Here is a 72,089-nt window from a genome sequence, read left to right as displayed (position 1 = left end):
AGCGGAAGACACCATCAGAGGGATCGGCCAAATCTCAGCGCCCATGGTGAGCGCCATTACTCTCCATTGGGAGGATGAGGAAGGGCATCAAGGCAGTTTTCAGCCTTATGTGCTGGCCCTGCCTGTTTCGTTATGGGGAAGAGATATTCTAGCTCAAATGGACGTGACTTTAACCACTGGTTACTCTCCAACTTCTAAACAGTTGCTGAATAGAATGGGATATGTCCCGGGCAGGGGGCTGGGAGCCTCCTTGCAAGGGCGCGTGAAGCCCATTCAGGCTGACTCTAACCCCGGTAGACAAGGCCTGGGTTTTTCCTAGGGGCCACTGAGGGTGCATACCCGCCTACACCTATAAAGTTAACATGGAAAGTTAAGGCTCCAGTCTGGGTACCTCAGTGGCCCTTACCTCAGGAAAAACTTTCAGCATTGCATGCTTTGGTGTCAGATCAGTTGGAGAGGGGGCACATCGTCCCTTCCACGTCACCCTGGAACACCCCTATCTTCATCATCAAAAAAGAAATCAGGTGCGTGGAGGCTTTTACATGATTTGAGGGCCATAAATAGTTGCATGGAGCCTCTAGGACCTGTCCAGATGGGGTTGCCCCTTCTCTCAACTCTGCCGGAGCGGTGGCCTGTTGTTGTCATAGACATTAGAGATTGCTTCTTTTCTATCCCACTTCACCCTGAGGATGCCTCAAAATTTGCTTTAAGACAGACAACGGCCCGGCTTACGTTAGCAAAACTTTTCAAAAGTTTTGTGATGTTATGGAAGTTAACCTAAAACACGGCATCCCATACAACCCTCAGGGGCAGGGTGTCATCGAGAGAGCGCATAGGACCATTAAAGAACTATTGCAAAAGCAAAAGGAGGGAATAGGTCATGGTCTGTCCCCCAGGGCCCAATTGTCTGCCGCCCTATTTACATACAATTATTTAAATGAAAACGCATCAACCATGACGCCTGCCCTACAACATACCACCCCAGGTCCTCCGCATAGAGGCCTGGTCCGTTGGAGGGATGTTCTGTCGGGGCAATGGAAAGGTCCTGACCCAGTGCTCAGCTGGGCCAGAGGCTCTGTTTGTGTCTTTCCCCAGGAACCAGGACGCCAACCAGTGTGGGTACCGGAGAGATTGGTGAGAACCGTGCAGTCGCCTGAGAACACCAAAGAACTGCAGCCTGACGGGTCGTTAAACCCCCAACGTGACCTGTTGGATCCAGTCCTCAACTCGCGTGATGAGCGGTCAAATGATGTCGACGGTGTCGACCACTCCCCAGCAGACCGGGAAGAGGGCCAGGAATATTGACCTTTTTTCCCTCCTGGTTCTCTTGGCCTAATCTGACCAACTGGGTTCTTCTTGCTGTGGGGTTATTAGTAGGTTTGATCATTGTTAAGAGTTTGCTGGAGCGTTTGTTTCAAAGACAACAGCAATTACGTGTTACCGCCATGATGGCCATGTCCTCTGCCTGTAACCCTCCTGATAACTATAGTCCCTCTGCCCAGCACCCATCCCAACCACTCGAAGCTGGGCATTCGGGGGTAAGGTTCGCAGCTAAGTATATGAAAAAATCTCGTATATAAACATTCGGTACCAGTGGCCCTAATTTTTGTCTCAGGTGGACCTCTTACGCAGAGTCCTAGTTGTGGCCAGACGGGACCCTTGGCGTTTGCACAGAGGCTCCTAGTGACGCCCTCGGCACTGGCTACCTTCTCCTAATCCTCCTGTCCCCCAGTTGCGAGACTGAGTACTGCAAGGAGGGCCACGTGGTTTCCGGCTCACGGGTTCTCCGGTCTCTATATGAAGTGAGCATTCTGGTCGGTGCCAGAGGTCCCACCTTGGTATGGCCGGGACCTAGTCCAGACTCCCCAAAGCACCAAAAAATACGTTGTGGGCCATCTTGGTCCACGGGAGCACATTCATCACTGGAGACACTGGGGCATAAAAAACAAAAAAGGGGGAGATGTGAGCAGCCACCTTCCGGATTTGGCCTAGTAGACAATCTGCAGCCTGCCCTTGAGTTCCCCCCGCCCATCGAGTGGTGCCAAGATGGCGCCCACATCCTGCTTCCGGCTTCTGATGTATGTAACCACCCGCTGTATTCACCAATCATGCTTGTGTGCGTGGCGTTAGCCCATTGGATACACGCAAGGTTTATAAGAAAGTTCCCGGGCAAAGCTCGGGGAGACAGCCCACAAGGAGCCGTACCTGACGGCCGCATCGAGGTTGTTCTCCCCCGAGGTGTCTCGCCCCGGGTGGAACCTGTAAAGATGATGATTGCCTAGTCCCATTAAAAGTTTATCTGCTTTACCACCGCGAGTCCTTGAGTGATCACAAGTGCTCCGGGTAAGACGTTGTCCGCACCCTCTCTCCCCTTATCTCTCTGGTCCCCATCGCCGGCCGACCGAGGACTCGAGGCGGGGCGGAGAAGCGCCGGACAATGGCACCCTTTCAGATGTGACAAAGAAAAGTCTTCATATATTCAGACATTGCAAAATGTCCCATGTAGGGAAAACTGCCCCTATCCTCTGCCAGTGAGAACCAGCACTCAAAACCAGAAAGTGATAAAAGACATAAATTACCATTATGAGGAATAAGATAGTTGACATCATATATAAGATAACAAGAGGATAATAAGTGAATATTCTTAAAAATCTTATGCCAATAAGTTTGGTAAGTTAGATAAAAAGGAAAATCCTTGAATTGCATCCACTGTCAAAGCTCACTTAAGAAGAAATAGATAACTGAATGAACCTATAACTGTCAGATAAATTGAAATTATCATTTTAAACATTCACACACACACACACACACACACACACACACACACACACAAAACTTCAGGCCCTGATTTCTTCACTAGAGAATCCTTCCAAACATCAAAAGCATAAATTATGTCAATTCTACATACATTCTTTCAGAAAAAAGGAGAGGAGAGAACAATCTCCAACATATTCAATGTGGCAAGCATTGCCTTAAGAGCGAAACTTGTAAAGAAAATAAAACTACAGTTCAATATCACTCATAAACATAGATGCAAAACTTAATATTTTAGCACATTGATCCAAATACATAAAAAGAATAATGTCATTACCAATTGATGCTTATTCTAGAAATACAAAACTATTTTTTAACATTCCAGAATTAATCAATGGAAGTCACATATAAACAGCCACTAAAAACAAAAACCCATGAGCCTCAATAGATGTGGGCAAAACGTTTCACAAAATTCAATGTCCCCTCATGATAAAAATCTCTCAAAAAACTAACAATCTAAGGGAACTTCTTTAATCTTATAAAGAATAGCTATGAAATTCCTGCAACTAAAAGCATACTTAATGAAGAAAGACTATCTACTTTCTCTCTAAAAGTGGGAGAAACTCAAGGATGTCTGCTCTTATCACTTCCTTTCAACATTTTGCTGGACTCTAGGCCAGTGCAATAAAGAAAAATAATTAAATTGAACATAGACCTGAAATGAAGAATTAAAACTGTTTATATTCACAGAGAGTGCAATCATCTATGGACATGTACCACTTACAATAATATGTATATTTTAAATTCTTACATATAAACTTGAAAAAATATGTACAAGTCCTGTCCAGTGAAACCTTCAAAACATTTTTGATAGATATTAAAGATCTAAACAAATGGAGACAGATATGTGCCCAGGAATTGGAAAACTTGATATTGTTAAGATATCAATTCTCTTCAAATTTATATATAAATTCAATGCAATTCTGAAAAAAATCCCAGGAGGAATTTTAGCAGAATTTTATAAGCTGATTCTGAAATTTATATGGGCATCAAAGGACCTAGTATAGTCAAATGATTTTGAAAAAGAAGAATAAATTTGGATGATTACACTCCCTGATTTAAGAGTTATTATAAAGCAACATTAATCAATGCTGTAAAGAATTGGTCAAATGATAGACATTTGAAAGTACCCCCACAACCAGGTCTCTTGGTTCCTAGCTTTGTTGATAGGAACACTGTGTTAATCTTTGTAAAAGTCCCCTGTTATTAAGTTCACTACTCTGTGTGCGTGGAGGTAATAGCATTATACTGTTACCTCTATCCTCTCACAGCTATGCTGACCTTTCTGACAAAGGGAGGATTGGTCAACTTAAATAGTAAACAGATTTACAGGACTTGATCAAAGGCTCCCTGACCAAATATTTACCCCTACGCATCTCAGTCACATTTTAGCAACCCCAAAGAGGAAACTAGATTGTCACTCTCCAAAACTTGTGATTACACTCTCTAAAATTTCTCATTTCCTAAAGAATCCATGAATCTTAGCTCCCTGATATTCCTTTGTTCTTCTCCAATTCTCTTTAATCCAAATAATACATGTAAACCTTGTTCTTGCAGTCCTGCAGGGAGGCAGATCTTATACTGTGAGATCCCTGCCTCCGCTTTCCTCTGTGGCCACTTTTCTCTGTGACCAAACCAGTGTGATGTGTCATTTACACTGCACCAGACAAGGACCCAAAGACCTGCAGGGTCCCCTGAAGACATATATATCAATGGAATTGAATAGAGAGTACAAATCCATCCACACATATATGGTCTATTCATACTTGACAAAGATGCCAAGGCAATTCAACAGCAAAAGGACTATGTTCTCAATGAATGGTGCTGGAGTTAATGAAAAGCCATATTCAAATAAAACTTAACAACAACCCTTATTTATCTCACACTATATACAGGTATTAATTCAAAATGCAATACAGAGAGAATTCATTGGTACTGCATTTCGGGGTGGCAAGGTGGGAGTGTTGGGACAGACGGACGCAGCAGCTTGCACCAGCTCACACCAGCTCGACCAGGTTTGATCTGGTTCACCGAGCTTGGTGCAGCAGTGGCCTGGGCTTCCACTGTCCACAGCTGAGGACTGGCCCTTCCTTCTCAGCCCCAGCAGTGGCCCATGGCCCCTCTGCTCCTTCTGAGGACCAAAGATAAGCTTCCTCCTCAGCAGCCACTCTTCTAAAATTTTCAAACCAAAGAATATCCCTGAAGGGCCTTGTGGCAACCTGTGGCCTAAGCAAAACAGGCCTTCAGACCTTTGGTGCACAGCAGTCTGCATGACCTAGACAGCTAATGTTTAACCTATAATCTTTGTAAGCCAGTAAAGAGAAAAAGAGTATATTGACCTTAAAATGTAACTTTATGCAAGCAGGCAGGAAGTGAGAGGCTCTTAGTCTCACAAAAAGAGCAAAGCATAATTGTTCAAGTGTTATTCTAGTCCTTCCAGCACCACCCCCCAGGTCAGAGTGACCTGTTCCTACATCTATGCTCCCCCCACCCTTAGGAAGGCCTTTGTCCTAAACCCTTATAAAAGGCTTTCTCTCCTTTTTGCATTGCTTGGTCATCTTCCCTGTGAATGCGATGCCTGCCCGGCCTGAGAGAGCCATCATGATCTCTCCATGACTTCTCACCCTGAAAGTAAGCCCTGAATAAAAGTTCATGATTCAGAAAATGCTCATTTTCTTCTTTGGCCTCTGGATTGGCATGGCCTTCATGGGCTGTGGCAGGCCTCATCAATATGAACTCTTAAAACATGCAGAAATTACTCTAGGAAATGGGAATCTGAGACAAACTGTTAGGTTGCCAGAAGGAGAGGACTTCAGTAAATGGATTGCCATTGACATTGTGGATTCCTTCGATCAGACTAATATGTTACATGGATCTATTACAAAATTCTGCATCAAAGCAAGATGTCCAGTCATGTCTGCAGGTCCACAATGTTAGTATCACTGGACAGATGATACTAATATTAAAAAGCCAATCAAATGCTCTCCTCCAAAATGCACTATTTGATGACTTGGGTTCAGGATCAGCTTGATGATGAAACTGTTTTTCCTTCTAAGACTGGTGTCCCTTTTCTCAAAACTTAATGTCTGTGGCAAAGACTATTCTGAAGCATCTGGTCAGGGTTTATGCCCATATTAATCACCAGCACTTTGATTCTGTGATGCAGCTGCAAGAGGAGGCCCACTTCAACACCTCCTTTAAGCACTTTATTTTCTTTGTCCAGGAGTTTAATCTGATTGACAGACTTGTATAGGCACCTCTTCAGGAATTAATTGAGTAGTTTGGATCAAAGGACAGATAAGTGTTTTTTTCTGGAACACCATTTCCCTCTTGCTTCATCTACCATGCTAGAGCTATCTTTTTGCTATCTGTTGTAGACTAGTAATACAAACTTTAAGAAAAACAGGATAAAAAGTCACCCATTGTCTGCATCTATAGATAAAATTGTCCCAAAGGTTGGATGGCCTCATAGTTGCAGAGTGAGAACTTCAGGGCATGGCCAACTCTGAACTACTGTGTGACCAGGCCTTTTATCCTCCTGGAGGCTCTCCATGTTGTAATATGTGATGACTGACCAGAAGTATATTAGTGTACCAATTTTGCTGAAGAAAATGATCAAGTCTATTTCAGATGACAGTGTAATGGGTATTAAGAATTTTCACCTATAATTTATTAACAATTTTCCAAAACAAATTTCTAACAACACAGTTAGATAACTTTTATTCTATTTTATTTTCTATTTTACAAATGGAAAAAGGCATTTTTAAGTTTCCTTAACATTTAGAACATTTGTGTCACTTTGGATAAACCTTTACTTTCAAGTTTGTATGCTGGTGTTTTTATAGATAAGAATATATGTGTGTATATTTTTATAAAACTTATTACTGCAGTTTAAATCTGTGGCAACCCATGGCCTGAGCAAAACAGGCCTGCAGGTCTTTGGTGCACAGCAGTCTGCATGACCTAGGCAGCTAAATGTTTAACTTCTTGTCTTTCTAAGCCAGTAAAGAGAAAAAGGGTAAATTGACCTTAATCTGTAACTTTATAGGAAGCAGGCAGGAAGTGAGAGGCTCTTTATCTCACAAAAAGAGCAAAATGTAATTGTTCAAGTGTTATTCTAGTCCTTCCTGTACCACCTCTCAGGTCAGAGTGATCTGTTCCCACATCTATGCTCCCCCAACCCTTAGGAAGGCCTTTGTCTTAAACCTTATAAAAGGCTGGCTGTCCTCTTTGTATTGCTTGGTCATCTTCCTTTTGAATGCAATGCCTGCCTGGCCTGAGAGAGCCATCATGATCTCTCCATGACTTTTCACCCTGTAAGTAAGCCCTGAATAAAAGTTCATGTATCCAAAAATGCTTGTTATCTTCTTTGGCCTCTGGACTGGCATGGCCCTCATGGGCAGTGACAAAATCATATAGCATATGGGAGCAATCAAAGTTGTATCTAAAGTGATTTTTATTTTTTAATCTTTATTTGGGATTCATTAACATATAAACCTAACTAAATTGTTAGGATCCCATGTGTGTATCAGAAATAAATTTTTTTAAGACTTCTAAGGATGATCCTGTAGATTTTTACTGTTAAATGCTTCATTCATTTTGGGCTAAGGAAAAGAAAACTTCCAGAGAACTATGACAAACTTAGGTCTCAAAGCCACTATTTTCATTCATGTTGATTTTCAGAGGTCTTGAAATTCTGGGTGGGAGAATAAAAGAAAGTACTGAGAGTATTTTAATTGCTTTGAGTTTCCTTTAAAAAAAATCTATATGTTTTTATTGTGACTTGAGACTTAGTTAAGAGTAATGTATAGATGCACAACCTTTATCCCAATAAGGATAACTTAAAGAAAACCACAACGAAAAGCATGAAGGTGTACACATTTTATAACACAGCTAAAAGTTGGGAGTGCTCTGCCTATTCTTTAATATATGTGTGTGTTTAAAGGAGACAAAATGGGATGAATAAGTAAAAAAAAAAAAAAAATTCTTCATTCTGTTAGTATTAAAAGGATGAATTGAGTTCCTTTGGGTGTTTTATCCTGTTTTAATAGTTTTTGTATCAAAACTTGAATTTCTTTTATATATGTTCAGATAGGAAGAATATTTCCCTTTAATGAAGAAAACATCTATTTTTCATTTGGTTTTGAGGATTTAGTAAACTCTAGCTGGCTGTTTAAAATGTATTAAGGCACTGTAAGTATACTGGAAGAGTTGTCAACCTGGCACAGCTTAAAATTCATCAGCCTTCTGTTTTTGCAAAGTACTCACCAAACATCAAGATGGCTTTAATAAAGGTTAAATTTGATATTTTTAAAATTTATTTTTATTATTCCACTAGACGATGAAGAAAAGAGTTGTTTAGAAACTCCATTACTAATAACTCATTTACAATAAATTCTTAATTATTTACAGAATTTTAAAGGAAATAAAACATTTCATCTAAAAAATATAATGTAGATTTAAAAGTAAGAGCTAAAATCATGTATCCTCTAGGAGAAAACAACATAGGAGAAAATCTCAGTTTTTTTTTTTGTTTTTTGTTTTTTTTTTTTTAGCAAAATTTTAAACAGGAAACATAAAGCAAGAACTACAAAAGAAAATAATAATTTGTACTTCATTAAAGTTAAAAACTTTTGCTCTTCAAAAGAATCATTAAAAAAATTAAGTGGAATTTTGTAGATGGAAGAAAATAATTGCAAAATATATATTTGACAAAGGACTTGTATCTAGAATATTTAAAAACTTGTAATTAATTAGTAAGAAGGCAAATAGCATGGCAAATTAATTGATGAAAAATTTTAACAGACACTTCACCATAGAAGATATATGAATGGCAAATAGTTCCGTGAAAAATAAAAAGATCAACACAATAATCATTACAGAAATACAAAACAAATACCCAATGAGATAGTTATAAATTAATAGAGCAAAATAATTATACATTTTATAACTAAAATAAAGATCAGCAACACCAAGTGCTGATGAAAATGTAAAACCTCTGAAACCTCCATAAACATTTATAGTAATAAAAGTGGCATAACATCTTTAAAAAGTAGTCTGATAATTCAGTACAAGCAAAACATTCACAGAACACATGAATCTACTAATCACCTCCTAGATATTTATTGAAGACATGTAAAAAGTCATAGCCACTCAAAAACATGTACACAAATGTTCATAGTTGATTTATTTATCATATAAAAAACTGGTAAAATCATGGATGTTTATTGAGAAGCAATGGACAATTAAAATCTGCACATATCCATCCAATTGAATAGCATGCAGCCATAAAAAAGAATAAACTATTGAAACATGCAACAACATAGATGAATACCGCAATAATTATGCTGACTTAAAGAAGCAAGCCACACCACTCAAAAAATGTATATACTTTTTCCATTTATCTAAAATTCAAAAAAATATGAACTAATCAAAAATAACAAAACAGGTAAGTGGTTGTCTAGATATGGGGAAGGATAGATGGATTATAAAGGGGCAGGAGGAAACATTTAAGGGTTATGGTGGAAGGATTTGGAGTTGATCCTCGTGATTCCTGCCTCTTGGTATTACCACCTGTTTAGGTTTGCTAAAGCTGCTGGATGCAAAATATCAGAAATGAATTGGCTTTTATAAAGGGGGTTTATTAGTTTACAAGTTTACAGTTCTAAAGCAACAAAAGTGTCCAAACCAAGGTAACAACAAGAGGATAACTTCACTGAAGAATGACTGATGGCATCAGGGGTTTCTGTCATATGGGAAGGCATGTGGCTGGTGTCTGCTGGTCTTTTCCTCCTGAGCTCAGGTTTCAAAATGTCTTTTTCAAAATGTCTCTGGGCTTCTGTCTTAGTTTCTCTAGGTCCTTCTGCTTGTTTCTCCCAGGAAGTTTCTCCCTAAGTGTAGCAACCCATAGCCTGAGCAAAACAGGCCTGCAGATCTTTGGTGCACAGCAGTCTGCATGACCTAGGCAGCTAAATGTTTAACCTATTGTCTTTCTAAGCCAGTAAAGAAAAAAAGGGTAAATTGACCTTAAAATGTAACTTTATGCAAGCAGGCAGGAAGTGAGAGGTTCTTAGTCTCACAAAAAGAGTAAAATGTAATTGTTCAAGTGTTATTCTAGTCCTTCCTGCACACCACCCCCCCCAAGTCAAAGTAACCTGTTCCTGCATCTATGCTCCCCACCCCCCCACCCTTAGGAGGGCCTTTGTCTTAAACCCTTATAAAAGGCTTTCTGCCCTTTTTGCATTGCTCGGTCATCTTCTCTATGAATGCAATGCCTGCCCAGCCTGAGAGAGCCATCATGATCTCTCCATGACTTCTCACCCTGTAAGTCAGCCCTGAATAAAAGTTCATGTATCGGAAAATGCTTGTGGTCTTCTTTGGCCTTTGGACTGGTATGGCCCTCATGGGCTGCGACAATTGGTGAGCCAGCCTGGATAATTAAATAGCTGCCAGCCGGAGACTACGGAGATCCTGGGCACTGATGACACGAACTTGGGGAGGGGAAAGGAGAAGGCCCTGGGCAGGATACCGGGAAGGCCTGCGATGTCTATGTGGGAAGGGCTGCCCACCCTCCCAGTGGAATGGATGTCTATGTGGGGAGGGGTGGCTACCCTCCTAGATGAGTGGAATCTGTCAAGGGAGTATGGAAATGTTTATAACTCTCTGGCTGGACAAATAGCCATCCTGTATCAGGCCACAGGACCACTGGAGATTCAGAAAGAAAAAAAGGGCCACCAGATTGCAGCTGCAGTGGGCTGGCCGTTGTTAGAGGCCATATGCACCACTACTGAGGAAGCTTTAGCAGCAAAGGTGGCCGTAAGCCACCTGGGAGGTGAATTAAAGCTAGAAAAAGATGTGAGGCTAGCACAAGTGGGATTGAAAGATGCTCTGGATAAATGTTTAGAAATATCGGCATACCACCACACTAGAGTAAGAGGGCATAAGCTGCCCAAAGGGAAAGTTAGGCTTATCCTGGCTTCCCCTGACTGGAATAGTAAATTGTGGGACCCTGTTGATTCCTCATCAAAAGATGATGAGCCCCTGTGTGGGAAATTGATACTCAGGAAAGTAGGTGTGCTCAACCTCTGTTCCAACAAAGGGTAAAAGCAGAGGAAGTTTAGCACCCTGATCCCCCATGGAAGCAGGAAGATGGGGTGGTGGCAGCAGCTTCTAATCCAAAGGAGTTTTTCTCCAGCAAATTAAGAGATATCAGTAACCAATATTGACAAAAGCCTAGGGAGCCATTAGCAAACTGGTTGCTCCTGTTTCATTTTGTGTTAAACCTTGCAAATATGTTATTTAGAATATTTTTAGATTTTTTCCAGTCAGCCTGTGTTAGGCTTCATGTGGGAAAACAACAGTGGACATTTGCTGTGCATCCACAAAGATACCTTCAAATGTGGAAACCTCCAGAAGAGCCTGACTACTCTATCAGGTTCTTGGGTTTTGTCTGGTTGGCTAAAACTAAGGCTATTCCTTCAAATGTTGTTAAAATGCAAAGTTATCCCACATCGCTTACTTCTGAACAGCTGATGGCTTTTCTTGTGTTGTTAAGTTATTGGGAAGTGTTTATACTCTATTTAGTATGAATTTTAAAACTTTTGTATACCCTAATTAGAAAAGGAAAAGTGTGGGAATGGGATTTTCCACAGTAGGCTGTGTTTAAAAAGACAATGTGAACTACTATGCAAGCAAAGACTTTAAGGGGGGTGGACCCTGATATACCCTGTGATTGAGATATAGCCAGTGCCAATATTGGCTTTGGGTGGGGTTTGTGGCAAAGGCAATGTGTACCTATTGGATTCTGGTCACAACTATGGAAGGGCACAGGACACAGATATAGCCCTTTAAAAGAGCAATTGTGCACAGTTTGTAGTCCTCTGTTGTGAGTGTTAAAGGTCTAACCCAGGTGCCCAGTGACCTTACAGAAGACCATACCCATACAGGTATGCAGATATGGGACACTATAAATAAGCCCCACTTCGGGAGTGCTCAGGTGAGCACACTGACAAAATGGAAAGTCTACCTCCTACAATGTGGCATCTTTGACAACAGCTCTTTAAAAACAGAGGTGCATGAAATTTTAGGACTGGCCTCCTATGTGAAAGAGCAGCATGCCCTGTTTCCTGTGGATACTCCTGAGGTGGCTCCTCCTATGCCCACTGTTGGTGGACAAGGAAATACACCTGACTCTGCATGGATTGGCACATGGGCAACCTGCTACCTAGACAGCTGTGACTGTCCAGCCCAGTACTCACACCATCCGCTGGGAAGACATCTGGACTGCCTGCCACAAATGTAGGGTAACCATTTTTCATGTCTCTGCCCAAAACACCAATTCATTACCAGGTAACATAGAAGCAGATGCCCTAGTGAAATTCCACAGCCTAACACCAATGAAACATGAAGTGACTGAATGACTGTGCCAGAAGACTGGGCACCAAGGACACCAGATTCCTGTCACCTAGTGGCAAGTAAACTATTTTGGCCCCTTTCCTCTGTCCAAAGGGACAAAATATGCCTTCACCACTGTGGATAAGACTGAAAACTTAAAGGATGATAGAAACAATGGACTCGAGGACTGTATCAGCATTAACTCCAGATAAAGGGGCTGGCTGCCTTCAGACCACAATGGGGCAATGATAATAACTCTCTCTTGCCTGTGCCACAAACACTAGAAATTGGGGAAAGTAAGGTCAATTGGCTCTGGTTCTGGCCCATGCAGCCACGCTGGTTGAGAATCCTAAGCCCATGGGTATTAGAATTACATGGAAAACTAGCTTTAGTTCTGACACTGAGAAACCCCCTCACCTGGAACCCTTTTATCTACTGTGAAGACTCGGTTTATATATATATTGTTAAACCACTCAACTGTCCAATTTAATGCTTACATGTGTTGTTAATTCTTGTTAAAAAAAAGAAAGGTGTTACTATTTCAATAATGCATTAAGTAAAAGGTTTCAGTATTTAGCCGTCTAACAAGTGCAATGTTATTAGTAATAATATGTTGTGAAATGCTTAAGAACAATTTCCAGAATTATTTTGATGACTTGAATGTAGAGGGTATAAAGGATGTATTTTTCTTTTTATTATTGAAGGAAAAGGAAGTCATTTTTTCCTAAATGACTTGTACCAGAATAAAAAAAAAAAAAAAATAGGGGATATGGAACAAAATCTAAATAGGTGTGAAAAGTTGCAGAAAGTTGGTGGAAAGAGAAGTTTGTTTCTATGGTCAAGGTTGAGAAAATAGTAAAACAAACTAGATATAGAATAAAGCAGAATGCCTGGTAGGGTTATCCTTTAGCTATTTTAGCCCAGGCAATATTTGTGCTAAATGGTAAAACTCATTAACCTGGCCATAGCACCACTTGTTAATAGGTTTATTATCGCTCTGTACCAATGTATTATTACTATGTTGTTAATTGTATTGTTGTGAATTATGGATGTAAAGTCTGTCCTATGGTCACTGCAAACTGTTGTGCAGGGGTGGACTGTAGCAACCCATGGCCTGAGCAAAACAGGCCTACAGATCTTTGGTGCACAGCAGTCTGCACGACCTAGGCAGCTAAATGTTTAACCTATTGTCTTTCTAAGCCAGTAAAGAGAAAAAGGGTAAATTGACCTTGAAGTGTAATTTTATACAAGCATGCAATAAGTGAGAGGCTCTTAGTCTCACAAAAAGAATAAAATGTAATTGTTCAAGTGTTATTCTAGTCCTTCCTGAACCACCACCCCCCAGGTCAAAGTAAGCTTTTCCTGCATCTATGCTCCCCCTACCCTTAGGAGGGCTTTCTGCCCTTTTTGCATTGCTCGGTCATCTTCTCTGTGAACGTGATGCCTGCCCTGCCTGAGAGAGCCATCATGATCTCTCTATGACTTCTCACCCTGTAAGTCAGCCCTGAATAAAAGTTCTTGCATCAGAAAATGCTCGTGGTCTTCTTTGGCTTTTGGACTGGCATGGCTCTCATGGGCTATGGCACTAAGTATCTGGTGGTCCTCTCTTAGCTTCTCCAGGGCAGACTCTGGATTTCATCTCTTGACTTCTCTCCCAGTTCTGGTTTCACTGACTGTCTCCAAAATGTCTCTGGTTGTTTCCTATCTAAACATCTCTCTGCTTTCTTAAAAATGTCTCTGACTTTTATCCTCTCATAGAAGATGTCAATAAACTAATTAAGACCCACCTTGAATGGATGGAGTCACATCTCTATAGACATAACCTAAACAAAAGATCTCACCCACAATAAGTCTGCCACCACAAGACTGCAATAAATAAACATGGCTTTCCTGGGGTACATAATAGATTCAAACCAGCACTTCACTCATACCTAATCCCCTACCCTTAATTGTGGGAGAGATCTGTGATGTTCTTCTAACAGGATGTGGCCAAGGTATTAAGCTAACACTTCCATGATTATGTGTTATATAAACTCTGTCTTCCTAGCACGTTTGGTCTAGAATCTTTCTTTCCTTGTTGCTTTGAAGAAGCACATTTCTACCAGTCCTTTAGCCAACCTGAGTGAGCTTGGAAGCAAACATTTCCCCAGTCATGCCTTTATATGATAACTCAGTGTTTGCTGACACCTTGATTGCAGCCATGAGGGGGACCCAGTTAAGCTGTGCACAGACTCCTGAACCATAGAAACTGTGCATTGCTTCAAGCCTGTGCATTTGTAATTATTTGTTACATAGTATAGAAAACTAATACAGGGATGATGGATATGTTCATTATCTTGATTGTGGTGTTGGTTTCAATTTTCTCTTAAAGTGTCTAAATTTATCAAATTGAACATTTTTATATATGAAATGTATTATGCACGAATTAAACCTAAATAAAACTGATCTTTAGGTTGCTCTTTTATTCTTCAAGGTTATTTTGATTTCACAGAACAGAAAGCCCTTCAAACTAACTCAAGGAAGGTTTATTGTAAATTTGCAGCATACAGTCTCAAACATCCAAGTTTTTTTGGTGGTTGGAATCCATACATACAGGCTTTGAGAGGTCAGTTACTTAGCATATTGACTTCCTTTCTGAGGAGTTACAAGATTTCTCCCATCTCCTAACTTTTTTGGCTTTACTCTTTGCATCTGCTTATTCCTCCTCTTTTTTTTTCAATTAAGTTATTCTGATTGCTTATCTAGACCATTCTTCCTCCACCTCTCCCAGTTTATAACCTAAGACCCTTTTTCTACATTGTGACATTTCATTTCTAAATAACCACTGTTTAACCAAAAACTCTGGACTTTATTTTCAAATTATTAAGGGGAAGAATACTCATGGCTCGGATCTTCTATTCAGAAGTAGCCATGCAAGAAATTGCCATTCTATAAAGTCCCAAATTCTGCTCTGGCATTCATCCCAGGCTCATCTAATCACTGCTAGAGGAGACCTCAGATAAGGATGGTAATAATAGTTTTATACAGGTAGTATCCAATTTTTTTCTATGTGTACAAAAATGAAGATGCTTTGCCAATGTTCCCATTCAGGACAGGGCTTGCTACCCAGTTGAGAGGAGAGTAGACCACCTCTGTCTGTTTTTCTATGTTTGGCCTTAGTTGCAGAAAGCTGCTTTTCCAGAAGGTCATGCCCTTCCTAGGGAAGCCCACCTCTCCTGATTAGGTAAGATGATTTCACCTGATGCAGGATACTCTGACATACAGTATTCACTCCAGAGCTCCACACATGAACTAAGCCTTATCTAGACACTGCTGATGCTGACTATTGAATGTGTTTAAAACAGAGACCAGTGCTGATTTTCTGAAATCCTGATGTGGCATTTTCAGGGAGCTGGTGGCTGTCTCTATTGGGCCCTTTCCACCTTGGAAGAACCAGCAATTTGTTCTCACGGAAATAGGCATTAATTTCAAGTATGAGATTACTTCTCATGCCCTTAGGGCCTCAAACAGTCCTACTATCAGAGGCTTAGAATCCCACATAAGACTGTGTCAGATCAGGAGAACCAATTTATAGTAAAAGAATTGCAATAATGAGACCACAAAAACAGAATCCATGGATCATATTATCTACTCCAGACTCTAACAGCCTGATAGAGGCAGGAACAGACTGCTGATGGCAAAAGTTAAGTACCTGTATGGAGGGAGTACTCTGTTTAGATGGAATGTAGTCTTCCAGAATATGGTATATGCATTGAAAATATATATATATATATATGTATACATTCCATATATATTATATGCATGCTGTTGGGTTTCCCAAAGGAAGAATACATGGTTTTGAAGAAGTGAAAGCCAGAATAATTGCCTTAACACCACTCCCAATTACCCACTGTGGGCTTTATGCCCCGTATGTCTGAAACTCTTTCATCTTCATATTTATATATCCTGTTGTGAAGGGAGTATAGAGCAAGAGTTATATTGAATTACAACCTATAGCTGCTGCCTGGCTACCTATATCATTCTGAGCTCATTATGCCTAGGGACCAGCAGGCAAGAAGAGAAGTAACTGCCTTGGCATGGTTATGCGATGCATGAGGGGGAAATACATTGGGAACCCAGATGATCCACTTGGGAACCTCTTGCCCAATTGTGACTGAAATTGCAGGTAAAGCAACCCTGGCAACCCTGACATATGTAGGTCATGGTGATGTAAGTGCAGGTCACACCATCATATAAGCCACCAAAGCTACAGAGGCGATAGTTAAGAATGAGGGGTTATTTGGAATGTGTAGTTGAGAGCAAAGATGGTTGAGGCCCCAAGACCAACTGCAATAGTGGTGATTATAGATTATCTCATTAACCTTCCTCTTCTAAGTTTGTTCAAGGAGACAATGCTATAAGCATCCTTGAAGAATGCTTCCCAAAATTATATGGAAAGTGGACTCAAGCAGCAGAAAAGGTTAACTAAAGTAGACAAGGAACTTTAAATCCAAGACACCTTTTTAAAGAAGGTATTGTTGTCCAGCTGCATGAATTGTGGTTAATAAACAGCCTCCATATGTCAGCAACTTCAAGTTGACCTTCACTACAGAGAGCTGCTTTGTCAGTTGTCATATCCTTCCCAGCAAAGTTCACATCCACCTGGTAACTAAGTTGGTGAAATGAAGGCCCAAACCCTTGAGCTATTCTTAAGGGCAATATTTACACCAGAACATCCTGTATGACTGGATGAGTCTTTTTCAAGCTAGCACCATAGTTTAAATTCTTTCTCTGTCAAGGGATGCCTTCCCTTCAGAGGTTTTGATTCCTAATAAATGCCCGACACTGAAAAATATGTCTCAATTTCTGGTTCCAAAAATTTAAAAAAATGTGATAATATTCATAATCAATTTGTTTCTCATACAACTCTTTATATTTGAGGTTAATAAGAGTAAGGAAGATTATATAACCCACCAATGTCTCATAGATAGAAAGTGGTAGTTTGGATTTTTAAAACTGGAATATCTGCTATCCATTGCCTTACTATTTTGCTTCGTTTGAAGTATAATGCTGTAGTTCCAGTACTATAATGTTAAGCTATAATGAATTGTTGGGAATTGCTAGCAAATTGACATGACAGGTCCAACTCCATCAGTACTTGTACTATATCCTATTATACAATGAAGTCCCTATTCTTTAATTCCCAACTTTTTTCTTCTATGGGAACCTACCTTCAGTGATTGTTAAAATGCATATATGAGAGTAATGTCATTTTAAAGTACGTACATATATAAGACATATTTATGCTATAAGATGTGAATAGACAATGAAGATAATTATCTAAGATTATCCAGTAGTAAAATAAAAAATGTTTTACAAATTATTTAGTATATTTACTTGTTACTTTGTTGTGAAGTATTTTATAATCTTGTGTATTGTATATGTGTATATGTGCATATATATGTATGTATATGTGTGTGTGTGCATGTGTGTGGGTTTTCCTGTTTTTTATTTTTTTATTTTTTGGGTGGGGGGAAAAATGTCTATAAGTCCTTGACTGTGGTCATTGCCTTTTGCTCTAGTTTTGTTCTTTTTTATCAGTTGATTAAATCCCACTTCTTATCCATATCAGTATGAAGGAGGTTCTACTGTACCTTCCCATGTCAAGCATGTCAGGAACCATGAAGAGAAATATCTGAATTTTACCCTATTTGCAAGCTAAGAGATAAGCCTGTCACAGCTTCATGTATGCTGGCAGAAGACAGAAAATCCCTGGATTGGAAACAAAGTACTCTATTACTCACACAGGTCAGTCAGCAGGAGCCTTGTTTTCAGTTAGGATTCCCATTGCCCCAAGGTCCTAAGGGAGTGACTCAGGGGGACTTGATGGAGGCTGTGCATAAAGTTGGTTTGCATCACAGTTGAGGAACTTTGGAAATAACAGTCACTATAATGGGACATAGAGAATCTGCCCAACATTTGCTCCAGAAGAAGACATTACAAAAAATCTTATTGAACTGGACAGTAAATAAACCTGCACTCTGTAGCAGACAAAATTTCTCTCACCCAAGTCTGTTTGCTATAGAAATATCCTTGAAAAAGTAGTCTGTAATGAAGAGTTACCAGTGACTCTGCTCACAAGATGGGCAGAAATGTGAGAGGCCCAAGGAGAAATGCCTTCTGATGAGCAGATTGGAGCCATTCCCATTTTTTTCTCTCTGGATAGAGATGAAATTGTCTTCTTTAAATATTTCCTGGCTTTCTGACACTTTGATTTGATTGAGAATCTGTATTTATAAATCCTTAATAATGCTAAGGCTTTCTTTATATTTGCTGTAGTAAATTGAATTATGTACCCCAATTTATATATGTTCTTAATTTTAATCTGCATTCTTGTGGGTGTTTAAATAAGATCCCTTTAGGATATTATTTTTAGCCAAAGTGTGATCCATATGAATGATGTTGGGTCTTATTCTGTATTACTGAAGTCCTTTATAAATAGAAGAAATTCAGAATACTCAGAGAATACCACAGATAAGAGCCAGAAGCAGAAGTCAACGGAAACTGGAAGATAAAGGAGAGAACCCTGTCACATGATGTGAGGCAGGGATGGAAGCCATGGAACCACAAGGATCCCTGGCAACCTGCAGAAAATGTTACAAAGTTTGGGGAGGAAGTATCATTTTGCCAATTCCTTGATTTTGCATCTCTCCTAGTCTCAAAACCATGAAGTAATAAATTCCTACTGTTTAAGGCAACTCATTGTGTAGTATTTTTAATAGCAGCCTGGCAAACTAAGGCATTTGCCTATACCTAATAGTGCTTTATTTATACAAGTAGAATTCCCCAAATACAAACCTCAAAAAATATAAATCTCATAATCATTTGTTCTACCTATACATCTTTGGGGAAAATGGACAAAGAAAAAGAGAAACTGGTGCTGGGAGCTAGGAAAGCAATCTTGCTTTCTAAAATAAATTAAAAAAAAAAAAAAAAAATGAAGGCCTATCAGTAGAGAAACTGGTTTTCTTATCTGTGCATCCTTTGTGATTTTGAACCACATTAGGGACTTGGAGAGTGTAACTTTCTATTTTTTTCATCTTGGTGATTCTGTACTATTTCCAGTGGACCAGCAAAGATAGGGAAACAGTTTGGCCAATAGGTACAACTGTTTGTTCTAGTTATGAATTTTCATCTTATAATGTATCTTCATGTGAATCTCAGTGGGAAATTACAATAGATTATTTTTGGAGCTGCTAGCTGGATGCCATTTTAAACAGGAAGTCTTCCTGTGTTTTTCTTTTCTTGTGTGTTTGTTCACATATGCATGTGTGTATAAAATATAGCAAATGCACTCTATAAAATCATACTTTAATAGGGTGAAAGTCATTTGAGACCTATAAAAAATAATTTACTTTCAAAGCTATTAAGGCTTTTTACTACTAATGCTAAGGTGCCAAAACTTGTCAGATTTCCAGTGAACATTCTAATTTATAATATTCTTCATGTTTTTTTTTAAAACATTAAAAAGCACAGAAAGTCTCAATCATGGATATCAAAATGTCTTCTCTCTGGCTGAAATATTTCTCAAGACGGGGCACAGAAACATTTTGCCAGATAGCTAGCTGTGATATAGGTTTCCATTACACTATGAAATAATGAAAAAAATTAGGTATCAAATCTGAAGTAAATTTTATTATGTCTACTAAATCCTGATTATATTCATATGTCTTTCTTAAAATTATGAGATACCATGCTTCTGAAAGATCCCAACAGGCATCAGCATAGTGTTTACTCTCACATAGAAGCTGTCTTATTTTTCCCCAAGACTCATTTTATCAACTTAAGGTAGAAATTTTTTTGAGATATAGATGACATACAATAAACTGCCAATGACTGAAGTGTACAGTATAAGGTTTTGGCATTTGTATTGTCTCATAAAACCATCACAATTGTTTTAATGAATATACCCATTTCTTGAACAAGTTTCCTCATGCTTCTTTATCATCCTTCTGCAATGCCTTTCCATGCTGCCCCCACTTCCACCCCATTCAGAGTTAGCCAGCTATGTACTTTTGTCATTCTAAATGTTTTAAAATCCTGGCTGCTAAAACAAACACCATACAATAGGTTGGCTTAAACAATGGGAATTTATTGATTTATGGTTAGGAGAAATCCTAAATCAAGGCATCATCAAGATGATGTTTTCTCCAAGACTGTTGCATTCTGTGGCTGGCTGCCAGTGATCCTTTATTCTAGATTTTTCTGCCATATGGCAATGGCCATGATGGCCTCTCCTGGCATCTATTCATGGTTTCTGGCATGGCTTTCTCTCTGTGTGTCTTTATTCCATTCTGCATATAAAGGACTCCAGTAACAGGATTAAGATCCACCCTGATTCAGTTGGGCCACACCTTAGCTGAAGTAACCTCATCAAAATGTCCTGTTTACAATGGGTTCACATCCACAGGAATGGATTAAGATTAAGAATCCTTTTCTGAGATACAAAGCATTCAGCTACTGCAATAGATCAATTTGATTTTTCCAGAATTTTGTATAAATGTAATCCCATGAGACACACACTTTTTGTTTGGCTCTATGAACTCAGCACAACTATTTTGAGAGTCATCCATTTGTGTGTGTACCAATAGTTCATTGCTTTCTTTTTAATTTTTATTGAGATTGTTCACATACCATGCAATTATCCAAAGATCCAAAGTATACAATCAGTTGCTCCCAGTACCCTCATACAGCTGTGCATTCATCACCACACTTAATTTGTGTTCAATTTTTAGAAATTTTTCATTACTCCAGACAAGAAATAAAGCAAAATATTAAAGGAAAAAAAAAAAGAAACAGAGAAGAAAGAAAATGAAACTCAAATCCTCCCATATGCCTAACCAACCGCCCTCCATTGTTGACTTGTAGTATTGGTATAGTACATTTGTTACTGTTTGTGAAAGAATGTCAAAATACTACTAACTGTAGTATATAGTTTGCAATAGATATATATATATATATTATTTTTTCCCTTTATGCCCCTCTCCTGTTAACTTCTAGTTGTATTGTCATACATTTGTTCTGGTTCATAGAAAAGATTTCTAATATTTTCACAGTTAATGATGGACATTGCCCACCATAGGATTCAGTTTTATACATTCCCGTTTTTTGACCTCCAACTTTCCTTCTGGTGACATATATGACTCTGAGCTTTCCCTTTCCACCACATTCATGCACCATTCAGCACTGTTAGTTATTCTCACATCTTGCTATCAATACCTCTATTCATTTCCAAACATTTAAGTTCATCCTAGTTTAGCATTCTGCTCATACTAAGCAACTGCTCCCCATTCTTTTTTTTCACTCATTTTATTGAGATATATTCACATACCATGCAGTCATACAAAACAAATCGTACATTTGATTGTTCACAGTACCATTACATAGTTGTACATTCATTACCAAAATCAATCCCCGACACCCTCATTACCACACACACAAAAATAACCAGAATAATAATTAAAGTGAAAAAGAGCAACTAAACTGAAAAAGAACACTGGGCGCCCTTGTCTGTTTGTTTGTTTGTTTGTTTCCTTCCCCCACCTTTCCACTCATCCATCCACAAACTAGACAAGTGGGAGTGTGATCTCTATGGCCCCCCCAATCCCACTGTCCCCCCTCATAAGCCACATTTTTATACAATTGTCTTCAAGATTCATGGGTTATGGGTTGTAGTTTGATAATTTCAGGTATCCGCCACCAGCTAACCCAATTCATTAGAACCTAAAAAGCGTTGTCTATATTGTGCATAAGAGTGCCCACCAGAGTGACCTCTCGGCTCCTTTTGGAATCTCTCTGCCACTGAAGCTTATTTCATTTCCTTTCATATCCCCCTTTTGGTCAAGAAGATGTTCTCCATCCCACGATGCCAGGTCTACATTCCTCCCCGGGAGTCATATTCCACGTTGCCAGGGAGATTCACTCCCCTGGGTGTCTGATCCCATGTAGGGGGGAGGGCAGTGATTTCACCTTTCAAGTTGGCTTAGCTAGAGAGACAGGGCCACATCTGAGCAACAAAGAGGCATTTGGGAGGAGGCTCTTAGGCACAATTATAGGGAGGCTTGGCGTCGCCTTTGTAGCAACAGTCTTCCCAAGGGCAAATTCCGTTGTAGAGGGCTCAATCCATCAAACCACCAGTCCCTTATGTCTGTGGGCATGTTAGCAACCATTGAGGTGGAGCAGCCCAATACCCCTGCATTCTCCACCAGCTCCTCAAGGGGGCTCTGCGTCTTGTTTTCCTTTGTTTTTTTAAATTTTTTTTTTCCTAAATCAACTGCATGAAAAATTAAAAAATTAAAAAAATAAAATAAAAAAAACATACAATAAAAGAACATTTCAAAGAGACCATAACAAGGGAGTAAGAAAAAGACAACTAACCTAAGATAACTACTTTGCTTCCAATGTGTTCTTACTCTACCCCAAGAAAGTAACCTAATATAGCAACATTTCTGAGAACTTGGTCCTACCATACCCATCAGAAATTAACAGACCATAGTCATTCCTGGGCATTCCCAGAACATTAAATTTACCCGTGAAAGCTTATCTGTTCTTCTTGGATTATTGTTCCCCCTTCCTTAATTGCTCTCTATCGCTAGTTCCCCTACATTTTACATTATAAACCGTTTGTTTTACATTTTTCAAAGTTCACATTAGTGGTAGCATATAATATTTGTCTTTTTGTGCCTGGCTTGTTTTGCTCAGTATTATGTCTTCAAGGTTCATCCATGTTGTCATATGTTTCACGAGATCGTTCCTTCTTACTGCCGCATAGTATTCCATCGTGTGTATATACCACATTTTATTTATCCACTCATCTGTTGAAGGACATTTGGGTTGTTTCCATCTCTTGGCAATTGTGAATAATGCTGCTATGAACATTGGCGTGCAGATATCTGTTCGTGTCACTGCTTTCCGATCTTCCAGATATATACCGAGAAGTGCAATGGCTGGATCGAAGGGTATCTCTATATCTAGTTTTCTAAGGTACTGCCAGACTGACTTCCAGAGTGGCTGAACCATTATATTGTCCCACCAACAATGAATAAGAGTTCCAATTTCTCCACATCCCCTCCAGCATTTGTAGTTTCCTGTTTGTTTAATGGCATCCATTCTAATTGGTGTGAGATGGTATCTCATTGTGGTCTTAATTTGCATCTCTCTAATAGCTAGTGAAGCTGAACATTTTTTTCATGTGTTTCTTGGCCATTTGTATTTCCTCTTCAGAGAACTGTCTTTTCATATTTTTTGCCCATTTTATAATTGGCCTGTCTGTACTATCGTCATTGAGTTGTAGGATTTCTTTATATATGCAAGATATCAGTCTTTTGTCAGATACATGGTTTCCAAAAATTTTTTCCCATTGAGTTGGCTGCCTCTTTAACTTTTTGACAAATTCCTTTGAGCTACAGAAACTTTGAAGCTTGAGGAGTTCCCATTTATCTATTTTTTCTTTTGTTGTTTGTGCTTTGGGTGTAAAGTCTAGGAAGTGGCTACCTAATAGAAGGTCTTGAAGATGTTTTCCTACATTATCTTCTAGGGGGTTTTATGGTGCTTTCTTTTATATTGAGATCTTTGGTCCATTTTAAGTTAATTCTTGTGTAGGGTGTGAGGTAGGGGTCCTCTTTCATTCTTTTGGATATGGATATCCAAGTCTCCCAGCCCCATTTGTTGAAAAGACAATTATGACCCAGTTCAGTGACTTTGGGGGCCTTATCAAAGATCTGGGGGTCTATCTCCGAATTCTCAATTCGATTCCATTGATCTATATGTCTATCTTTGTGCCAGTACCATGCTGTTTTGACAACTGTGGCTTTATCATAAGCATCAAAGTCAGGGAGTGTAAGTCCTCCCACTTGGTTTTTCTTTTTTAGAGTGTCTCTAGCAATTCAAGGCATCTTCCCTTTCCAAACAAATTTGATAACTGGCTTTTCCAAGTCTGCAAAGTAGGTTGTTGGAATTTGATTGGGATTGAATTGAATCTGTAGATGACTTTTGGTAGCATTGACATCTTAATGACATTTAGCCTTCCTATCCATGAACATGGAATATTTTTCCATCTTTTAAGGTCCCCTTCTATTTCTTTTAATAAAGTTATGTAGTTTTCTTTGTATAGGTCTTTTACATCTTTGGTTAAGCTTATTCCTAGGTACTCGATTTTTTAGTTGCTATTGAAAATGGTATCTTTTTCTTGAGTGTCTCTTCAGTTTGTTCATTTCTAGCACATAGAAACATTGCTGACTTATGTGTATTAATCTTGTATCCTGCTACTTTGCTAAATTTGTTTATTAGCTCTAGTAGCCGTATCGTCGATTTCTCGGGGTTTTCCAGATATAAGATCGTATCATCTGCAAACAATGAAAGTTTTACTTCTTCCTTTCTAATTTGGATGCCTTTTATTTCTTTGTCTTGCCAGATTGCCTTGGCTAGCACTTCCAGCACAATGTTGAATAACAGTCATGATAGCAGGCATCCTTGTCTTGTTCCTGATCTTAGGGGGAAGGCTTTCAGTCTCTCACCATTGAGTACTATGCTGGCTGTGGGTTTTTCATATATGCTCTTTATCATATTGAGGAAGTTTCCTTCAATTCCTACCTTTTGAAGTGTTTTTATCAAAAACGGATGTTAGATTTTGTTGAATGCTTTTTCAGCATCTATTAAGATGATCATTTGATTTTTCCCTTTTGATTTGTTAATGTGTTGTAATACATTGATCGATTTTCTTATGTTGAATCATCCTTGCATGCCTGGAACAAATCCCACTTGGTCATGGTGTATGATTTTTTTAATGTGTCTTTGGATTCAATTTGCAAGTATTTTGTTGAGGATTTTTGCATCTATATTCATTAGGGAGATTGGCCGGTAGTTTTCCTTTTTTGTAGCATCTTTGCCTGGTTTTGGTATTAGATTGATGTTAGCTTCATAAAATGAGTTAGGTAGTGTTCCATTTTCTTCAATGTTTTGAAAGAGTTTAAGTAAGATTAGTGTCAATTCTTTTTGGAAAGTTTGGTAGAATTCTCCTGTGACGCCATCTGGCCCTGGGCATTTATTTGTGGGAAGTTTTTTGATGACTGATTGGATCTCTTTGCTTGTGATAGGTTGGTTGAGGTCTTCTCTTTCTTCTCTGGTCAGTCTAGGTTGTTCATATGTTTCCAGGAAATTGTCCATTTCCTCTACATTATCCAGTGTGTTGCCATACACTTGTTCATAGTACCCTCTTATAATTTTTTAAATTCCTCGGGATCTGCAGTAATGTCACCTTTCTCATTCATTATTTTGTTTATATGGGTCTTCTCTCTTTTTGATTTTGTCAGTCTAGCTAGTCTTGTTGATCTTCTCAAAGAACCAACTTTTGGTGATATTTATCCTCTATTGTTTTTTTGTTCTCTATGTCATTTATTTCTGCTCTAATCCTTGTTATTTCTTTACTTCTACTTGGTTTAGGATTGGTTTGCTGTTCATTTTCTAGCTTCTTCAGTTGATCCATTAGTTCTTTGATTTTGGCTCTTTCTTCCTTTTTAATATATGCATTTAGTGCTATAAATTTCCCCCTTAGTACTGCTTTTGCTGCATCCCATAGGTTTTGGTATGTTGTGTTCTCATTTCATTCCTCTCTATATATTTAGCAATTTGTCTTGCTATTTCTTCTTTAAGCCACTGATTGTTTAGGAGTGTGTTGTTTAACCTCCAGATATTTGTCAATTTTCTAAGTCTCTTAGGGTTATTGACTTCTAATTGTATTCCATTGTGGTCAGAGAATGTGCTTTGAATAATTTCAATCTTTTTAAATTTATTGAGCCTTTTTTTTGTGTCCCAGCATATGATCTATTCAGGAGAAAGTCCCGTGAGCACTAGAGAAGTATGTGTATCCTGGTGATTTGGGATGTAATGTTCTATATATGTCTGTTAAATCCAATTCATTTATCAGATTGTTTAGGTTTTCAATTTCCTTATTGGTCTTCTGTCTGGTTGATCTATCTATAGGAGAGAGTGATGTGTTGAAATCTCCCACAATTATTGTGGAAACATCAATTGCTTCCTTTAGTTTTGCCAGTGTTTCTCTCATGTATTTTGTGGCACCTTGATTGGGTGCATAAACATTTATGGTTGTTATTTCTTCTTGTTGAATTGCCCCTTTTATTAGTATGTAGTGACCTTCTTTGTCTTTGAAAACATCCCTGCATTTAAAGTCTATTTTATCTGAGATTAATATTGCCTTCTTTTAGCTGTAGCTGGCATGAAATATTTTTTCAATCCTTTCACTTTCAATTTATTTGTGTCCCTGTGTCTAAGATGAGTCTCTTGTATGCAGCATATTGATGGTTCATTTTTTTTTAATCCATTCTGTAAATCTATACCTTTTAATTGGTGAGTTTAATCCATTTACATTCAACGTTATAACCGTGAAGGCATTTCTTGAATCAGTCATCTTATCCTTTGGTTTATGTTTGTCATATATATTTTTCCCTCTCTCTATTAATATGCTTTAATGTACTCATACCAAATCTCTTTAGTACTGAACCTTTCTCCGTGTCTCTCTCTTCTTTCTTTGTTTCTCTGTCTGTAAGGCTCCCTTTAGTATCTCCAGTAGGGCAGGTCTCTTGTTAGCAAATTCTCTCAGCATTTGTTTGTCTGTGAAAAATTTAACCTCTCCCTCAAATTTGAAGGAGAGTTTTGCTGAATAAAGTATTCTTGGTTGGAAATTTTTCTCACTCAGAATTTTAAATATGTCATGCCACTGCCTTCTCGCCTCCATGGTGGCTGCTGAGTAGTCACTACTTAGTCTTATGCTGTTTCCTTTGTATGTGGTGAATTGCTTTTCTCTTGCTGCTTTCAGAACTTGCTCCTTCTCTTCCGTATTTGACAGTGTGATCAGAATGTCTCGGTGTGGGTTTATTTGGATTTATTCTATTTGGAGTTCGCTGGGCATTTATGATTTGTGTATTTATGGTGTTTAGAAGATTTGGGAAGTTTTCCCCAAAAATTACTTTGAAAACTCTTCCTAGACCTATACCCTTTTTTTCTCCTTCTGGAACACCAATGAGTCTTATAGTTGGATGTTTTATATTATCTATCATATCCCTGAGGTCCATTTTGATTTTTTCAATTTTTTTCCCCATTCTTTCTTTTGTGCTTTCATTTTCCATTCTGTCATCTTCCAGGTCACTGATTCATTGTTCAACTTCCTCTAGTCTTGTACTATGAGTATCCAGAATCTTTTTGATTTGGTCAACAGTTTCTTTAATTTCCATAGGATCATCTATTTTTTATTTAGTCTTGCAATGTCTTCTTTTTGCTCTTCTAGGGTCTTCTTGATGTCTTTTATATCCTGTTCCATGCTCTTCTTGATATCCTTTATATCCCATGCCATGGTTTCATCATTCATCTTTAGTTCTTTAATTAGTTGCTCTAAGTACTGTATTTCTTCTGATCTTTTGATTTGGATGCTTGGGCTTGGGTTACCCATATTGTCTGTTTTTTTCATGTGCTTTAAAATTTTCTGTTATTTTTGGCCTCTTGGCATTTGCTTAACTTGTTAGGGTTCTTTTAGGATTTGTAGACCAATTGAAATCCTTAACTCTAATTTTTCAGGTCTACAGCTTCGTGGAGTACACTTTCTGTGACTAACCAGCAGGTAGCGTCCACGAGCCACCTGTTCCCCTCAAGCCAGTTCTCCCCCACTTTGCCTCTGTGGTAAGTGGGGAGTAAGTCTTGTGGGGTCCAGTTGGTGTACCAAGCTTACGTGTGTAGTTGGTATTGCCCGCCCTGTATAAGGGGCATGTGTCTGGGTGGTCAGGGAGCGGGGCGGCCCTAACAACCAAATCTCCCTGGTGTTCCTGGAGTTTTAAAGCTGCTGCAATAGTCTAATCCTTCAGTTCAGTCCTGCCACAGTTTGTCTCTGCCACTGAACCACAAGTCCTTGGTATTGGCGTGTGGCCCCTGAGATTTGTGAGTGGGTCCTTCTTCCAGGCCTTGCACCCCCTGGTCCTGTGTTGAGGGATGACTGTGCTATGTCACTGGTGAGTGCCATCCCTCCAGGGTGGTTCTGGGCTGCCGGTCTGTGTAGGGAGGCTCCCAGTCTGCTGAAATGATGTCTGAATGGGGCTTGTTAATTCCCACTGCTCCACCTTCCCAAGTCTGGGACAACCAGCTGAGGGTGCAGGAAAGGCTAATGTCCATGCCCAATTTTGTGGTGTATGCATGTTATTGTAAGCACTTCCATCACATTTAGTTGTCTGGGGCAGCTTTGGGCTATGGGGCTGGTGACGTGCACTAGTGTTTCCTGTCCACCAGGATGATGGCTGTGAGAGGATGCCCCCCTTTTCTTGCGAAGTTGTGGTGTTTAGTGAATTTTCTCAGCCACTGGATTATTGCCTTTTGTCTCACAGCTCTCAGTTCTGCTCTTGTCTTGACCTGCCGAAATTGCAAGTCTTTGAGGCTTTCTGTATTGGGCTTCTTAGAGTAATAGCTTTAGAAAATGAAAAAAAGATAAAAAAAAAAAAAAAGAAAAAAAAAGGGCCCTCCTGGCAGATCTAATGCATTATTGAAATGCTACGAGACAAAGCAATTAGAGCTATTAAGGAAAGATCCAGGGGGCAGAGAGATCAGTTTTTCTTCAGGTTTTGCAAATGAGCCTGCGGGGCCTGAGCTCTGCCCTTCCCCTTTCTATGTTCACCAGAACTCCAAAAAGCATCTGCTTTTATTTTTGAGTTTCTCTTGCTGTTTTTTTGCTATGACTATCTCCTCTCTGCTGGGCTGGCTGCTCTCAGATTCTCTGGTGTCTGGTCTCAGTCTATCTATGGTTGGAATTTGGATCAGTAGAATGAGTTTCCGATAAAAGCTGCCACTGCAGTTCTCCCTTCTCCTTCCCAGAGCTGACAGCCCCTCCTCCCATGGGACTGAGACTGGCAGGGAGGGGCATGGGTCCCATGACCACAAAAACTTACAGATTTCACTGATCTCAGTAGTTCCACTTTTTCATGAGTGTTGTATGAAGTATGCCCAAAGTCAAATTGCTCTGTGGTGTCCAGTCCACACAGTTACTGGCTTTCTACCTACTTCCCTGGGGGAGTAACTAAAACCTCACCAATCCACCATCTTGCCCTGCCTGCTCCCCATTCTTTAGCCTCATCCTATATCTTGGTAACTTATATTTCATGCCTATGAGTTTATATATTATAATTAGTTCCTATCAGTGAGACCCTGCAATATTTGTCCTTATTTATCCGGCTTATTTCACTCAGTATATTGTCCTCAAGGTTTCATCATCAAAACATTTTTTTTAAGATGGTTTTGTTCACATGCTGTACATTCCATCCTAAGTAAACAATTGATGGTTCTTTGTATGGTCACATATTTATGTGTTCACCACCTTCACCACTATCTATATAAGTGCATCTACATTTCTTCCACAAGGCAGGAGGGGGAGTCAAAGCAGGTAGAGAGGCAAAAGAAGAAGAAGAAAGAAAGAGGAAAAAAAAATGATAGCTAGGAAGCAGCAAAAGGAAAGATAACCATAAATCAAAGTAGAATAAAGAGTCAGACAACACCACCAATGTCAAGTGTCTCACACACCTCTGCTATCCCCCCTCTTATCTGCATTTACCTTGGTATATTGCCTTTGTTATGTTAAAGGAAGCACAATACAATGATTCTGTTAGTTACAGTCTCTAGTTTATGTTGATTGCATCACTCCCCCAATGTCTCCCCATTTTTAACACATTGCAAGGTTGACATTTGCTTGTTCTCCCTCATGAAAGAACATATTTGTACATTTTATCACAATTGTTGAACACTCTAGATATCTCTGAGTTACATAGTCCCAGTCTTTATCTTTCCTCCTTTCTTCTGGTGTCTCACATGCTCCCAACCTTCCTCTCTCAACCATATTCATAGTTATCTTTGTTCAGTGTACTTACATTGCTGTGCTACCATCTCCCAAAACTGTGTTCCAAACCTCTCACTCCTGTCTTCTCCTATCACTCTGTAGTGCTCCCTTTAGTATTTCCTGTAGGGCAGGTGTCTTGTTCACAGTCTCTTATTGTCTGTTTGTTGGAAAATATTTTGAGCTCTCCGTCATATTTGAAGGACAGTTTTGCTAGATATAGGATTCTTGGTTGGTGGTTTTTCTCTTTCACTATTTTAAATATATCACACCACTTCCTTATTGCCTCCATGGTTTCAGCTAAGAGATCTGCACATAGTCTTATCAAGCTTCCTTTGTATGTGATGGATCACTTTTCTCTTGCTGCTTTGAGGATTCTCTTTTTATCTTTGATGTTTGATAATCAGATTATTAAGTGTCTTGGTGTAGGCCTATTCTGATCTATTCTGTTTGGAGTATGCTGCTCTTCCTGGATCTGTAATTTTACATATTTCATAAGAGATGGGAAATTTTCATTGATTATTTCCTCTATTAGAGCTTCTGCCCCTTTTCCCTTCTCTTCTCCTTCTGAGACACCAATGATACATACATTCTTGTATTTTGTTTCATCCTTAAGTTCCCAGAGATGTTGCTCATATTTTTTCATTCTTTTCTCTCTCTGCTCCTTTGCATGTAGGCTTTCAGGTGTTTTGTTCTCCAGTTCCTGAGTGTTTTCTTCTGCCTCTTGGGATCTGCTGTTGTATGTTTCCATTGTGTCTTTCATCTCTTGTGTTGTGCCTTTCATTTCCATAGATTCTGCTAGTTGTTTTTTTTTTTGAACTTTTGATTTCTGCCTTATGTATGCCCAGTGTTTTCTTCACAGCTTTTATTTCCTTTGCCATAGCTTCTCTAAACTTTTTGAATTGATTTAGCATTAGTTGTTTAAATTCCTGTATCTCAGTTGAAGTATAAGTTTGTCCCTTTGACTGGGCCATAACTTCATTTTTCTTAGTGTAGGTTGTAGTTTTCTGTTGTCTAGACATCTTACCTCCTAGGCCACCCCAATCAGGTTTTCCCAGGTGAGAACAGGCTCAGGTCATAGAAGGAGGAAATATTCAGTATCTGGTTTCCCTGATGGTTTTTCTTAGAGGATTGACACACCCTGTGCTTTTCTGCCTGGCAAATGCACCTGTCAGCCTGTCAGGGGCTGGTATAAGGGGGTGTGGCCCCAGGCTCTCCTCCCCCAGGCTCTGGGGTCTGGTTCCAAATGTAAGGCAGGTAGTAGAAGAGCTGGGCCCCTCCCTTTCCTCTTGGGAAGCTCCAGAGAGGTCATTTGCATATCAGTAAGTTCTTTGTTTCTCTGACTTTGCTGGTCAGAGTGCTGAGATTTTAAAATGGCTCAGGCTTTCTTTACTGCAAAGCATTGTGGGCTGTAAATAGCTGAGACTTTTTCCACTGAGCTGCCCAGGTTGAGAGAGAGAAAATGGGACAGAAAGCTCCTAGATTTACCCTTCAGCCAGAGATAGCACCTGATTCTCTGGGCTCCCCATCCTGAGGCAGATATGTCCCCTGACTGTCCCAAGGTCAGTCATCACCAAAACCCTCTGTCTGCTTGTTGGGGATTCACTGCCTGTATTGAGCAGTTAACATTAAAACCCCAGTTGGATCTGGGCTGAGGTACACTCACTTGTTCAGAGAGTGCTGCTTTCTAGCCCATGAGGCTTCTGTGAGGGAAGGGCTCCTCTTGGCTCCTGGCATGTGTCCACAGTTTTTACTTACAGATTTTATGCTATTATCTCAGGCATTCCTCCCAATTCAGGTTTGTGTGTTATGAGTGGACAGTCACATTGTCTCCCTGCAGTTATTCCAGGTTGTTTACTAGTTTTTTGGTTGTTTATGAATTGTTCCAGAGGGACTAACAGTCTTCCACTCCCCTCTATGCTGCCATCTTATCTCCTCTAGTTCATTACTTTTGATTGCTGAGTAGTACTCCATTTTATGGACATATTGAAAGTTTCCTATCCATTCATCTGTTAATAGATATTTGTATTATTTTCACTTATGTGCTATTAGAAATAAAGTGGCTATGAACATTGGTATACCAGTTTTTGTAAGGTTGTGTACGTTCTGTGGCATGGAATGGCTGAGTGATATTAGATGGATATTTTTAACTTAAAAAAAAGAAGCAAAGTGGTTGTATTATTTTATATTCCCAGCAGTAGTGCATAAGAGTTTCAATTCCTCCACATCCTTGCTGACACTTGGTATGGTCACTATTGTTAATTTTATTCATAATAATAGGTGTGAAGTGGTAACTTATATTTTTAATACATCATCCCCTAATGATTCATGATATTGAAGAATTTTTCATTTGCTTATTCATCTTTCATAGGTGTTCTATGAAAAGTTAGTGTTCAAATAATTTGCCCATTTGTATTGCGTTTTGTGAAAAATTTTTAGTTATGACAGCTTTTTGTATGTTCTACTTAAGTTGTATGCCACATACGAGATTTGCAAAATGCAATAAAAATGGCTTCTCCCAAGTGCTATGTTATTCTTTTTTTTCTTCATTTTTTTTTCAAGAGTGGAATTTCTTACTTTTGATGAATCCATTTTATCATTTTTCAAAAAAAATTCATGAGTAGTGCTTTTATTATGATATGAAAGAATTTTTAGCTTAAACCAAGGTCACAAAGATGTTTCCCTTTGTTTTTTTTTTTCCCCTAGAAGTTTCTAGCTCTAGGTTTTACAAATCCATATTGAGTTAATCTGTTTTATGGTACAATATATCAGAGTCTGTTTTGCTCCAAAGGGTGTAAAATTGACGTAGCATCATTTATTGAAAAGACGGTCCTTTCTGCCCTGAATTGTCTTTGTAACTTATATATATATATGCACATGTCTGTTTCTGTACTTCATATTCTATTTCATAAGTCAGTTTGTCTATCTTGCCACTAATACCTCACTATATGTTTATTGTAGCTTTGCAAGCCTGGAAAATAGGTAATGTAATCCTTCTGTTTTTTTTCCCAAAGTTATTTTGGCTGTTTTATGTTCTTTGCATTTCTTATTAATTAAAAAATCAGTTTTTAAATTTTCACAAACAAAATAATCTGCTGGAAATTTGATTAGGATTCATTAAATCTGTAAATATATTTGAGGAAAAAATAAACAATGTGGAGTGTTGTGATACATAAACAAGATATATATCTCCATTTGTTTACATATTCTTTAATTTTTTTCAGAAATATTTTGTAGCTTTCATTTTAGAGTGCATATTTTTGACTTTCTTTTCCTTAAGTATTTTATTTTTTGATGTTATTATAAATGGTATTGTTTCAAATTTTAATTTTTGATTATTTGTTGCTAGTATATAGAAATGAAAATTAGTAGCCACATTATATTGATCTTGTATCCAGAATCCTTGCTAAAGTCATTTATTTTTAGTTTCAGGTGTCTTGAGTTTTCTAAATAGGTTGCATGTTATCTGCTAATAAAGTTTTTTCTTCTTCCTTTATTATTAGAATGTTTTCTTGCATCATTTCACTAAAACAAGTTATATGTCTACTAAATAGTTAGAATTTTCCTCCAGGCTATGGAATGGAAACATAATGAAACACCTGCATAGAGTAGAAAAAGAGAGGGAATAGATGAGTGCTGGTAGATTGCTATTAGACAAGTTTCTGACTTCCCTGTAAAACTAATAAACAGATGAGCTGAAAAAAATATAAAGAAATTGGAATACTAGTGGTTACCTAACCTGACAATGAGGAAATACCATTATAAAAGTTAAGGAAGGGGGGATATGCATATAAAATTCCTCATCTTAAATAGCTTTCTGTCACAGATATATAATTTAAATCTGGCATATCAAGTAAGTTATGTATAATAACTCATAATTATACAGAATTAAATAAAATTAATGTAATTTTTTTGACTAAAATGAGGAGCTAGAAGATTTGGAGATGGGAGAAGAATTTGCATATAAATGTATGAAAGTTATAAAGTTTACTATTAAAATGAAAACACAAAACTTCTTGGATAGCAGAAGAACTTAACATAATAATAATGAAAACAAATTATAGGTCAAAAATATTTTTAAAATATAAGCCATAAGATAAAAAGTAAAACAGAAAACAAAAAAAATCAAAGTACTATAAATGGATGTAAATGAAAATCAATTATTCAAAATGAGATTATTTTCAATGATCTAAAGAAGGCATCATTAAAACAGTGAATCAAAATTAAAAAGATTACAGGTAAAATGTCAAAATTATAGTATTGAAAATTAAAGAAACGAAAGTAAAAGATAAGGAGAAAGTACCCTAGGCAAAATTGAACAAAAATAAATCATGAATTGGGGCTTTGTTTTGAGCTAATTTTGAGTAAAGCTGAATTACACACATGCACACACACATATGTTAAAGGAAAAATTTACACAAATAGATATAAACATCATAAGGTTCAAGTAAATATATTATGAATCAAAAAAACACAATGTCAATATTCACAAAGAAAACATAATAAAGAAATACAAATAGAAAGAAATATATTCATAATATAATATATTATTTTAAGACTCTTGGTCCAAGGAATATCATGGAGGAAAAAATAAGAAAAATATAGAGCTTACAAGTAGCATTGTTTAAAAAGTAAATGCAATTGCATGCTATCAAACTGTCAGAAATAAGAATGCATATTCTTTCAAATGCCCATGTAATATTTAGGAAACATTCTACTATATATCAGGCAAGAAATAAAAAAAATAAATTAATAAAGTAAAAAAGTTTTTATATATATTAAAAATTCAACTAAATTAAAAATATTAATGCCAAAATTATAAAACAAAATTCCATCTCTACTTCATTGAAAAACCAAAAAGATGTAATACATTTAAAAAGTATGAAAAAGAAAATACTACATATTAAAATATTGATACAATTGAAGGAGATTTTGAGGGAAATTCCTTTATTAATAAAAATGGGTATGGTCACAAAATTTAAAGAAATGCAGTTAAGTGCAGTGCTTGTCAGCACATGTGTATGAAGAAATGTGAGGCCAGGTAAAGAACCACAAGAAAGGATTAGAAGGAACAATAACAATTTTCATAGCACAAATGTTATAGTTTTTATTCCTAGCAGCCAGAGTAGGAAAACCCTATCAGGTATAGGATATTGAGTAAAGCATAATAAGATACTTAGAAAAGCATCATATCTGTGCTGTGGCAAAGTTATTCCTGGAATGAAGATTGTTTAATATTATCTTAAAAATTTAAAAGCAAACTGCAAAGGGATCAAAGAATTCCCAAGTCACTTATTCTCATCCCAGAACAAAGTTCTAGTTATTTATAGGAATACAAAAATATCCATCATCTAAAAAAACACAATCTGTGATTTACAGTACCTAGTATCCAATCAAAAATTAGCAGACATGCAACTAAGCAGGAAAATCAGACACATAGAAGAAGGATTATCAATCAATAGAAACAGACCCAGAAATGTCACAGATGATGGAATTAGTAAATAGGCATTATAAAATAGATATTTTAATTATATTGCATATCTTAAAGAAGTTTGAAGAAAGATTGAGCTTTCTAACTAAAGACATGGAAGATATGTGAAAAAGGAACCAAATCAAAGTTCTAGAGAACAAAACAACAATGACATAAAAATTGCAGTGAGTAGTATTAAGAGAAGACTAAACGCTGCAGAATATGATGAGTTAATGTGAAGACTATTGGAATCTACTGAAATTCAAACATCTCTATTTGGACTCCTTTAGGGAGGAAAAAGAGAGGAGAACAGATAAAAAATGAAGAAATACTGGCTTTTCCCTAAACATAATGAAAAGTAAAAACTTAGTGATTGAGAGCTGAACATTTCAAGCACAAGCAACTTGAAGAAAACTACACTAAGGCTTGTCATAATCAAAATGTTTAAAACGGTGGTAAAGAAAGTTAAAACAAGTCAGAGGAAAAGTTATATACAGAGGGAAAGAAAGAAAAAATTCATTATTATTAATACAATAGTTTTCCTCTAAACCCTCACCTAACAATATTTAATATTCCAATATTTCTGTAGGAAATAATTTAGGCTAGAAAAGAGTGGAGAAAATCTTTAAAGTGTAGGCAAACAGGGGGATATGTCATGTTATAATTCTAACCCAGTGAAAATATGTTTCAAAACAAAAGTGGAATACAAAATTTCTCAGCTATTAAAAATGTGAAGAAATTAATGAATAGAAAATATATTTAAATGCAAATAATAGTTGTTTTGGTTTGCTAAAGCTGATGAAAAGCAATACATCAGAAAATCACAAAAGATACAGAAATAGGAAAACTGGTTTCTATACTGATGGGCCTGGATTATCATCAATTTTTTTAATTTTATTTTTTCTTTAGAAAGCAAGATTGGTTTCCTAGCTCCCAGCAACAGTGCCTCATTTTCTTTGTGCATTTTCCCCAAAGACATATAGATAGAACAAATGATTGTGAGATCTGTATTTTGGGAGGTTTGTATTTGGGGAATTCTACTTGTATAAATAAAGCACTATTAGGTATAGGGAAATGTCTTAATTTGCCAGGCTGCTATTAAAAATACTACACAATGAGTTTGCCTTAAACAGTAGGAATTTATTAGCTCACAGTTTTGAGGGTAGGAAAGGTCCAAAATCCAGGCTTGGAAAGATGAGGCTTTCTCCCAAACTTTGTAGCTATAGAGATTTATTAACTTAAAATTTATTGCTCTTAGGTTATGAAAATGTCCAACTCAAGGCATGAATAGGATGATACCTGGATTCTGAAGTCAGGATCCTGGCATCCAGGACACCTCTGTCACATGGAAATGCACATAGCTGGTGTCTGCTGGTCCTTTGCTCCCAGGTTTCATTGCCTTCAGGTTCTGGCTTCAATGACTTCCTCTCTGAGCTTCTGTTGGTCCCCTTTTACCTCCTCTGGGGCTTTGCTCTATGAGCTTCTCTTAAATCATCTCTTTTAAAAGACTCTAGTGAAAGGATTAAGACCACCTTGGGGCAACTCCTCAATTGAAATAACCTAATCAAAAGTTTCCACCTACAATAGGTCTGCAAGTGCAGGAATGGATTAAAAGAACTTGGACTTTTCTGGGGTACATAAGAGCTTCAAACTACCAGAATAGGATTCTACAAGTGAAAACCATGAGTTGTGAAAATCTATTTAAGGGGAAGAACATTCTAAGTAACTTAAAAATCCAGAATGCATAAGAATAAAGATTGATAAATAAAACTTAATTGAAAATTCCAATATGGAAAACCCAGAATTTTCAAAAAGTGAAAATGTAGAAAGAAATATATTCCACAAATTTGTCCAATACACTTCAAATATGAAGAGCTTAGCGTAATCATTAGGTACAACTTATAGGCCAATTTTTAAAAAAAAATATGGGTAAAATTATAACAGACAGATCACAGAAATAGAAATACAATGACTAGCTCACACATAGTAATAGAAATTCAACATTATGAGCAAACTTTGAAAGTTAAAACTGAGAACACAGGTTATCAGGAGATAGAAAGAGATCAGGCATTTGATGCTGAAGGAGTATAGGATGTTCAACAGGATTGAGTGTACAGATCCAAAAATGGTTAGCACGATACTCTGAAGGAAGAACAATATTGTAAGTACACTGAGCAAAGATGACTGTGAGTAAAATTAGAAGAGGAAGGCAGCTAAGGGCAAGTATGACACCAGAAGGAAAGACAGAAAATAAAGAATGTTTCTGTATAACAGTGAAAGCTGGAGTGGCCATGATGGTGATTAAATGTACAAATAAAAACCTGTTTTTACATGTGGGAGAACAAATATATGTCAACTTTGCAAGGTATTGAAAAAGACAGTATTGGGGAAAAATATAATCAACGCAAATTAGAGTCTATAGTTAAGAGTAACACTGTAATATGCTTCCATTAATTGTAATAAAGGCTAAATGTCTATAAGAGGGGGATATAAGGGAGGAGTATGGGTTTCTTGGTGGACTTGTCTGACCTTATCATTTTATTTTATTTTACTTTTTCTTTTATCTTTTTTACTATACTGTTTTAAAATTTGCTTTTAGAGCAATGAATGTGTTCAAGTGCTGAGTGTGCTGATGAATGCACAACTATATAATGATACTGTGAATAATTGATTATACACCATGGATGATTGTATGGAATTTGAACATATCTCTATAAAATTGCAGGGGGGAAATTACACAGAAGCATACAAGTGCTGGAGAAAATGTGGAGAGAGGAATGTATCTATGCACTGTTGGTGGGGAAGTAGAATGGTGCTGCCCATCTGGAGGGCAGTGTGTTGGTACCACAAGAAGCTAAGTATGTGGTTGCCATAAGGTCCTGAAACCTCATTATTGGTTGTATACTTGGAAGGAATGAGAGCAGTGATATGAGTGACATTTGCACACTGGTGTTTATTGTGTCAGTGTTAATGATTTGCAATAGATAGAGGTGGCCTAAGGGTACATTGACTGATGAACAGAATGGTGAAAGGTGGTGTATGCATACAACAGAATATTGAGTGGCTGTAAGAAGGAATGAAGTGGGTGTGATGGTTAAGTTCATGTGTCAACTTGGCCATGTGATAGTGCCCAGGTGACTGGTCAAGTAAGCACTAGTCTAACTGTTACTGAAAGGACATTTGTGGCTGGTTTATTAAATCATCAGTCAATTGGCTGCACCTGTGACTGATTACATCAATGAAGGGTGTGTCTTCCACAGTGAGAGAATATAATCAGCTGGACTTAATCCAATCAGTCAGAGACTTTTAAGCAAAACGGAGAGAGGACCTTCACTTCTTCTTCAGCTAACCAGCAAGGCATTTACTGAGAAGATTATTGAACACCCTCATCGGAGTTGCCAGTTCACTGCCTGAGGAGTTCATCAAATATCTTCATCAGAGTTGTCAGTTTGCTGACTGTCCTATGGAATTTGGACTCATGCATCCCCACAGTTGTGTGAGACACTTTTATAGAATCTTTTATTTAGATATCTCCAGTTGATTTTGTTTCCCTAGAGAACCCTAACTGATACATGAGGTATGCAACTAGGTGAATGGATCTTAAGAAAGCCATTTTGAGTGAAATGCTCCAGAAATGAAAAGACAAACATTATAATGCTTCACTAATATGAACTAAATATAAGGTATAAACTCTGAGAATTGAATCTTAGAGCACAGGTTATCAGGTTATCAGGGGAATGTTTATGGTAATGGTCCCTATATTGTAAGCAGTCACATCTATTCCTGAGTTGTAACAGTTATCTCTAAACTCTGAGATGCTGAGTTCTTTGTGTATGACCTTGTTGGTCCCTGGAACTCTGAGTATCTGTATGACACCTGAAATAAACACTAAAATCATCCCATCTCTTATGAAAGGCATAAAATTACAGATCCAAGAAGATCAGTGTACCCCAAACAGAATAGATCTGAGTAGACTGACTCCAAAACAGTTGATACTCAGATTATCAAATGTCAAAGACAAAGAATTCTGAAAGCAGCAAGAGAAAAGTAATCTATCATATACAAAGGAAGCTCAGCAAGACTACATGTGGATTTCTCAGTAGAAAACGTGAAGGCAAGAGGCAATGGTATGATATATTTAAGAAAATGAAAGAGAAACTCCCAACCAAGAATTCCATATCTGGAAAAACTCTCCTTCAAAAATGAGGGTGAATTTAAAATATTTTCAGGTAGACACTGAGAGAGTTTATGAACAAGAAACCTGCTCTACAAGAAATACTAAAGGGAGAACTACAGGTAGATAGGAAAGACAAGAGAGAAAGGTTTGGAAAAGAGTTTAGAAATGAAGACTGTCAGTAAGTGTAAAAAGAGAGAGAGAAGAAAAATATAAAAATAAAATAAGATATGACATGTAAAATTGAAAAGGCTAAATGGTAGACAGTAGACATTATATTGAGTGAAATCAGCCAGAAACAAAAGGACAGATACTGTCTGGTCTCACTAATATGGACTAACATCATTGAGTGGAATTTGCAAATTGAGAACATAGGTTATCAGGAGAAAGGAAGAGGTTAGAGATAGGGCTTTTGATGTTGAAGGAGTAAGAAAGTTCAACAAGATTGATTGTATAGATCAAGAAATGGAATGGATAGCATAATAGTGTGTAATGATAATACAATATTGTAAGTACTCTGAACAAAGATGAGTGTGAGTACAGTTGAAAGAGGAAGGCTAAGGGCATGTATGACACCAGAAGGAAAGATAGAAGATAAAGATTTGGACTGTATAACTTAGCAAAACCTGGAGTGGTCGATGATGTTGATTAAATGTACAAATATAAGAATGTCTTTAAATGAGGGAGAACAAATGAATGTCAAATGTCAAGGTATTGAAAACTGAATGGTAAAGGGAAAAGTATAAGCAATGCAAACTAGAGTCTATAGTTAATGGTAGCATTGCAAGATGTTTCCATTAATTGTGACAAAGGTAATAGACAACAGCTAATGTCTATAGGAAGGGGATATAAGGAAGTGATATGGGATTCTTGGTGGTGGTGATGTTGTCTGAACTTTTCATTGTATTTTATTTTCATTTTTCTTCTATGTTTTGTATTTTTATTCTTCTTTTTCTTCTCCTTTTCCTCTTTCTTTGGGGAAGAGATGGAAATATCCTTATATAGATTGTGGTGGTAAATGCATGATTATGTGACTCTACTGGGAATCTTTGATTGTTTACTTAGGTTGGATTATATGGTATGTGAATAAAACTGTCTAAAAAAGAAACAGAAGGATACAAGTGCTGGAGAAAATGTGGAGAGAGGGATGTAACTATTCCTTGTTGGTAGGGAAGTAGAATGGTGCAGCCCATCTGGAGAGCAGTGTGGTTGCTCCACAGGAAGCTAACTATGGAGTTACCATATGGTCCTGCAACCCCGTTATTGGGTATATACTTGGAAGAACTGAGAGCAGGGACATGAGTGGACATTGCACACTGGTGTTAATGGCAGCCATGTTCATGATTCACAATGGATGGAAGTGGCCTAAGGGTACATGGACTGATAAACAGAATGCTAAACTGTGGTATATGCATACAATGAAATACAGAGTGGCAGCAAGAAGAAATGAAGTTGTGAGGTACACACATAGGTGAAAGGGCCTTAAGGACAGTGTGTTGAGCAAAATAAGCCAGAATTAAAAAGACAAACATTATATTGCTTCACTAATATGGACTAACTATAATGTGTAAATGCTAAGAATTGAATCTGAGAGCATAGGTTATCAGGGGAAGGCTTATTGTAAAGGTTCCTAGACTGTAAGCTCTTACAGCAGTCACATCTATTCATGTATTGTAGTGATTATCTCTAAATTCTGAGTTGTTGTGCCATGTTTTTATAGCCTGGTCAGTCCCTGAAACTTTGGGTGTCTGTGTGAAGCCTGAGATTCAGAACCAGAATTCAGCAGCTATGAATGTCATTATTGCCCCATACAGTAAATGTTAAAAAGCTGAAAAAGAATCAGACTTCAATTGGAGATATGAACAAAATGGACTTGATTAGAACTAAGGTAAACCAGACTAAAGGGTAAAGGATGATATTGACCATGTTTTAAAAGTTCAACTTCTGTGTGAGACCAAAGGAACAGATGTTTGGTGCAAAATCTATACTTTATATAGTGTGCTATATAATTTAACTTGTATTGTCAATTTATTCAAGCACCATAATTACATGGAACCTTGAATGGGGGTGAGAGCTGGTTGGTTTTTACAGGTTAGTATGGAACCCCAATACATTCCAGAATAATTTGGGCAGAGAATAAGGAGTATTTGCAGGGCCCCCTTGAGGGCCTGGGGGAAAATGTGGAAATTTTAAACTTCCCTGAAGAAGGGGGCACTTCCCAAATATGGGTCCATTGCTCAGCATAGCTAACAGAAGTCACACTGAGCCCAGCTGAAGAGGAAAAGATGGTTTATTATTTATGCTGTTGGAAGGCAGGGGAAGCTTTCCCAAATCTCCTTCCCCAAGTGTCTTTTCAATTGGGTTTTATACCCAGGTTCAGAGATAATCATTCAGTTATTTCTGGTTTTCCTGTTCTCTTCAGGAGTGAATTGACATCTGCAAAAGGTGCCAACACTACATTTACATATATAGACAAAAGCTTATTTATCTCTGGGAGGTTTGGAGCAGTCTCCCAGTGATTCTTTAATTGGCTAAGCCCATTAGAGGCAAAGGGAGTCAACTATTTTAGTTAACATGTAATGGGTTTGGAGAACTTCAGTAATTTGTTATCTCCTGTTTTCCAGGTGACACCTGGAAAATGTGCAAACTTTACATTTACATATATTTGCAGACCTTATATTTATAAATTGCTCCTTTGTGAAAGGAAGAGCTTCCATTATAGCCTGTTTCAAGCTTTGAAGTTTACATTTTAAGGCTACTTTACAATTTCTTGCTTGCTTACAGTTTTAAGATTATATTTAAAAAGTCACTGTTAGATCCCCACATGGGGAATTTCTGATATTCTCACAAGCGTTGGGGACTACCATTGTATTAGGCCAAGTCCTCAATCTTGGGGCTTGCCAAATGAAGCTTGTTAGTGCAAAGGAGAGGCTAAGCCTACTTATAATAGTGCCTGAAAGTCATCCTCAGAGAACCTCTTTAGTTGCTCATATGTGACCTGACTCTTTAAGCCCACATGGCTGATAAACTCACTGCCCTCCCCCTTATATGGCACATGACTCCCAGGGGTGTAAATCTCCCTGGGGCCATGACTCCCAGGGATGAGCCTGGACCTGGCATCATGAGATTGATAAAAAAACTTCTTGACCAAAAAGCAGAAGATAAGTTAAACTAAATAAAATTTCAGTGGCTGAGAGATCTCAAATGGAGTCTAGAGGTCACTCTGAAAGTTATCCTTATACATTATATACATGTCCTATTTTAGTTTTTAGTGTACTAGAATAACTAGAAGTAAATACCTGAAACTGTTGAACCGCAATCCAGTATCCTTGATTCTTGAAGATGATCGTATAACTATAAATCTTATATGGTGGGACTGTGTGATTGTGAAAACCTTGTGGTGCACACTTCCTTTATCCAGTGTATAGAGAAATGAGTAGAAAAAAGGGGGGTGAAAAGTAAATGAATAATGGGGATGAAGAGTATGAGATGTTTTGGGTGTTCTTTTTTACTTTTATTTTTATTTTTATTCTCATTTTTTGAAGTAATGAAAATGTTCAAAAAATTATGGTGATGACTGCACAACTGTGCTGATACTATGAACTATTGATTGCACACTTTGGATGATTGTATGTTATGTGAATGTATCTCAATAAAATTGCATTAAGAAAACTACACAGAGTTGTTCACCTATTGGACTAAGCATATATCAAAATCTTAATGACACAATGTTTGGTATTTGGGTCCAGTACTTATCAAATGCACTCTTCCCAAATCTATCAAAATTGCCAATGTGCATGCTATCCAATTCCACAACTCTTCTTATAAGTATTTCTTGTGCAGATGCATAAGCAAACGTGATATATCTTATTTACAAATTTATTCTTTGCAGAATCATAACCCAAACAATGCAAATACCCCTTAGTAAAAAGAAAGTTTAAATAAAGCATTGTAATTTCATGAACTGTAAGACCATGCAGCCGTAAGAATAATGCTGAATATCTTTATACAATGACACAGAAAATTCTCCAAAATGCATTGCAAAATGAAGACCTGTGCTTATTAATCAATAAGGTATGTGTAAACTATCATATGTATGTTTGTCATTAAATATTTCTGGAAGTATTAAAAGAAACTGACAATATTTGTTGACTCCAGTGAAGAGAAGTGTGCCTCTGGATGTATGTGTATGAAAGGGACACTTTCTCCTGTGCATCCCATTAATTATATTATTTGAATCATGTGAATATATTACCTATATCCAAATATATTAATAATAAAGATACATGTATGCATTTATATGTATATGTGTGTGCATTATTACCAATAATTAATTTAACAGTAAAAAGTATTTTCTAAGTCAAATATTTAGGACACAATACATATATTTTTCTATATGTATGAATGGTTTCTGGAAATACACATAAGAATAATAAAATCAGTTGATATGATATTGTTTGGTAATGCTTGAATCTGAAGTCACATATATACCTTTAATATTTAAAAAAATTAACAATTTAAAATTAAATAATAAGGAACGAGATAAAACTTCATTGGCCCAGAAGAGTTATAAAGCCAATGCTTAGTGTTGTGCAATTTCCTCCAACCACTCTGTTCTCATGACTTGGGAAAACTAGTGGTTAAGGCTATGTGCCGGTTTGAATGCATTTTGTCCCCCAAACACCATTATCTTTGATGTAGTCTTGTGGGACAGACTTTTGGTGCTGATTAGATTTGCTTGGAATGTGCCCCACCCAGCTGTGGGTGGTGACTTTGGTGGGATACTCCCATGGAGGCGTGGCCCTGTCCATTTAGGGTGGGCCTTGATCAGTGGAGCCATATAAACGTGCTGACTCAAAGAGACTGAACAGAGTGCAGCTGTGAGTGACGTTCTGAAGAAGAGCAAGCTTGCTAGAGAGGAACGTCCTGGGAGAAAGCCATTTTGAAACCAGAACTTTGGCACAGACGCCAGCCACGTGCCTTCCCAGCTAACAGAGGTTTTCCGGACGCCATTGGCCATCCTCCAGTGAAGGTACCCGATTGCTGATGTGTTACCTTGGACGTTTTGTGGCCTTAAGACTGTAACTGTGTAGTGAAATAAACCCCCTTTTTATAAAAGCCTATCCATCTCTGGTGTTTTGCATTCCGCAGCATTAGCAAACTAGAACAGGCTATTTTGTGAGATGGGTTATAGGTGTGCTGTTTTGAGAACTCTCTTTTTCTTTTAAATTGATTATATTTGTCTGTGGGCAAACATGTCACTAGCATGTGAGTATTAACATTTAAATCCAAATGCTAATTTTATAGTTTACTTTTAATGGCTTTCTATTAATGGCAATATATTGCTTAAAACTTATAGCATTGAAATACATTGTTATTCTTGTCATCATATAAACATTCTATAAAACTATCTACATTTTTTAAATCCATTTCAGGCATAAAGATAAAACCAAATTTCTCTAGAATAATTTTTATACTCAATTACATTGAGAATACATTTGTTGACATTTATCTCACTCTTTCTTTTCCATGCTCAATACTGAAAAATATGAGTGGTGCTCTGACTTTTAGAGACCAATTTTAGAAATTATATCATTGTGATTTAGATAATGTGGGAGCCCCTGTCCCCCAAGTGTCTTGAAAACTGCATACAGCAGTTTACTTGACCTAGGACCTAGGACCTAGGGCCTATTCTTGTAATATCAGATGCTAACTGTAATCTATGCCCAAAACTACCTCCTCCCTGAGACTCACTGAGATACTGCTATCTCTATAATCCTCCCTGTTGATTACAATCAACCCCTCCCTACATTGCACAGCCCACTCCCTGCCTTATGATCTCATATGCATTGGAATGTTGAGCACTTATAACCAGCTTATTCAGCCCCCCAAAGTGCAGACTATTTCCACATTGTGCTCTGAACTTGCTGCCATTCAGAACAGCTCCTTAACCCATTCAGAGAAGCTCCTGATTTCAGGGCAAAGTGGCTCAACTTCCCCACCCTGTAGGTAAGCCCTGTAATAAAAGCTCATGTCTCAGAACATGTCCAGTGCTTTCTTTAGTACTTTGGATACAAAAGCTCTCTTGGGCCATGACAGATAATTGCCATCAAAATTCCTTATTTTTAGATTTGTGAAAGGAAAATAAATGTAGCAGCCTATTCAATTTTATGTAAATAGATAATCATTGTTTTTTGGCTTTTCAACAGTAGTCAATTACTCTTTTTCCTAGCCATTCCATTAGAAAAATCTGTGCCAAACTGTATCAAAAATCTTGTCAAATATAGTTAATTATTCCCATAAAGCATGACCAAATTTTTTTAACTGGAAAGATTTTAGATGGCTAGAAGCTGATTGTGCTGCTGTGGTAAAAGAAGTATAAAGTAGTTAATGCATTAAAAGGCAATCTATCAGAACCTAAGATGGCAACTAGTTGAGACAGGGCAAAAAACACCTCCATGAAAAATGCTAGATAAAAGCCAGGAAGTGACCCAGAACACCAGTTCCAGCAATGCACCAGCTGAACAAGGTCTGCTAAATCCACAGGGACTGTGCATTTGGTGAAACTGGGAGTCTGCATTCTGAAACAAGTGAATGAGCCAGCTGAAAGTCTGGTGACCACGCTGTGGTGTGGGGAAACCATGGGTTGGCATTTAGAGATGCTAGTTCTTTATAAAAACAAACAAACAAACAAAAAAAAAAAACAGGAGTGTCTGCAGATACAGCGGCAAGAACTGCTCAGTGAAGAGCGGCAAGAACAGGCTGTGCCAATGCCTCAATATCTGGCATGCAAGATAGGCCTTCCCACACCTGCTGCTAATTATCTTGGAGCCAGGAGGGCAGAGGGGAGCCAAAAGGAGAAAGAAACCATGCCCCATGCAGCCAGCTTCCTGGTGGGCTGGGGACGCTTCTGCCTGGGGCCAGAGCCTTAGCCCAGAGCTGTGCCAAGGGTCCCAGTGTGATGGGGAGTGTTTCCCACAGCACCACGCACATGCCACAATATCAGCAATGGACAGTGGCCTTTAGTGTACTCACAGCTAATTGTCCTGGAGCTGAGAAGGCAGAGCTATGCAAAAAGGGGGAAATTAACACGCCCCATTCAGCCATCTTTATAGCAGGCTGGGAATGCCCCTGAATGGCCCAGTGGCCCAGGGCTTCCCTGGAGGGCCAGTGTGCACTTGTGACATGGCACAGCCTTCCCTAAGCAGAGGTCCTGGAAGAGCACAGCTGAGAAGGGGGACCCACTTGGAAATCCCAGGGACCATATGCCAATACCAAGGATTTGTGGGTCAGTGGCAGAGACAATCTGTGGTAAGACTGAAATGAAGGCTTAGACTCTTGCAACAGCCTTAAATCTCCAGGAACACCTGGGAGGTTTGGTTATTAAAGCTACCGTCCCTCCCTAACCACTCAGACACATGCCCCTCATTCAGGGCAGACAGCACCAAAAACACACCCAAACTTGCTGCACAAATTGAACTCCACAAGAATCAGACCCCTACATGGTACAAAGACAAAGCTGGGAAGAACTGACTTGAGGGAAATAGATGACTCTTGGACACCATCTGCTGGTTAGTTAAAGAAAATGTAAGCCACCAAGCTGTAGACCTGACAAATTAGAGATTGGTGTTTTTCATATTCTGAAAGAACCCTATCAAGTAAAGCAAATGCCAAGAGGCCAAAAACAACAGAACATTTTAAGGCATATAGTAAAACCAGATGATATGGAAAACCCAAACCCAAACAGTCAAATCAAAAGGTCAGAGGAGACACAGTACTTGGAGCAATTAATCAAAGAACTAAAGACAAACAATGAGAGCATGGCACAGGATATAAGGGACATGAAGAAGAGCATGGCACAGGATATAAAGGACATGAAGAAGACCCTAGAAGAGCATAAAGAAGAACTTGCAAGGGTAAATAAAAAAATAGATGATTTTATGGAAATAAAAGAAACTGTTGACCAAATTAAAAAAGATTCTGGATACTCATAATACAACCCTAAAGGAAGCTGAAAAATGACTCAGCATCCTCAAGGACCACAGAATGGAAAATGAAAGAACAAAAGAAAGAATGGGGAAAAAAAATTAAAAAAAATAGAATGAAATGAAGTTCAAGGATATGATAGATAAAATAAAATGTCCAAATTTAAGACTCATTGGTGTCCCAGAAGGGGAAGAGAAGGGTAAAGTTCTAGAAAGAGTACTCAAATAAATTGTTGGGGAAAACTTCCCAAGCTTTCTACACAATATAAATACACAAAGCATAAATACCCAGTGAAGTCCAAATAGAATAAATCCAAATAAACCCACTCCAAGACATATTCTGATCAGACTGTCAAATACTGAAGAAAAGGAGCAAGTTCTGAAAGCAGCAAGAGAAAAAAAATTCACCACATACAAAGAAAACAACATAAGAGTAAGTAGTGACTACTCAGCAGCCACCATGGAGGCAACAAGGCAGTGGCATGACATATTTAAAATTCTGAGAGAGAAAAATTTCCAGCCAAGAATACTTTATCCAGCAAAACTCTCCTTCAAATTTGAGGGAGAGCTTAAATTTTTCACAAACAAATGCTGAGAGATTTTGCTAATAAAAGACCTGCCCTACTTCAGATACTAAAGGGAGCCCTACCAACAGAGAAACAAAGAAAGGAGAGAGAGATAAGAGAAATTTAACAGACATATATAGAACATTACATCCCAAATCACCAGAACATGCATTCTTCTCTAGTGATCACGGATCTTTCCCCAGAATAGACCATATGCTGGGACATAAAACAAGCCTCAATAAATTTAAAAAAAATTGAATTTATTCAGAGCACATTTTCTGACCACAATGGAATACAAATAAAGTCAATAACCATCAGAGACATAGAAAATTCACAAACACCTGGAGGTTAAAAACAAGGGGGAGATGAAAACATTCCCAGATAATCAAAACCTGAGGGACTTCATCACCAGTGGAACAGTCCTATAAGAAATGCTAAAGGGAATTGTGCAGGCTGAAGGGAAGGGACACTAAACAATTAACTGAAACCACAGGAAGAAATAAAGATTTCCAGTAAAGATCACATGGTAAATATAAATACCAATACTGTATTTTTGATTTGTAACTCCACTATTTACTTCCTACAGGATCTAAAATACATAAACTGTAATGATAAATCAGTGGTTTTGGACTCAATGTAAAATATATAATTTTTGACAAGAACTACATAAAGGTGGGGGAATGGAGGAGTATAGGAACATAGTCTATGTGTTCTATTGAAGTTAAGTTGGTAGCAAAGAAAAACAAGATTTTATAGGCTTAAGATGTTAAATTTAAGCCCCATGGTAAACACAAAGAAAGCATCAGAGAATATGACCATAGAGATGAAAAGTAGAGTATGGGTTATGAGAAGTGGGGGAAGGGGCAATGGGGAGTTAAGAAATGAGTGTAGGGTTTCTGTTTGGGTTGAAGGGAAATTTCTAGTAATGGATGGTGGGAAGGTGATGGCATTGCAACTTTCTAACTGTGATTAATCCCACTAATGGAATGCTAGGGAGGGGATGGAATGGGGAGATTTAGGCTGTATATATGTTTCCACATTAGCAAAAAAAAAAAAAAAAAAAGACAGTCTAAATAGAAAATGACAATTAAATGGCAAGGATAATCCTGGATGGGATCTGAGGATGGAGGAGAGGAGGATCAAAGGGACACAGTTGGGACATAAGAAAAAAAAAAAGGAAATATAGAATGTAAGTTTTGTATCAATGTTGAATTTCTTCAACTTCTTAGCTGCGCTTAATGGAATTGCATAAAAGAATGCTCTTGCTCATGGGAAATGTATATGTGAATTATACTGTTTGTTCAAGGATGTGTGCAGCTTGCTTTCATATGTTCAGAAGACAGAGCAATAGGTGATGGATGACAGATGGGGAAGGAGGGAGGGAAAGAAAGAAATGGTGGTGTGACAGGATGTTAAAGTTGGTGGATCGGGGTATTGGGGGAGGGGGTCAGGGTATGCTGGAGTTCTGTGTATGGATGCTTGATTAAAATAAGTACATATGAGTAAAAGTATTTTTATTTATGTTGTTCAAAGTCACTATGACAAAATAAAATATGCATAACATGCAGATAATTTATCATAAAGATAGATAGGTCTTAAGCATTTAACTAAATTTTGGCTTTTACCACCAAACTAAGTGCAGGTATCTTTTTCTCAAAGCATTCATTACAGCAAAACATTCCCCTTAGCATAGAAGTGATATCAAGAATGCTTTCTGGATTTACAAAACCAAGCTTATGAGTCAAAGCTATTATAATATGCAAAATCCTTCAACCACACTATGTAGTTACTTAAGATGAATTTCATTAGCTTCTTAAAAAGGAAATAATGTTGCTTTTGGTAAAACATATCTGAGATACCATTGCAGTATTCATTGTGAAGTTGGAATGGTAAATAGCTCTACTACTATTAAAACTCCCGTTTTACTCAGCAAACTACAAAGAAGAAACAAAAAGCAACTGAGGCAGGCTGATGTGCTAATTGTGGTACTTAACTGTGGTGCTAATTAAGACCCCTGACTCTGTGGGAAAGGAGGAACTGTAATAAACAAGTCATGCTGACATCAGCAAGTCTGCTTATTTTCACCAAATGAGCCCATTTCTACACATTCTGCCTGGGCAACTTTTGTTCATTTATGGTACTCAAGGATGCCCTGCCCTAGACAACTCACATAGCTCATGTCTCCCTTCCCCCTACTCCCCTTTCCCCCATGACTTTTCTTTGTTCTAAGCAGATATATAAACTGTTTCCCTGCCACCTTGCTTTGAGCTGTAACTTTCTTTTAGTTCTGCTCACACACATGCCACTTAGCTCAATAAACTTATTCTGGATCTTGGTTTTCGGAGACTGTTTTCAATTTAACATTATTAATTATGATTCTTTATAATATATAGAGTAATATAACAGGGATATTCTCATATTTTTGCAAGTCTTGCCATTATATTTTATGAAAAGTTATATATATATGATATACTTGATATACATGTATAAATATGAAAAAAATGTATGCACACAAGCTCACCTGTTGTATACATAAATACTGTGTGCACATGCACATACACATAATCATTCTCAGGGGTCAGTTAGACTCCTTAGAATATAATGAGAAAACTTCATTTGGGAAAATACTTGGAAGATAAGAATTTACCATAGTTCTTCATGAAGTCACAAAAGAGTCAACGTGGTTTTTGGTGAGAATGCAGACTTATTTTTAACAAGTCCTATCAGATTAAATATGAAATACAAGAAATTGATATTTATGAATTCATTTATTCATAAATATTTTTATTGTGGCACAGTCCTATTCTTGGGTAAATGGTGGTTTTAAACTTTCATTTTATTGTTTCCCTGAACCAACTGAAGATTTCGCCTACATGAATTCTAAAAGCTAACTTTTAGAATTAATTAACCAAATTGATCACTCCAAATAAAGAGAATATTTACATGAGGAATGTCCTGCCCTGAAGGTAACTTCAGCCTTAAGAAAATCCACTTCACATTACAAAATGAAATTCATAAACCAACATAACACTCTGAAAAAAAAAAATGATGTGAAAGATAAAAAGTACATCTCAAACTTTGGAATTTGGAAACAAACCAGTTATTCTTTGCAGCTGATCAAATAATTCAAATGGTTCAAATCTTTACTCTCTACCCTATTAAAATGTAGAAGGAATATATGAGATATAAGTAAGCTTTCATGTTTCCAGATTAACACAAACCTAAAAATTTAAGACTTTCTGAATTCAAATATGACTTGGTAACAAGGAATTTAGCAATGAATTCTATAATTGTGAAATACAGTACACATGAACATTTTGTGAAGATTTCTGCTTTTATTCTTCCAGTTACATAAAAGAATCACCTTTCCCCCCTTGAAGCTAACTAGGGTCATGTAACTTGATTTGTCCAATCAAAAATGAGTAAAAGTGCAATTTTCCATGCACTCTTCCCCTGTTGCTGCAACCCTGTAGAGATATTGGAGCATCCATCAGCTGGGGTGCCACAGTGAATATGTGTAGCATGCACCTCACCTAACTGCACTGGATATCACAGTATGAGTGAGAAGCAAACATTTGTTGTTTTAAGTCATAAAGATAATGGGATTGCTTGTTTTGTCAGTGTGATGAATTGAATTTTTATCCTAATAAAAGGTATGCTCTTAATCTTATTCTGCATTCCTGTGTGTGTGAACCCATTGGTAAATAGAATATTATGAAGATGTTATTACTTGTTAAGTTGTGGCCAACTGATTCAGGCTGGGTCTTAATCCATGTTACTGAAGGCCTCATAAGGAGGAGCAGAAAGTCAGAACTTAGAAACTGGAAGAACAGACTTAGAGAGCAAGAGATCAATGCACAATAGGAGGCAGAGATATAAGCCAAGGAAACCCAAAGATTGTGGCAAGTCACCACCAGAATGACCCAGATTTTGGGGAGAAAGCATGACCATAAGCCAATAAACTGCTTTTGTTAAGGTAACTGATTGTGTGGTTGTTATAGTAACCTGGCAAAGTAAGCATAAACTAGCATATTCCAGCATAGTATTCTCAGAAAATAAGGGGAGAGAGAGAAAGGGAGAGCGAGAGCAAGACAATGAGAGAGAGAGTGAACGAGAGAGAGAGAGAGAGCAAGAGAGAGAGCATGCACATGAGAGAAAACTAACTCATTTTACCATATAGTATTTCTTTGGATACTGTCACCATTGAAGTTAAACTTTTAAAATTATCCCTGAGAGAGGTTATTGAAGAGCAAAGCAATGCTTAAATGGGTATGAAAATATTGCCTATGAGAATGCACAGATATTTAGAATAATATTATCATTCAAAAATGTAGATTCATAATATGAAACACTTAAAAAGAAAGAAAATTTACAACTAAAGAAAAAAGAAAAAACAACAACACTCAAAATAACCAAATACTTCACACTCAAATCTTCAAAGGATAATCCATGTAAAAAATTGTGGTATGTTCCTCTGGTTATTTTCATAATGGAGATCTCTGTTTTCTTTATGCAGGTCTTGTTTTTTAAATATTCTACCAATTCTAGATAACAAGAAGAAAATGATTTTATTGGAAGGTTATTGATTGCTCATCCAACAGAAATGCTGGCAATTCATGATTAGAAATTAGGCAGGCCCTGAGAGAGGTAGAAAAGATCACACCACACAATTTGGTTTTGAAAATATCACAGGACAATTGCTGTCTCCAGCCCCCATACCACAATCTCAGGTCACTGGTGTCTCCTTCAGTGGGTCTTCATGTTGCAGTGACTTTCCTTAATAATATATGTGCATCTCTGGGTTATCGAAATAAATATCAGTATCACAGACCAGAGCCATCATCAAGTCACAGAGCATCCAGGGAACAGAAATGGGAATATGTAGGCCACTTTTCACTTACAGAGTTGGGGTTAGGCTTGCTTATTTTAGTATTTCCTTAGGTATAGAAAGGAAGTTTGCACAATATTTAGTAAATCCATAACAAATATTCACTTCTCACATACAATTAACATAAACACACACATACACACACATCTATGTATTTGTTTCCAACAAAAATGCAATCATATTCCTAAAATTTGTTTTTCTTTCGTTTGTCTCGATAAAGTTGTTTTCCTTTGAACAATTATTCTTATACATCATGATTTTTATAGCTGCAAAATTACTCACTTAGTGATTCAGAAAGTTATCTAATGAAACCCGTGTATTTAGACAGAGTTTTCTTTATTGCTATTAAGAATCTGCAATAGTATGACATTATGAATATTTTTATTTTTTCCAAAATTCAGACATGAATTGCTGGGTAAAAGGGAAATAAACATATTTGTAAGTATAAGTACTAAAGTAAATAGCATTCATTCATCTTGATTTTAAATATTTACTTAATAGAGAGAGAGAGAGAATGTAAAAAAAAATCCTCCTTTGTCTGAACCTTACAATTGTCATTTACCAACAATAGGCAACTATACTTAACAGTTCGGTGCATATCTTTCCAGCTGTCTTCAATCTATTTGTAGTTGTATTATGTACAGTTTTTTACTTGATCAATTTACTTATTATGTATTTGTCAAGTTCCTATAGCTCTAATTCATTATTTTAAATATCTCTACTGTACTACACCATACATTGTCAAATTACTCATGTTTACACTGCTTATTGATGAGTGTTTTCCTTTTTTTATTATTACAATATTAAATATATTTAACTATATTAAATTGCCTGTATTCTACCATATTTAACCTAGAGAAATGGCAATTTCATATAGTTTAATGTGATACTATTAGAGAAAGTCTTCCATAAATATTTCAATACCCAATTGTGTGCATATGTGCTTATATGTATATTCTCTGTATAGATTTTTAAACAAGCAATTCTGGAATAAACAGTAAGCATATCTATATGTTCCAAATAACAATAAATATATACTAATGAATACATTACCATTCTCTACCCCCATAAATGAGGTATGAAACTGAAACCATGGGCAGACCAAAACTGTTTTGGGGGAGTATTGTCCTCCATTTCTGTAATAATTTCTTTGGAGCTTGTTTAACCCAAGAACACACAAAAAAGAATGCACAGAAAACTGTCTCTTGTCCTTGAGACACCAGGAACAAAGGTCTCCACACTCAGAACCAAGATTATGAGGACAAGGAGACACTGGAAGCAAATCAAATGTGAGAGGTCCTACAATAAGGAAAATCCATTCTAAAATCCACTCTACCACATATGAACAACTCTATAATTAGTCAATTGGACTATGCCAAGTCAAACCTCCTCACTTCTGTCACTACTGTTCACGTCCCTTTCCTATAAAATTCCCCTTAATTCTCAGATGGAACAGACAGATTTGAACCTTGCCTCCTGTCTCCTTGCCAGCTGGCGTCACAATAAAAGTATTTTCTCAGAATCTTAATGTCATAATGTTGGCTTCTGTGCACATCAGGCAGTGAGTCCTTGCTTCGTAACAAAACTGCCATTGTTTTGTAACCTCTTTAAAATGAGGTATTTCAGCATTTTCATTATTTTCAATTTGATACAGAAGAATAGATTGCCCAAATGCTGATGTCATCATATACTTTCTTTTTTTTTTCTTTTTTTTTTTAAGAGGAGATGGTAGAGAAGGATTTTCTGGAAGGGGTGATAAAAACTTGATCACAAACAGTTCCATTTAATTTAAATGTAATCATAATTATTTAAAACAAACACCTTTCTGAGTTGTACAGTTTTTTTGTTTTGTTTTTTAGTGTAACAAAACACACTTCAGGTTGTATTTAATTTAAATATTTGTAAATAGAAGCAAATGTCTGAATGTGGCCTGAATCAAGTTTAAATAGTGTTGGCTCATACTGATTATGGTGCCTGAGAGAGACCTACATATACATAGTCCATTGTTTTACTGTCTTGAGTTGTCTTAAACCTGCAAAATACACAGTGCACATTTTTTCTATTGGTTTCATGAGTTGTTTAATTTAGATTGATTGGAGAATTTTCTTTCCATTATTAATCAGGCTCTATTACCAGAATAGTATTACTTCTCTATTACAGGCTTTGTGTAACATCTTTTCAATTAGTTTTTCTTCCACGTAGCTTCAATAAGATCAGGAAAGAATAACTGAAATCTGGCCCATGCATCCTTGTAAGTGTACCATGATCATCTCTGACCTCTCAGTTTGGAGTAGAGATGTACGACCTCCACATTCATACCTCTGAGTTCCTGATGATGTTAATGGAATGGTAAGTCTTCTAATAGTCATTCTGAAGACTCTACTATGGAGAAATTTGTTGTACAAAGTCTTCTCCATCCTGCCCATCTGTATTAAAGATTGTGAGTACTACAAAAGAACATTTTACTTAGGTTAACACCAAAGGAAAAGACATAACAAGGAGTTGGTAGTAAGCTTTAATTTTCCAGCAACCCTCAAGAATTTTTCTCTGAACATAATGTAAAGTGAATGGCTGAATTATATTTAAACCTCAATATTTTGTATCACAAAGGTTGAAATTAGAGTTATCTCATTTTTTAAAAACTGAATTTAACAGGTATAAGGTTTACCTATTTCAAAGGAATTATTCTGGTAGTGTTAAAGAATCAGATCTAGAAACAATCAAGTAAGGTATACTGTAAACATTGTGATTATAAATATTTTCATTCCTGTCACAATAATGGCAGTACTATTATTTTCTACAAAAACTTTTTAAAAACTCTGGTTTCTCAGGAATATAAAAATTGTCTTCAAGAACCTGGTTAGGGTCTTTCTCCAATTCCTCCAGCCAGATGATATACCGCCAAGCTCACTTCATGTGCAAGGCTGTCTGCATTTTCTTGTGAGTCTGCTTCTGCATATACTTGGACCACATCTTCCATTCCAGAGGGCCGGACAAAAGCTTGGGAAAGCCTGTACTTCTTAACCAAGTCACTGATTGCCTCCTGTAATCCTGGGGGTGTTACTGCTTGTCTTTCAGCATCAGTGGTACTAATAACTTGCCTGTCTGAAACCTTAACTTTCAATTGTCTGTTTGGAAGATCTGTATAGACAGCATCCCACTGTTGTACAGTCCAGCCCTTCAGAGTCAAAATTGATTCAATCACCAGCATGTTAGAAATAGCATCACCAACTGCCTGGTTAAACAAGTCAATAATATTTTCAAGCAGCTTAACAGCTTTCATTTTCTTATCTTCTAAATCATTTGCTAGTTGTTTTATCTTCATTTCAGCAGCTTTACTAAACAGTACTGTGCCATGCCCATTAGCTTCAAAATAAACTCCAATGTCAAACACTTGAGCCTTGTGGTGCAAATGTCTTACACTAGTTTTAGTAGAATAAACAGGTACCTTCATAATTTCTTCAAGATACTGTGTTGAACTTCTATTTGCATAAGCAGTTTGTGCAACACCAATATTCAAACGCTCTCCAATCTCCAAAAGAAGCTCTTTAAGGAAACTGCTTGTTAATGTTGCTATTTTGTCTCCATCTATAAGATGAAAGTAACCATCAGCATCATCAAGGTAGTAGTAAACAATTCTGTCTGCATCTCCATCAAAGGAACAGCATCTTTCATTGGACTTCATTTCCATTTCCTGAGGAGGCGTCTGATGACTTTTCACAAAGTCAGCCCCACATAAGTGATTGAGTTTCCCTTTCGTCCCATCATTAAATAGCTGCACTGACAGCCCCTGTAAGAAGTAGTGTTCCGTTTCTCTTAGCTTCAGGGCCCCTATACCATTTGCACAGTCGACCTTGAGTGATCTATATTCATTTCCATTGCCGGAAGCCTGTTTGGAAAGTTCCACAAAAGCCTTAGAGAGTTTCTGGTAGTAACCTTCTATGGTTGCCTTTCCATATCGGCCACTGGTATTTTGACAGTACACCATGAAGTGCAGCTGCGGTTTTGTTAACAAAACATAATCATGGAATTGGCCTCCCAAAGCAGTCACGCCATTGATTACAGATTGTGCAAGTTTCTCTCTGCTGGGCCTGGTATCTCTGCCAATAACTATGAAGGCATCTTGTTGCAGATTCACAGCTTCTTTCTCACTGATGTCAGTCAGCACTCTCTGCATATCTTGTTCCTCAGCGTTTACCAAACAGGTAGCATGTTCCTCCCAGGATGGTGCTAACATTTCACCCAAAGGATCAACCAATTTTACACCATTGTCTTCCTCAGGATTGTGTGATGCTGTCGCCAGGACTCCTATTGTAGATTTTGTCTGTTTTGACCTCAAGACAGCTAATAATCCCATGCAAAACATGACATGATCAAGATGTTCTGCCTCAACCGAAATCCAGCAGTCCCATAATGAAGAATGAGTCCATTGGGCTTTGCATGTAATGCTGAATGCTTTGTAATGGCATCTAAATCCATGTCTCTGCCAGAACTCCACTTCTCCGCAGCACTTACTACTGCACACGGGCGCTCGAAACTTTTAGACCTATCATATACTTTCTAGTATTAAATATTGGCAATTTTTCTATTCTTTTTCATCTGAAAGACAGCAACTTTGATCTGACTTATTTTTCTTCTAAATTTTTGATGTCTTTTGACATTTCACCTTATAAATTACAATTCTTATTGAGCTAATGTAGACTCACATGCAGTTGTAAGAAATAATATAGCAAACTCTCTTGTATACCTTGCTCAGCTTCTCCCATTAGAAATGATTTGCAACATGACAATAACATGACCAGGATTTTGATGTTGATACAATCCTCTGATCTTATTTAGATTTCCCCATTTTTACTTGTACACATGTGTTTATAGTGTTCGTGTGTGTGTATATTGTGTAACAGTAACTTTTAAAATATAACCTAAAACTGTAAGCAAGCAGGATATTGTAAATTAACCTTGGAATGTAACCTAAAGCAGCTTTTCCATGTAATCTGGAAATGGGAAATGTGTGGGAGGTGAGGAATTTTGGTCACACAGGACAGCAAGATATAAAGTCTGCAAAGGTATGTAAATGTAAATTTTGCACCTTTCACGGGTGTCACCAAGCTCCAAAGAAAATAAGAAAACAGGAAATAACTAAATTGATTAACTTCCTTTTTCTCTAATAGGTTTAGTCAATTAAAGAATCACTGGGAGATTGCCCCAAACCTCCCAGATATGGATAAGCCTTTTGTCTATCATTCTTGTGGCACATTAACTGAATGATTATCTCTCTTTGTCTCTGAACCTGGGTATAAAACCCAATTGAAGAAACACTTTGGGGAGGCAGACTTGGGAAAGCTTTCCCTGTTTTCTCACTGGCATAAAAAAAAACATCTTTTCTCCTTCAGCCCAGTTCAGTGTGATTTCTATTGACCACACTGAGTGACAAAACCAGATTTGGGAAGTGCCCCTTCTACAATTGAGTGCTGTACAATTTTATCTCCTGTGTATGTTTGTGTGTCCACTTCCATGGTCAGTATAGGATCAAGGATCCTTGGTGTTGCTCTTTTATAGCCACATCCATATCCTCCTCCTCCTCTTCCTCTGTGCCCCATCCTGGTACCTAATTTTTGGCAACCACTAGTATATCCTCCATTTCTAAAATATTTTCCTATCAAAAGTGTTATATAGATGGAATTGACTTCTGGTATGACAGTGTGAGAAGCTTGGCTGATATGCTCCCCAGTGAAATTGGTAAAAACTAAAAGAAAACAACCATTTGAAGCATCTGGAAATGATCCTAAGAGTAAACAGCAAATAAAGAAACATCTATCCCAGAAAATATATAGAAATATTTAGTAAGAAAGATAATAATCTGTGGTATTTGAAGTAAAAATACCCTAAATTTCCTCTTCCCAGTTCAAAAACTAGAGACTCTACTCCAGTGTGCTGCAGCCAGCCAACAACTCTGGGCTCCCTCTCTCCAGCCTTCAACTGAAAGGCTTTCTTCTCAGAAGAAGCAAGACCTCGCTGTTTCTCATCCTTCCCCCAGCTGCTTGCTGCTAAAGCTAAGTCCTGGATGAGTGTGATGGAAAGGTGGAGCTCCCTTTTTCTGCCCAACTCATGGTACACTGAAAATATTGGGATCCTGATAGCCCTTCCCCCAGCAGGTGAAGGGTCTGGGAGGCCTCTTGTGATGGATGACCTCAGGCACACCCCTCCACAACACTAACTGCAGCAGAGGTGTCATGCACAGAAAAGCCATTTCCAGGACCTGATATAGAGATTTTTCCTTGGGGGTAGAAGCACAATGTAAAACAGGTAACTCTTTATCTCTAAAGAAATAAATCTCATTTATAATAGAGTGTTGAGATGTTTAAACCAGAGGGCACTCCCAAGAATAGTGAAGATAGTGGTGTAAGATTAGTTTGTAGAGGATCTATGCACCAGGGCATTGTTGAAGGCAATAGTCTTAACAATTGTTGGAGTTTAACTGCTGGGTGTGGTCAGGGAAAGAGTGGAAGACAGCCCTACAAGTACCACTACCCACCGAGTGACTGGGGCCTGTCCTGAGGAGAAACACTGGACAGTTAAGCTGTGAAAGGGGGAACTTCACTTAAATACTCTAACCAGTCACTAATAATAAAAACAAGTCACAGAGGGGAGGGAAGCACTTTCCAAAAAAAAAAAAAAAAAAAAAATGCAAGGCATGTGAAGAAACAGGAAAGTATGACCCATACACCTGGAAAAAGGCAGGTAACAAACTTCCTTTGAGAGCAACCAGATGTTGGATTTAAAAGAAAATTATTTCAAAGTAGACATTACCAACATGTTCATAGAACTAAAGGAAAACATGAGTAAGAAAGAAAGGAAGGTATGATAACATCTCATTAAATAAAAGAATATTTATTAAGAAGTAGAAATTATTTCAAAAAAACAATGAAAACATAGAATTGAATGGTACATAACTGAAAGTAAGAAAAATCTTAGAGGGGCTCAAGTGTACATTTCAACTGGCAGAAGAAACAATTGGGGAAGTTGAAGATAGATCAATAGAGATTTGGCAAGCACAAGAAAGGAGAGGAAAAAAAGGAAAAAGGAAAATGAATAGAGCCTTAGAGAAATGTGTGACACCATTAAGTGCAACAAAATATGCATTGTGGGAATAACAGAAGGAGAGGAGAGAAACAAGAAGAAAAACTGCTCAAAGAAATGATGGCTAAAAACTTCCCAATTTAATTGAAAAACAGTAACTTCCACATCCAGGAAGCTTAGTGAACTCCAAGTAGGATAAACACAAAGAGACCCCAAAACAGAAACACTGGAAACAGAAATGGTGAAATTCAAAGACAAGGGGAAAATCCTGAAAGCAGTAAAAGAAAAATGACATCAGTTAAATGGGAATCCAAAAGTAATCAACACTGACTTAGCACAAACGATTGAGGCCAGAAGGCAATGAGATAACATATTCAAAGTGCTAAAAGAGGACAGAAATACCTGCCTATCAAGAATGTGATATTCAGCAAATGAACACACAGTAATGACTTTCTCAAATAAATAAAAGGTGAAAGAATTTTATATAGCAGACATAAGAAATACTAATGGAAGTTATTCAGGCTGAAAATAGTGATCCCAGATGATAATTAACATATAAAAATTGATCAGTAAAGTGACACCTGTGTTGATATGATGATATGACAAAGCCAAAAAAAAGAAGCAGCCTTAATCATGGGTTCCCCAAGTGAAAAACAGCTTCCATGTTCAACTCCTCAGATATTGAGCAAACTTAAGTGTGAGAAATAAACTTTTATTACATAAAAAGTTATAAAATGCATCATACACCATGTTAAATTTTGGGGTTGTGCATTTTATTTTCACTCAGCATACTGTCATTGAGATTCACCCAGCTGTTAGTGTGTAGTAATAGTTTCTTTTTATTACTGATCAGCATTCCACGGTATATATGCATCACAGTTTGTTTACCATCCACCTGTTGAGTATAGATTTTAGTAATGTTCAACTTATCATTTTTTTTTCATTTTATCAACTGTGATTTTAGTGGTGACTCTAGAAATTTCTGCTTAGCCCTAATTTAGAAGGTTCCTGATATTTTTTTCCTAAAAAAAATTGTAATTTTATGTTTTACATTTAAGTCTCTTACTCATTTTGAATTAACTATATAAGTTATGAAGTTAGGTTGAGGTTCTGCTTTCATTGCAGCACCATCTGTTAAAAAAGCTATCTTTCTTCAATTGAATTGCTCTTGCACCTTTTTTAAATACCAATACCACACTGTCTTGATTATAGTTACCATATTGTATGTTTTGATATTGAGTAGAGTGATTTCTCCCACTTTGTTCTTTGGTGTCAAGGTTGTTTTTCTTCTTCTAGGGCATCTGCCTCTGCATACAAATTTTGGAATAAACAGGTTTACATTTACAAAATGCCTTTCTGAGATTTTGATAGGAATTATTTATAGCTATTGATCAATTTGGGGAGAATGGACTTTTACTATGTTGAATCATCCAATCCATGAGAATTATGTTATCTTTCCATTCATCTTCTTTGATTTCTTTCATTAGCATTTTAAAAATTTTCAGCATAAAGTCTGTATATACTTTACCAAATGTACAACTATGTACTTAATTTTTCTTAGAAAATAGTATTGTGCTTTAATTTTGGTTTTTGCTTATTGATCATTAGATATATAAATGTGAATGACTTTTATGTGTTGATCTTGTAACACATGACTTTGGTAAATCCACTAATTAGTTCTAGGAATTATTTTTTTAAATAGAGTCCTTGGGATTTTCTTTGGTAAAAAGACAGTGAGTTTGGATATCCTTCTGTTGTTCTCAGTCTTAGGGGGGAAACACTCAGGATTGCACCATTAAGTATGACGTTAGCTGTGGGTTTTTTTTGTTTTTTTTTTTTGGTAGATGTTCTTTATCAAATTCATGTAATTCTACTTTTCTCCTTATTTCCTAAAAGATTTTTTTAATCATGAGTGATAATTAGATTTTGTCAATTTTTTCCTACATTAACTGATATGATTATGTGGATTTTTTCTTGATAAAATTGATATTGGAATAAATTGATTGATTTTTGATTGTTCAACCAGTCTTACATAACTGGAATAAATCCTACTGGTAACAGCATGTAATTAATTTTACACATTGTTGGGTTTAGTTTGCTAATATTATCTGAAAGATAATTGTATCCATGTTCATGAGTTATCTTGCTTTGTAGTTTTCTTTGTCCAGTCTTTTTTTCTGGTTTTAGTATCAGGAAAATACTGGTCACATCAAATGAGTTGGAAAATGTTCCCCACCACAGTATTTTCTGGAAGAAATTGGGCAAATGTTTGGTAGAATTCTGCTGTGAAACCAACTGAATCTGAAAATGCACTTTAGAGAGATTTTAATTACATATTCAATTTATTTAATAGTTATATAGCTATTTAGATTGTCTATTCTGTTATCATGAGTTTTGTTAATTTGGTAGATTGGTGGTGTTAGAAAAATTGGCCCATTTCTTCTGGTTGTTGAATTTACAAGTGTAGAGTGTTTGCTATATTCTTATTCCCTTTTGAATTGCTGCAGGATGTGCACTGATATTCCGTATTTTTTTCATCTCTTAGAGATTTGTGTCTTCTTTTATTTTTATTTTTGTTAATCTTGTTAAATTTTTATCACCTTTATTTTCTGAAGAATCAGCTTTTTGTTTCATTGATGTTCTCTATTGTTTTCCTATTTCTGTTCTTTATTTCCTTCTCCTTGCTTTGAGTTTATTTTTCTACTCCTTTACTAGTTTCTTCTGGTGGAACACTAGCTATCAATTATAGCTAATTCAATATTTTTTCTATAAATTTTACTCTCAGCATTGCTTTAGCTACATTCCTCATATTTTCATAGGTTGTATTTTAATTTTCATTCAGTTCTATGTATTTTTTAATTTCTCTTGAGGATTCTCTTTTAATCTATGGATAATTTTAAATATATTGTTTAGTTTCCATGTGTTTAGAAATTTTCCAGTTATCTTTCTATTGTTGATTTCCAGTTTGATCTCATTATGGTCAAAAACACACTTGACATGATTTCAATTGTTTAAAACTTTTTATGTGTGTTTTATAACTCAGGATATGGACTATTTGGTGAATATTCTGTGGGCACTTGAAAACAATTGTGCACTGTCAGTTGTGGGGTAGATTTTTCTATGAATGTGGATTAGATCTTGCTAGTAGATTGTGTTGTTTAGATTTTCTATAATCTTGCATTTCTCTCTAGTAGTTCTTTCAGATGCTGAAATAGATATATAAATATATTTACATCCAAATGCTTTATGGATTTATATATAAATCCATATATTTGTGAATTTGTTTATTTCTCCTTTCATCTATATCAATGTTTGCTTCACGTATTTTGAGACTGTTTTTTGATGCAAACACATTTAGAATTTGTTATGTGTTCTTGCTAGGTTGATCATTTCATATTTATGTAATGCACCCTTTGTCTCTAGTAATTTTCTTTGATCTGAAGTCTATTTTTATCAGATAATAATCTAGCCAACTCTGCTTTTTATTAAGTTTGCATGGTATATCTTTTTCCACCCTTCTACTTTCAATCTACCTTAGTCAGTGAATTTGAAGTGAGTTTCTTTTTAAGCAACATTTAGTTCAGTCATTGTTTTGCATTCACTCTGTTTGTTGTATTTATACCATTTATATTAAAAGTAATTATTCATGTGAACTAATTCATTATTTATTTTCCATTTGTTTTCTCTGGATCTCATTACTCTGTTTCTCTTTGAATAATTTTCATAGTGAGTGTTCTTGGTATTATAGTATGCATATATTACTTATAGTAATCTAATTCTGTGTTACCCCATTTATGTCCCTTTATCTTTTCCAGACTTATATATTATCTTGTGTAAAGAAGGTATTATAATTTTGGCTTCAATTGCCAAAAATATTTTATAATACTCATGAGAAAAAAGATAGTCTATTATATATATCCATAGTTCTCCTTTTCCTTTGTTCCTTCTTTCTTACTGATGCTCCAAGATTCTTTGTTTTAGAATTCTTTTCTATTTGAGTAACTTCCTTTAACCAATATCTGAGAATGTTTCTATTTCTCATTTGTTCCTGAAGAATAATTTCACTGGATATAGAATTCATAACTGACAATTATTTTCTTTCTGCACTTGAAAAATATTGTCCCATTTCCTCTGGTCACCATGGCTTCACATGAGAAATCAGCTGTCATTTGAAATGCTGCTCATCTAAAGGCAGTTTATAGTTTTTTCTGGATGCTCTCAAGATCTTTCCTTTGTCTTTATTTTTCAAAAGTTTAATTATAAGGTGTTTTGACCTCTATTTCTTTGTATTTATCTTGTTAGGGTTTTCTCATTTTATTGGCTCCATAAGTTTGGATCTTTTTTCAAATTCAGGAAGTTTTCAGCAATTTTTTTCAAATACATTTTGAGTCTCACTCTCTTTGTCCCCTCCTACTGGCACTCTGATGATATAAAAGTTGAATCATTTGTTATTGTCTTACAGTTCCCTGATGCTCTGTTCATGTTTTTGTTTTTGCAGTTTATTTCCTCTCTGTTGCTCAGATTCAGTGAATTGTACTGTCCTGTTCTTGTTTTTATTGATTCTATCCTCTATCATCTCCACTCAACTGTTTTGATCATCCACTATTTGTTATCTCATTTTTCAGATCTAGAATTTCCATTTAATTTTTTTTTTATGAGTTCTATTTCTTTGCTGGTATTTTCCATTTGTTTCAGGAGAATTTTTAATTGATTGTTGAGGTATTTTTATGATACTTGCTTTAAATCCTTGTCAGATAATTCCAATTTTGATCCATCTTGGTGCTGCCTTCAGGTGATTGTCTTTTCTTATTCAAACTGTCATTTTATTCATTCTTGTTATAATGGGTGAATTTCAATTGTATCGTTTACATTTTTCCATTAGTTTAGGACAATTTAAGTTCTGTTTAGATATTGTATTTTAGCAGTCAGTCATCCTGTTTAGGTTTAGTGCATGGTCTGGAGTTCCAATGTTAGTTAAATTTTCAGAGCCTCTATGGTGTTAGTTTGGTTGTTTGATTTATTTTGTGCCTATGTGGCTCCCAGTGCTTTCAGCTGGTGCTGGCTGAGAGGGTGGAGGCAGTTTCTTTTCCCTAGGCACTATAAGACCTTGAAATGGTGCAGGAGACAGCCAAAGGAAAATTCTGAAAGGTGGTAAGAAAATGGAAGCTTGTTTTGGACCATAAGGCTGAAGGAATGCATCAGGCTGTTTTCCCTGACACCACTGGCCTGGTGTCTTTGGGTGGAGGACAGTTTGATTCAATGGAGACAAAGAGGTTTCCCATACCAGGATGCTTACTGTAGCTGGGTCACTCTTGAATGTCCCACCTTCCATGTCTCTGGAAAAGGAGGGGGTGTTCTCAGATGTGTTGGAGAGGAAAAGTTTCTCCATTGGTCATTTATTTCTTGTGTAGCTCCCCATTGGTGTACTTTGTTGGTTTTGGGGTAGATGAGTCTATCTAACCTAACTTCTGTTGGATGTCATTGGTTGGGAAGTTTTGGGTTTGGAAGTTAGGTAGGGTGGTGCAAAGCAGCCTGATGCATTCCTTCAGCCTTATGGTCCAAAACAGGCTTCCATTTTCTTACCACCTTTCAGTTTTCCTTTGGTTGTCTCCTGCACCATTTCGAGATCTTATACATGTATTAAGCAGGAAGAAACAGCAAAAATAGATCTACACCATCTAGTCTTACTGGAAATCTCTATGTATTTTAATACTTATGAAGATGGCTATTTGAATAAATTGTGACTTTATTTTGCATATATATAGTTGTCCATTCTCAATTTGTATGATTTTTTTCTTTATTAATCTGTAAAGTTTTATACTGAAAATAGTGGCACTTTATTCTTCACACAACCCCAAATCTACATTAACACTTGATATTTTTTATTACTTTTTTTCTCCAGACACTCACATTTTTATGCATTCAAACATCTCACTTCATGGATACTGAATTGTAGATGCCTGTAGAAAAAAATCCCCAGACATGTTAATGTATACCTTTATATGTACTCTTTATAAAAACAGATTTACAATTGGTTTTACATTTAAATCTTTAATAGAACTAAATATTATCTTGATATAAGTTTTGAGACAGCAAATGAAAATAGTTCTTGAACTGGATGGTCTTTTTTTCCAAAATATTTATTTAATAACTCATCTCTGAAACTGCTTTGTATTTATATTTTTTTGGAATCATAAACATATATGTAGTACCATAGAAAGGGTACTTCCCAAATCTGGGTTCATTGCTTGGTACAGCCAATAGAAGTCACACCAAACCAGGCTGTGAAGGAAAAGAGGGTTTATATACTATGGCAGGAGGGCAGGGGAAGCTTTCCCAAATCAGCCTCCTCAAAGTGATTATTTAATTGGTTTTTATACCCATTGGAGACAAAGAGAGTTAATCATCTTAGTTAACATGTAACAGGAAAATTTTAGTAGTTTATTCTACTTCCATCAGGATTTATACTGGCAAAGGTGCCTCCCAGTCTAGGGAGATAGATGAAAGGCTTCTTTATATCTGGGAGGTTTGGGGCAATAGATTAAAGCTTATTTAGGTTTTAGGTGCAAACTTTATTAACATATTGCTGCAGACTTTGCATTTACATCTGGCTCCTTTGTGAGACAAAGTTTTTCACACCCTGGCTACTTCCCTTTTTAAGGTTACATTTAAAAGCTGCTTTAGGTTACATTTTAAGGTTAATTTACAATTGCCTGCTTGCTTACAGTTTTAAGGTTATATTAAAAAACTCACTGTTACAGTGCAGGCTATTCTTGAAGATTCTTTTTTGCACACTAAAGTAGCTGTTAGGTTTTGGAGCCTTTGCTCCATCCCGAGTCACTGATGGCACAGTTTAATGACACTGGATGTAGAACAGAGTTAGTTAATCCTGAAACTAGCTCCAATAATCTTGAAACTAGCTCCAATAAGTATGACACTGGGGAGAGTAAATTACTGGTTGTTTTATGTTTGCAAAATTTATTTAGAGAGCTCAAGGGAAGATAGTGAATGTATGAGACAGCAAAACTCACAGAAGTAAAAATTAAAAGGAAATGCATGTTAAAATTGACACTGAACATTATGTTACCAACTCACTGATAAAATAACATAATAGGAAGCTTCAGCAATGCTTTTTCTTAAGAAAAATAAGCTTAATTTTAAAAGTGGAAATATCATCCTGCCACTCATATATAAATCATCATTTTAAGTATAACAAGTTAACAGTTTCCCTAATTACTCAGTTTTGACAAAATGCAATGTATTTGATTCCCCAGATTTAAATAACATAACCAGTTTTTAATTTCTTAACTTTAAGGAATGCTGAACAATATGTAAATGTTCCAAAAGTGTTTGCTGATGTTCAAAATTGTGTTTATTTCTTCATTGATGGCCAAAGTCATCTAAAATTAAACTTAAGCTTGTTATTAAGATTTTTCTTTTCAGATATTAGGATAGACAATTGTTTAAAATTCGAGTGTAGGCAGATGGTCAATGAATATTTTGTTCAATTCTAAGCCATGTATTTACATTGTTTTCTTGCTTAATCTTTTTTTTTTAACTAAAGCACTGCTGAATCTGAAATTACTGATTCACTCTAAATCTTTTGAAGACATTAATTTATAAATGTTCTCAACAAATTTTGTGATTTAGATTTTAATTTTCATCATCAGTGATTATCTTCTTTTAATAATACAATTGCAAAATGATTTTGCAAAAAAACTTCACAAAACAAGTTAGTAGCTTTTCAGAAAGTCAATTCTTGACATTTAGGGTAATCATGGAAAGAATGACAAACAAAATGTAATAGAACATAAATGTAATGGCTAATGATGAGCAACTAGGACTCAATGGGCAAGTTAGAATTAAAAAAAAACCTATTTTTGCTTTATTGATTTTCACTGCTCATTGAACAGTTACCCATCATTTCTTGTATATCCCTTTGGATAGCTTGTTCCCTAAGCTTGAATAAATTATGGTCAGACTACCTCCACAAAGGAGAAATTCCAACATAAATTGGTACATAAATTCCAACAATGCATTAAAATTAGGTTAGGGAGGTGGGGCAAAATGGTGGAGTGGTGAGGTGTACATTTTAGTTACTCCTCCAGGGCAGTAGGTAGAAAGCCAGGAACTGCATGGACCGGACACTGCAGAGCAATTTGACTTTAGGTATACTTCATACAACATTCATGAACATGTGGAACTGCTGAGTTTAGCAAAATCTGTAAGTTTTTGTGGCCAGGGGACCCATGCCCCTCCCTGCCAGGCTCAGTCCCATGGGAGGATGAGCTGTCAGTGCTGGGAACAAGGAGGGAGAACTGCAGTTGCAGCTCTTATTGGAAACTCGTTCTACTGATCCAAACTCTAATCATAGATAGACTGAGACCAGACACTGAAGAATCTGGGAGCAGCCAGGCAGGTGGAGAGGAGATAGGCATAGCAAAAACAGCAAGAAAAACCCAAAAATAAAAGCAGAGGCTTCTTGGAGTTCTGGTGAACATAGAAAAGGGAAGGGCAGAGCTCAGGCAGAGTCAGGCTCATATTCAAATCCAGAAGAAAAACCGGTTTCTCTGCCCCCTGGACCATTCCTTAATGCCCCTAATTGCTTTGTCTCTTAGCATTTCAACAACCATTAGATCTGCAAGAAGGACCTTTCCTTTTTTTTTTTTTTTTTTTTAACCTTTTCCTCTTTTTCTAAGACAATTACTCTAAGAAGCCCAATACAGAAAGCTTTAAAGACTTGCAATTTGGGCAGATCAAAAGAAGACCAGAACTAAGAGAGCTCTGAAACAAAAGGCAATAATCCAGTGGCTGAGAAAATTCATTAAACAGCACAACTTCCGAAGAAAAGGGGGGTGTCCTCTCACAGCCATCATCCCAGTGGACAGGGAATACTCCTGCCTATTGCTAGCCCCATAGCCCAGAGCTGCCCCAGACAACCCAGTGTGATGGGAAGTACTTCCAATAACACATTCACACACCACAAAATCAGGCATGAATATTAGCCTTCCCTGTACCCTCAGCTTGTTGTCCCAGATTTGAGAAGGCAGAGCAGTGTGAATTAACACACCCCATTCAGCCATCCTTTCAGCAGGCTGGGAGCCTCCCTACACAGCCCTGTAGACCAGAACCACCCTGGGGAGATGGCACTCACCTGTGAAATAGCACAGTCATCCCTCAACAGAGGACCTGGGGGTGCACAGCCTGGAAGTGGGACCCATATGCAAGTCTCAGGGGCCATACACCAATACCAAGGACTTGTGGGTGAGTGGCAGAGACAAACTGTGGCAGGACTGAACTGAAGGATTAGACTATTTCAGCAGCTTTAAATCTCCAGGAACTCCAGGGAGATTTGATTGTTAGAGCCACCCCCCTCCCTGACCACCCAGACACATGCCCCACATACAGGGCAGGCAACACCAACTATACACACAAGCTTCATACAACAATTGGACCCCACAAGACTCACTCCCCCACTTACCACAAAGACAAAGCAGGGGAGAACTGGCTTGAGGGGAATAGGTGGCTCATGGATGCCACCTGCTGGTTAGAGAAGGTGTAATCCATGAAGCTGTAGATCTGACAAATTAGAAATAAGGATTTCAATCAGTCTACAAATCCTAAAAGAACCCTATCAAATTAAGCAAATGCCAAGAGGCAAAAATAACAGAAAATTTGAAAGCATATGAAAAAAGCCAGATAATATGGATAACCCAAGCCCAAACACCCAAATCAAAAGATCAGAGGAGACACAGTACCTGGAGCAATTAATCAAAGAACTAAAGATGAACAATGAGATCATGGCACTGGATATAAAGGACATGAAGCAGAGGATGGCACAGGATATAAAGGACATCAAGAAGACCCTAGAAGAGGATAAAGAAGAAATTGCAAGAGTAAATAAAAAAATAGACACTCGTATGGAAATTAAAGAAACTGTTGAGCAAATCAAAAAGATTCCAGATACTCATAGTACAAGACTAGAGGAAGTTGAACAATGAATCAGTAACATGGAAGATGACAGAACAGAAAATGAGAGAACAAAAGAAAGAATGGGGAAAAAATTAAAAAAAAACAAAACGGACCTTAGGGATATGATAGATAATACAAAATGTCCAAACATAGGACTTGTTGGTATTCCAGAAGGGGAAGAGAAGGATAAAGGTCTAGAAAGAGTATTGAAAGAAATTGTTGTGGAAAACTCCCCAAACCTTCTAAACACCATAAATGCACAAATCATAAATGCCCAGCAAACTCCAGAGTAAATCCAAATAAACCCACTCTGTGACATATTCTGATCACACTGTCAAATACTGAAGAGAAGAAACAAGTTCTGAAAGCAGCAGGAGAAAAGCAATTCCCCACATACAAAGGATATGTCACTAAGTGGTGACTACTCAGCAGCCACCATGAAGGCAAGAAGGCAGTGGTATGACATATTTAAAATTCTGAGTGAGAAAAATTGCCAACCAAGAACTCTTTATCCAGCAAAGCTCTCCTTCAAATTTGAAGGAGAGCTTAAATTTTTCACAGACAAACAAATGCTGAGAGAATTTCCTAACAAGAGACCTGCCCTACTGGAGATACTAAAGGGAGCCCTACCAACAGAGAAACAAAGAAAGGAGAGAGACATGGAGAAAGGTTCAGCACTAAAGAGATCCAGTATGGGTACATTAAAGGATATTAATAGAGAGAGGGAAAATATATATGACAACCATAAACCAAAGGATAAGATGGCTGATGCAAGAAATGCCTTCACGGTTACAATGTTGAATGTAAATGGATTAAACTCCCCAATTAAAAGATATAGATTCACAGAATGGAGAAAAAAAAAAAAGAACCATCAATATGTTGTATACGAGAGACTCATCTTAGACACAGAGACACAAAGAATTGAAAGTGAAAGAATGGAAAAAAATATTTCATGCAAGTTACAGGTGTAGCAATATTGGTCTCAGATAAAATAGACTTTAAATGCAAGGATGTTATGAGAGACAAAGAGGGCCACTACATACTAATAAAAGGGACAATTCAACAAGAAGAAATAACAGTCATAAATGTTTATGCACCAATCAAGGTGCCACAAAATACATGAGAGAAACACTGACAAAACTGAAGGAAGCAATTGATGTTTCCACAATAATTGTGGGAGACTTCAACAGATCACTCTCTCTTTTATAGATAGATCAACCAGACAGAAGACCAATAAGGAAATTGAAAACCTACACAATCAGGTAAATGAATTGGATTTAACAGACATATATAGAACACTACATCCCAAATCACCAGGATATACATTCTTCTCTAGTGCTCATGGAACTTTCTCCAGAATAGCTCATATGCTGGGACATAAAACAAGCCTCAATAAATAAAAAAAAAAAATTGAAATTATTCAAAGCACATTCTCTGACCACAATGGAATACAATTAGAAATCAATAACCATCAGAGACTTAGAAAATTCACAAATACCTGGAGATTAAACAACACACTACTAAACAATCAGTGGGTTAAAGAAGAAATGGCAAGAGAAATTGCTAAATATATGGAGATGAATGAAAATGAGAACACAACATACCAAAACCTATGGGATGCAGCAAAAGCAGTACTGAGGGGGAAATTTATAGCACTAAATGAATGTATTAAAAAGGAAGAAAGAGCCAAAATCAAAGAACTAATGGATCAACTGAAGAAGCTAGAAAATGAACAGCAAAGCAATCCTAAACCAAGTAGAAGAAAAGAAATAACAAGGATTAAAGCTGAAATAAATGACATAGAGAACCAAAAAAAAAAAAAAATAG

The 72,089-nt window shown here is 37.0% G+C and overlaps 1 protein-coding gene and 1 pseudogene across 1 annotated transcript; one reads left to right on the top strand and one right to left on the bottom strand.

The window, feature by feature from the left end:
- The window catches only part of LOC119533015, a 10,015-nt pseudogene extending 3,900 nt beyond the window's left edge, over positions 1-6,115 (top strand).
- Positions 6,116-56,010: 49,895 nt separating this feature from the next.
- Positions 56,011-57,689, bottom strand: LOC119530789 (phosphoacetylglucosamine mutase-like). The gene is given in 2 exon segments (XM_037831558.1): positions 56,011-57,602; positions 57,605-57,689. Coding segments are annotated over 2 exon segments (1,617 nt in total). The 3' UTR covers positions 56,011-56,070.
- Between the last annotated feature and the right edge of the window lie 14,400 nt (positions 57,690-72,089).

This window comes from Choloepus didactylus, chromosome 4 (genome assembly GCF_015220235.1).
Source record: "Choloepus didactylus isolate mChoDid1 chromosome 4, mChoDid1.pri, whole genome shotgun sequence".
NCBI lineage: Eukaryota > Metazoa > Chordata > Mammalia > Pilosa > Megalonychidae > Choloepus > Choloepus didactylus.
The sequence above is the reverse complement of the archived record's forward strand: the minus strand, read 5'-3'. Positions and strand labels throughout refer to the sequence as shown.